Raw genomic sequence first — 71,623 nt, 5'->3', positions numbered from 1 at the left:
CCTTAAAAGAGAAAGTAGAAAGGAGAGGGTGTGATCTAGGCCATTTTACTGCTGTTAATTACTTAGGGAATAGCCATTGCTATTAATTGCATCAGTAGCATGGGATCTTCTTAGTGTTTGGGTAATTGCCAGGTTCTTGTGGCCTGGTTTTGGCCTCTGTTGGAAACAGGATGCTGGGCTTGATGGACCCTTGGTCTGACCCAGCATGGCAATTTCTTATGTTCTTAATTATTTAAAAATATTTGTTGGGCCTGCAGAGGAATTTTGTTTGGATTCCCAGTTTAGGTCTGGGGTCACTGCAGAGGCAGTGTTCACAGCTCCTAGGGAACGAGTCATAGGCATTGTATAAGTGTGCTACTTGCTAACTTCATGGAGCACCCCCTAGTCCTTCTATTATCTGAAAGAGTAAATAACCGATTCACATTTACCTGTTCTAGACCTCTCAAGATTTCAAAGAATTCTTTCATATCCCACATCAGATATCTCTTCTCCAAGCTGAACAGCCCTAACTTCTTTAGCCTTTCCTCATAGGGGAGCTGTTCCATCCCCTTTACCAGTATGGTCACCCTTCTCTGTACCTTCTCCATCACAACTATATCTTTTTTGAGATGCGGTGACCAGAATTGTACACAATATTCAAGGTGCGGTCTCACCATGGAGAGATACAGAGGCATTATCACATTTTCTGTTTTATTCACCATTCCCTTCCTAATAATTCCTAACATTCTGTTTGCTTTTTTGACTACCGCAGTACACTGAGCCGACGATTTCAATGTATTATCCACTATGACGCCTCAATTTTTTTCCTGGGTGGTTGGTACTAATATGGAACCTAACATCATGTAACTACAGCATGGGTTATTTTTTCCTATATGATTCACCTTGCACTTGTTCATATTAAATTTCAGCTGCCATTTGGATGCCCAATCTTCCAGTCTTTCAAGGTCATTCTGTAATTTATCACAATCCACTTGTGATTTAACTACTCTGAATAATTTTGTATCATCTGCAAATCTGATTACCTCACTTATCGTATTCCTTTCCAGATCATTTATAAATATATTGAAAAGCATAGGTCCCAGTACAGATCCCTGAGGCACTCCACTGGTTACCCTCTTCCACTGAGAAAATTGACCATTTAATCCCACTCTCTGTTTCCTATCTTTTAACCAGTTTGCAATTCACAAAAGGATATCACCTTCTATCCTATTTATTTATTTATTTATTTGTAGGGTTTTATATACCGTTATTCGGTAGAGCCATCATAATGGTTTACAAATCTGCAATTATCATCCAACATATGCAATTATCTTACAATCAAATGGAGTTAACATAGTAGTTGGGAACAGTAGGGTTTTGTGAACAATCAACATATTTTCTTAGTCGTTGAATAACAGAATATTGCGGAGAACATTTTCAAAGAACTTAACGGATCAAGGGAGTGAGCAGGGAGGGGTAGAAAAGGAGGGTACATCAGGAGAGCATGAAGGAGGAGGATTATGCTTGTGAGTTCTGTTGAGTGCTGGGATGATCAGGTGTCAGATAGTTAGAATAGAGTTTGCGGAATAAAAATGTTTTTAGGTCTTTTTAAAATGTTTTTTGGATGTGCTGGGTCCTCAGTTCTATGGGTAGGGTGTTCCAAGTTTTTGGGGAAGCAATGGAAAATGCTCTTTCTCGCGTAGTTGAAAGATGAGCGTCTCTTAAGGTGGGGATGTTTAGGAATCCTGTGTTATTGGAGCGTAGGTTTCTTTGTGGGTTTTGGGGGGTAATGTTTAAGCCTTTTTAGTCCATGAAGATCATCATTTAAGATTTTATGAATGATGGTCATAGATTTGTAGGTAATTCGTGCAGAAATAGGAAGCCAGTGAAGAGAGGTTAAAATGGGTGTAATGTGTTCGTTTCTTTTTTTTCCGGTAAGGATTCTGGCAGCTGAGTTCTGCAGTATTTGGAGTGGTTTGAGGGATGATGAAGGGATTCCAATAAGAAATGAGTTGCAGTAATCGAAGGTGGAGAAAATAAGCAGTTGGAGGACGGTTCTGAAGTCAGAAGGGTTGAGAAATGGCTTTATGTGTCTTAGGGTTAGTAGCTTGTGGTATCCTTCTTTCGTTTTATTTACAATGTGGGGTTTGAAAGAGAGTTCAGCATCGATGGTAACTCCAAGGTTCCTGGTATGGATGGTAGGGATTATAGTTGTCATTTGTTTATCTAGGATTGTCAGGGGTGGCGGAGTTGGATTGGGTTTTTTATCCATGAGTATGATTTCAGTTTTGTCGAAGTTGATTATGAGTTTCAGGGAGTTTAGTAAGTGCTTGTTTGAGATAAGTAGATCTGATGTTTTTTTGTATGCGTCTTCAATTGAGTTTTGAATGGGAATTAGAAGCTGAATGTCATCACCGTAGAGGAAATGTGAGATTCCATGATCTTTTAGTAGTTGGCAGATGGGTAGGAGGCAAATGTTGAAGAGGGTAGCGGATAAGGCTGAACCCTGTGGAACTCCAGTTTTGAGGTCAATCATTTTTGATGGGGTGTTGTTGATCACTACTTGGTATGAACGATCAGAGAGGTAGGACGAGAACCATTGTAATGTAGTACCAGAAAGGCCAATGTTTGACAGTCGTTCTAACAGTATATTGTGGTTTACTGTGTCGAAAGCGGCTGATAGGTCAAGGAGTATGAGTAGGTATTTTTCACCTTTGTCAAAGCCTCTGATGATAATGTCATTTGACATTTAGGGAGATGAGGAGAGATTCTGTATTTAGGTTTTTTCTAAATCCATATTGGGATGGATGTAGAATGTTGTTTATCTCCAGATAATCATCTAGTTGAGTGTGTACAACTTTTTCAGTGGTTTTGGCCAGGAATGAAAGGTTTGATATAGGGCGGTAGTTGGTGAGGATTTCTGGATCTAGGTTGTTCTTTTTGAGGATTGGTTTGATGATAGCAGATTTGAGGCATTTGGGGTAGTAGCCTTCAGTCAATGATAAGTTGACGATTTTGGTGATGGTTTTAGAAATGGTTGGTTTGATTGTTTTGAGGGAGGTTATTGGGATGGTGTCCAATGGATGGTTGGCTGGGTTCATTTTGTTTATTATAGTTCTAATTTCAAGAGTGGAGGAGATGTCAAAGTTTGACCAGGATGAAGTTATCATGCTGTTGAGTTTGATGTTCTGGTTGTTGGTTATGTTGGATTGGATGAGATGAGCTATTTTGTTGTTGAAGAAGTCCGCAAAGTCATCACTTCCATGTTTGGTGCATGTAGAATCTTGGGTGGTTTTGGTAAGTTTTTGAACTATTGTGAATAGCATTCTGGGGTTATGATGAAATTTGAAGAGTTTATTGGAGAAAAAATTCTTTTTTGCATTCTTGATGATATTTTTGTATTGAGTAAGGTTGTTCCGATAGTTATTTAGTGTGTAGGGTTTTTGTTTTTCCGCCATTCTCTTTCTTTTTTTCTGAGTAGACGTTTGGCAGTTCTGATATTTTCATTGTACCATTGGTTGTTGTGTTTGGACTGTTGTTTATATTTTGTAATGGTGAGATTAATGTTGTCTGCTACTTATTTTGTGATATTTAGCCATGATAAGATAGCATTATCGGCGTTAGATAGGTTGATGTTTATTAGTTCTGATTGAAGAGTTTTTTGTAGGAGATCTGTGTTAAATGGTGGACGGTAAGATATTACTTTTGGGGTGCTCTGAGGCGTTTTTAGGTTGAGGTTGGCGAGTAGTTCAGCTTGGATTAGGTGATGGTCAGATCAAGGTATTTCTTTAGTGTGAGTAGAGAAAGATTTCCAAATTTCAGTATTGATAAAGATGAGGTCAATTGTGTGGCCTGCTTTGTGAGTTGGAGATTGGATTATTTGTTTAAGATTTAGAGCTGAAAGTGCATCAATGATCGTTTGGCAGGTTTTAGATTGGGAGGGTAAGATGAAGTGTATATTGAAGTCACCAAGTAAGATGATCGGTTTGTTGAGGGAGATGTTATTTATTAGAAATTCAATTAGAGGTGAGCAATTTTTCTCAAGTGCTCCTGGTGGAGAGTAGACGATGCATATCTGAAGTTTTGGTGAGTCATATATAGCAATTTGAAAAGGTGGAGGAATGGTAGATGGACGAAGTTTTAGCTGAAGGTTTTTTTAGATATAAGCATTAGGCCATCTCCTTTTTTATTTTTTCATTTTCTTAGAAGCCTTTCATGTGGGACTTTGTCAAACGCCTTCTGAAAATCCAAATACACTACATCTACTGGCTCACCTTTATCCACATGTTTATTCACCCCTTCAAAAAAATGCAGATTTTTGAGGCAAGACTTGCCTTGGGTAAATCCATGCTGAGTGTGTTCCAGTAAACCACCTCTTTCTATATGCTCTGTGATTTTGATCTTTAGAATAGTTTCCACTATTGTTCCCGGTACTGAAGTCAGGCTCACTGGTCTATAGTTTCCCAGATCGCCCCTGGAGCCCTTTTTAAATATTGGGGTTACATTGGCCACCCTCCAGTCTTCAGGTACAATGGGACAATTTTAATAATGGGGTATAAAGTATACCAAGTATCCAATAAAGTCCAAAATGGGGTTTGTGATGAATCCGAAAAACGTTAGCATCCCAAGTGAGAATTCCTTCAAGACATTCTGTGTTAAGCTGATATTCAACCACGAGGGAGGGGGGAGGGCAGAGGATTGGGATAGTTTCTTGAATATTCTGACCATGGTTCATGTTATTCAGTGCCTTATCATATGTTATGTTGTACTTGTTACGTGGTTGGCGAAAACCTAATAAAATCTAAATTTAAAAAAAAAAAAAAAAGTATACCAAGTATCATTAACTATTTGTTAATATTGTCCTAATATATTTAAATGGAGTGATGGTATATTAGAGTTCACTCATCATAGCACAATATTTTTGTCTAAAATCCTCAAATGTCACTTATATTGGCTATGGGGAGCTTATACACATGGGAAGCAATATTACAGAAAGCTAACAGACCACATAGAGCTCCAGATGCTGATCAGGGACCATTCATCATGATTTATCTCAGCTCTTTAATTATATTGCACCAGGATGTAGGTGATAATCAGGGCATGGATACTACTGAAGGGCAAGGCACAGGGAAGTTTCTTCAAACATCTATAGATATGTCTGAGAATTTACCTCTTTGATGCAGGCGTAACGTGCTTGTTTCTAATCGCATTAAAAACAATCATTCCTGGGGGCATGTTTAGGTCGGGGGGGGAGGGGGTGTCAGGTGCACGTGTTCTTCCCTCCCCTCCCCTTCCCTCCGCCCACAGGAAAAGGAGGAGCAAATGAAACTGTGGAAGTGAGTTTTCAAAAAAAAAAACAAAACTCTACATGTAGCCTTTGTGGATAGAAAACTAGGTGGGGGCATTCTTCCTGCGGGGAAGGGACTACCTAAAAATATGTATATGCTTAAGTTTTCTTATAAAACAGGAACCCCTTTCTCTCAGGAACATTTTAGAAAGTTGACTGAGGAATGTACTATAAGCCAGAAAGCAGCTCCTCTCTAACAAGTGCTGCATCTCCAGACTTCTCTGAGCGAGCAAGGGGTGCTGTACCTGTACATCTGCATCTCACACACACATTGCACAGATGTGTGCTCACTGTACTGCATTAACGCAGCACGGCGAGGCAATGCCTTTGTGGCTCCCAGAAGATTTTTTTTTTTACTCTGCTCCTCTGCACAGTGTATAATTTGTAGACAAGCTCATTTCACTTAATTGTAGCCTGCAGTAGAAACTTCTGTAGATTTTAATGTACTTTAGGTAGTCAATGCTCAAGAGGACCTGGAATCAAAAGACACTTCAATGGAGAAACCTTTGCTTGTTTTTGTAATGTTTTATTTATTGCAATGTTTCTCAACTAAAAGAAAACATGCTGACGGCCTCCAGCTGTCTGCATACTGTGGTGCTAATGTGTCAATTCTCATTGTGTTTAGTAATAATACTGTGGTTCTCAACCAGGGCCATGCTGAAGCCTAGCTGGAGTTACATAAGATTGTGGGAGTTTAAAGAGCAGGAGGTAACCACCCGCTCCTGCCTGTTGTGTCCGTCGCTGCTCGATGCTCTCACTCCGCCCTCCTTACCTCTGTGGTGACTCCCGCCGGGTCTGATGGACGGCTGGCTGCCGCAGCGTCTCCATGCCATCTCCCTCCGGTGTTCCCAGACCGGCTCAACATTGCAGATCCGCCATTGCGCGCTCTGACTGAAGTACCAGCAAGGGCGCAAACCTCAGGGGCGTCCACCTGAGGTGACGTCATCCGCTTCCAATATTTAACGGTCTCTAATTCACTATCTAACTGAGTTAGCAAGGAGAGGATTCGGATACGGATTCGGCTAAGTTTCCTCCAAGCTACTCTGCCTCCTCGGACTTACCAGAGGTACCCGCTCCTCGGGGGCCTCGCTCTTTTTTTTATTTTCAGATTACTGATAGGAACCGGTACTTGCTCCTCGAGGGCCCATGTTTCCTGGACACTCTGAAGATTCTCTACTGCCTGGAAGTCATCGCTGCTACAAACAATTGTGAGTTATCATCGCTCTCTCAGAGCTTTCCCTGGAATCAGGTACTCGCTCCTCGAGGGCCTAAAGCTTTCCAGCTCCTGAGCTTCATTGAGACCTTATGTGAGTTTTATCATCTAGTTCTGTCCATGAACCTTGTCTACTCTACCTACTCACTTTCTACAGTTTCTCAACAGCTCAGCCATCCTGGACTGCGGTTCCAGTACCTGAGGGACTACAGCCCTGCAGGGCATATCAGCTCACTACTGCCACCTCTGGTGGTTCCATAGACTGTTTAATAAAAGAACTAATGTGCGTCCGTCTCCATACTCAAGCCTAGCTGGTGGTCCCTCTCGGGATATCCTCCCGGGGGCGTGGTCATCTGCCACCGGCCCAGGGATTCACCACTACTATCTCACATTTCCAACAGATTGCTAACTCCGTACGGAGATTCATAAACAGATTGCTAACTCCCAGCATAGCGGAATACAACAGAATCTGAGACACTACAAGATAGCTGACTCCTCCTTCTTAGGAGCCATTCATTCAGATTGCTCCTCCCATCTAACACCCAGCTTTCTTAACAGATATAACAGATTGCAGATTTCCAACAGATTGCTAACTCCGTATGGAGATTCACAGCAGATTTCTAACACTGCCTAACCTATTCCCCAGCATTACGCCACGTCACGCTGTGTGCTGACTGCAGCAAGGCCCAGGAGACAGCAGCGGCAGGCATCAACCAGGCAGGCTGGAAGGAGGAGGATGTAATGGCATTGGGCTGCTTGGTTGAAGGAATGAGGAATGTAAAGCTTACTCTATGCTTATGGCCAGGGACACAAGAACACTTAGACTCAGTAAAAGTATAATGTATTTTTATTAATCAATAAAAGTGTTCTCGGGAGATGCTGGGTACAGTAAACAACTGGAAGTAACAGTGGCTAAATCAGCCCTCACTGGCCGGGATGGAGCTTGTGATAGTTGCATCTTCAGATATATGATGGTTTGATGCTGGAAGATTTGGGCATGGAGGAGAGGGGGAAGAAAGTGTGTTGGGCCCAGAGGAAGTTGAGAGAGCGCCTGTACTGAGGTCATGTGTGGGGGTGGGGAGAGGCAGAGAGGGTGTGCATGCTGGAGTCAGGCTTTTGGGGGATAGGGAGAAAGGGAATGGTGGGGGTCATGCTTGGGAGGCATAAAGGAGAGAGAGAGAGAGAGTGTGTGTGGTGGAATCAATTGCTTAACATATCTAAAAGAGACTGAACTGCTATATGGAGACAGACCAGCGGCATTACATACAATAGGTATTTTATAGTCATTTTTTCACATATTTTTACACATGTTATGTATAGGGGCACTTATAGAATCATATTCTTTTAGAGTTCTCTCATAAGGAGGGTTAATTGATTAGACCATGTTATAATAATATTTTTGTTATTTAGTATTGTCTATTGTCAATTATGTCTGTTTATTGATTTTATATAATTTATATAATTTCATTATGTTTCGTGTATATGTTCTTTCACATTTATATGTTTTTATATGTCTTTATATGTGATTATATTTGTTTTATTCTGTTAGCCCCTGAAGCAGCTCAGAGAGCGAAACTCAGCCTGAGTCGGGCTTTTTATGATGTTTTGTGCATAGTAAAGATCTCCTGGTGTTCACCGATCCTCTTGTCTTGGTCGCTACTGCAATATTGTATCAGTTTCCGGTTTGCTTTTTTGGACCTTTGTTTTCATATACTGTGAATTATGAATTTTTGTGAACTCGGAGGACATCTCAAACTTTTGGAAGGGGTGCTATAATAATGGACTGATGGAATGGAAAGAATGGAGCTCATATCTACGTTTCTTAGCTCATTATTGATTACTTTGATCTAAAATTCAATGACAGTTTCTGCCAAGACCCATCATGGTAAAGTGAACATGAATGATTGTTTATAAACAGAAAAAGTATTTGATGCCTCTAATGCAATAAGAACTCTGGATGTTAAGTTCTTCAAACATGGACACACCAATAAGTTTTTGTTTATAACTTTATGATGAAAATTATAAGGAAATTAAAAGTATATTTTTATACAAGTGATGAAATAAAATTCACTTACGGGAAATTGTTGCGGAGCGCGCCCTCGACCGTGTTAGGAGCTCGGAGGCGCGGTCCCATCTAAAGTAGGATGTGAGCCCTTGGGTCACGGCACGGCTCAGAGGGGAGCCCCAAGATACACTGTGAGAGGTGAGCAGGTACGAGCACGGATGGAACAGGAGCAAGGCTGAACTGAAGACAAGGCGAGGATTATCCAGAACAGGAACAAGGCAGGCTCAGCCCTCCACTGGACCTACACGCATCAATGAGATCTAGCAACGCAATGCTGATCTCGAAAGTAGCCCTCCGACCACTCGATAGCCCTTCCGGACCCGCCGCTTGGGAACGACGAGTGCATGAGACCAGACGGAAGCTGAAGGCAGGAACATGAAGACTTGGATGCAGACTCAGAATACTCAGAGGATACAGACGTAGACTTGGATACTTAGACAAAGACTTGGATACTCAGGAAACTCAAAGACTTGGATACTCAGGAGACAAGGACAAGGATTCAGGTTACTCAGAAGACTCGGACAAGGATTCAGGTTGCTCGGACATTTCAGACAAAGATTCAGGAGTCAGGCAAAAGTACTGGGTGAGAACTGCATCACAGCACGCCTTACACAGCCACCCATGGCTGGTCACGGACCACGCTATACGTGCAGCAGACTCCAGACGAGGTAATGGAACTTGAGACTGGAACATGACAAAGATTTAGTAGAGGCCTGCCCTACATAGTAGAGGCATGCCCTACATAGCCGCCTGTGGCTGGTCACGGACCACACTGAAGCGGAGCAGGTTCTGGCACAGTCTCAGGCATGGACAGAAGCAGGCACAAGAGAACTCTGAAGACTGGGACAAGATTCTCGGAAGAAAGGCACAGAAACAGAAGTCTTCCGGAGGCTTGCGCTGCAGATGAGAAGAAGGCCTTGTACCACGAGGTGCCCTACACAGCCATTCTATGGGCTGGTCATGGACCATGACATGGCACGCAAAGAGAGGTGGACAGATGAGGGACCTGGGAACTGGATGAAGGCTGAAGATGAGATGGACGAAGTCAAGACAAGAATATCAGACATCAGGAACAAGGAACATGGCACCTCAGGACACAGGACATCAGGACATCTGGACACGGAACATCTGGAACAGAAGACAGGCGATGAGGGAGCTCCGACAAGGGACGAGACCAGGAACATCAAGAAGACAAAGTTCAGGAACATGAAGATTCATCAAGGCACAGGAAGACCACGGAGAACCTGGATCCATAGAAGACTACAGACACTGTGAGACTGGATCCGAAGGCCCTGAGGAACAGCAGCAAGGCCCTTTTATAGGGCTGAAGCAGGAACACGCTGATGACATCATCGATGAGGGCCGCTGGCCCTTTAAATACTGAAGAGAGGCATGCGCCTGCACCTATGGTGAAGGAAGAAGCAGAGGCTGCACCGGTGGCATTCCTGCTGTGTGGGAGGCCCAGACGACAGCAGCATCGGGGGCGGCAGCCCTGCCGTGAAGAAGGAAGCAGATTGCAGCAGTGGATCTGTGCCGCGAAGAGGAGACTTCTGGCGGCGGTGCTAGGATCGCAGGGGAGCCAGGAGCAACGTGGCTTGGCTGTTGCTTCCATCGGTCGCAGACGGCTGCGACCGCTCAGCCTCACCTCTCTTCTACCTTTCTCCTCCTCCATGGGAAAGATGGTTACCTCCGGTGCTGAGTGCCGAAACCCTCGGCATCTCCAACACAGCATGGGTGTCCCTGTCCGCCGTGCTCCTACCTGTGGCCTCCTAGGGTGCGCACTCGCACGCTGCCTACGCTTATCAATACATCATTTTATTTATTTATTTAAATTCTTTTAATATACCGATGCTCAAGACCAGGTCTTATCGTACCGGTTTACAATACACTAGGGGGAACCAGTTAACAGAGCAAACAAAAGTTACATTATAACAGGGATCGTGGAACTAGGCTGTTAGAGAAAAAGATAGGTTAAACAAATTCTAACTGGAGAGAAGGGCAAAAGCAGGAGAGGGTGCTTACAGGATAAGAATTATGTACAAATTTACATAGTATATATGAATTAAGCAAGTTGGGAATCTCGGGGGCATCCCCACTGCATGACGTCAATACCTCTGGGTATTTAAGCCTCCGCTCCGCTCCCATTCAACAAGTTAGCAAGGACTTTGGTTTAGCTACTCTGACCACTTCTAAGCTGCTCGCTTGGATTCCTCACTACCCTCCGGGATATCTCGCTCCAGCAGAAGCTCTAGGCACCCGCTCCTCAGGGACCTCTCGCTTCTATCTACCCTTCGGGGTTCTACTACCTAACCTAAGACAACCGCTCCTCGGGGGTCTTATCTACTTTATTTCAGGATCTCTCTGCATTCCTAGGTACTCGCTCCTCGAGGGCCTTTCCAGCCCAGGGTATCCTGCACCACGGACCTCGGGTCCTTTCCTTCACCCTGCTACCAAGGAGGATTCCTGCACTGCCTCTCTGAGTACCTTTACGCTCCAGCTCTCCATTTCCACCCTTCAGGTTCGGCTTATCCCGCTCTGCGGAACACTACCAACTTTGCTACATCCGGGTGAGACCATCTACATCTGAGACTGTCTGAGCTATTGGAATACCGCTGGACTGCAGTGCTATCTATTTCCTATGCAAGTATCATCTACCTACAGCAGTACAATAAAAGCTTTCTTCCTCAGTGTCTGCTTTCTGAGTCTAGCCTATCGCTTTGGTTCCCCACGGGACCCCTCCCCGTGGGAGGAGTCATCACCACTTCGACTAAGAGTCCACATTATGCCACAAACCCAACATCGGCCTGCCGAGGGACAGCGTCAGCAGCGGCCTGGCTGGCCGCGTTCGAGGAAGAAGGTAGGTGGGGGACTGCCCGCGGCTCGTGGGCAGTATCACAACAGTTGTCCCCCTTCAAACATCCCCTCCCCAAGTCTCTTGTCAACAGCTTGGAAGGGTGAAGGTATTCTCCATACCGTCAGGGGGAAATCAAGGGTTCAAAGACAGAAGCTGGAACTTCTTGGCGAGGAACTGTAGCGATGGAAATACTTGTAGCTGAAGATAAGACATAGGAAGGTGAAGATCCAGGCAAGACGTAGACTAAACATTGAAGACATGAAACAGGCAAGATACAGGATTTGCAGAACATCAAGGCTTGCAACTCACGTTCTAGTAGTCAAGGTGGCAGAGATCAAAGACAAGGAGTCCAGGATGAACAGGAAGCATAGATGAGTAGTAGCATCTTGGAGAAGGAACAGTTCTTGGTTCAAGTTAGTCAGAACAAGAGTGGCAAGTGGACAAGTATCATCTTCACGGTGGTAGCATTGGTGAAAATGGATCAGACTTCAAGCTGAATATTTAGATGCAAGGATGGTATTCAAGAATGAAGTAGACGAATTTGCAAGCATCACTACTCTTGGATAGGCAGTAGGGATGTGAATCATTTTTTGATGATTTAAAATATCGTTCGATATTTTTTAAATCGTCATTAATCATTAAAGAGTGCGATACAATAGAAATTCCACCGATTTATCATGAAAAAATTGTTAATTGTGTTAGTGCACACTAACGGCAGTTAGGACACAACCTAAAAACCCACCCCAACCCTTTAAAACCGCTCCCTTAGCCTCCACCACCCTCCCGACCCCCCCCCCCCAAAAAAAATGTTTTAAAATTACCTGGTGGTCCAGTGGGCCCCGGGAGCGATCTCCCGCTCTCGGGCCGTTGGCTGCCACTAATTAAAATGGCGCCGATGGCCCTTTGCCCTTACCTTAGACAATGTCAGCAATTAAGGACCACAAGGTTCTCCCTGTCTTTGTGTTTGTATTGCCTCTTCTGCTACCTCAGATGCTACTCCAGTTCTGTCTTCTCTCACACTGGGACTTTGTGAGAATTGCCTATGGAGAAGAAGTAATTCTACATTTTTGCATATCGCAAGGTGTTTTTTTTCAACTTTTTGTACTGCTGGATTGCCTTTTTTTCGCTCCAATAAAATTAATTTTGTTTTGGAACACAACCCACGGTGTATGGACAATTTTTTCAAGAGACCAAGTGTGATCCCCTTGGGTCTTGCTGGTTAGCTACACGGAGTAGGAGCGCAGCATCTGAAAGTAGCCCCTTGTAAAAAAGGGGTGAAAGGGTTATATAAAATCTGCTATTCTTGGAAATGTTGATGTAGTCCAGGCACCAGAGGTATCTTACCTGGCCAGCTAAGCCACGTGGTGAATAGGTTAATAGTGTTTATAAAGAAAATTGTACAGTTGGTTGGGATACTGCTTGTTGAAAGATGATACATAAATCCAAATTAGGAGCTATCACCCAGGAAAAAGATCTAGGCATCATAGTGGATAATACTTTAAAATCGTCAGCTTAGTGTGCTGCAGCAGTCAAAAAAGCAAACAGAATGTTAGGAATTATTAGGAAGGGAATGGTTAATAAAACGGAAAATGTCATAATGCCTCTGTATCGCTCCATGGCGAGACCGCACCTTGAATTCTGTGTACAGTTCTGGTCGCCGCATCTTTAAAAAGATATAATTGCGATGGAGAAGGTACAGAGAAGGGCAACCAAAATGATAAAGGGGATGGAACAGCTCCCCTATGAGGAAAGGCTGAAGAGGTTAGGGCTGTTCAGCTTGAAGAAGAGACGGCTGAGGGGGGATATGATAGAGGTGTTTAAGATCATGAGAGGTCTTGAACGAGTAGATGTGAATCGGTTATTTACACTTTCGGATAATAGAAGGACTAGGGGGCATTCCATGAAGTTAGCAAGTAGCACATTTAAGACTAATCAGAGAAAATTCTTTTTCACTCAATGCACAATAAAGCTCTGGAATTTGTTGCCAGAGGACGTGGTTAGTGCAGTTAATGTAGCTGGGTTTAAAAAAGGTTTGGATAAGTTCTTGGAGGAGAAGTCCATTAACGGCTATTAATCAAGTTTACTTAGGGATTAGCCACTGCTATTAATTGCATCAGTAGCATGGGATCTTCTTAGTGTTTGGGTACTTGCCAGGTTCTTGTGGCCTGGTTTTGGCCTCTGTTGGAAACAGGATGCTGGGCTTGATGGACCCTTGGTCTGATCCAGCATGGCAATTTCTTATGTTCTTATAAAGTGTTGCACATTGCACCCCTGGGCAGATGGGATGGATCGTTGGTCCCCAGTGAGAGTAGAGTCCTGATGGGTCAACGCCTCTTAGCTGTCCGCTTCACCGTAGCCATGTTTTGGAGACGGAACCCCCTGCTCAGACCATTGGCGCGCTCAAGTCTGAAACATTGCAGACACAGAAGGCTTGCGCCACGTCCTGAAGCATGAACAGTTTAGACATCAGGCCGTTTGGAGGATGTCCCACCAGTACTATGAAATGGCAGTGGGATAGTCATTCTTTACTTATGCCTATGATCAGTGTGTGCTTTGAAGATATTTCTCTGCTTTTGGATACCTTATATCGACTCTATATTTGTTAGCAGGATTGAAGCTGTAACCTTCTTTTATTGTTCGATTTGTATTCTCTAAATAAAGAGTTTAAAATTGAAAAAAAAAAGTACTGCATATGAGTTGTATTGTTACTAAAAGCGCAAGCTACTTTCGGCAGAGAACATCTGCAAAGCATTACAGATCCAGGGATAGAAGAATAGTTTAAATTTGTTGCAAACATTTCAGATTTCACGGCGTTTTTCTGCTACCACTTGTTCCTCGGCACACGCTACCTTCAGCTCTTCCTTTCCCCCTTGAGGATCGGTGTGGGCTGAACCAATAAAATATCAGCCGACAGAATTGTGCCTGAGGAATGTAACCGGTAACAACATCTGTGAAAGTTCACCGAGCAGAGGAAAACAAATGTGGTTCCTGCTTATGCAAATGCCGAGCTCACTAATTAGGAAGCTCGCTTGATTTGGCATGCAGTGCCAGTCCTAAGGCTTGATCCGGAACATATCCTGGTTTCATTCTGACAGGTCACAACATGACAAGCTGCTGCACACAGGGAGAAAAGCCGTCCCAGAAACAACAGCACACAGTGGCATAGGTGTTTCCTACGTACTGGCTACATTTCTACCTCTGATTTAGAAAACTATGTGAGGTTTGCAAAAAGAAACATGGCGATGTGTTTTCCATCTTCTTTCGTAAATAATGAAGAAATCTAAAATAAAACCATACACTGATGCAACATAAACTATTAATAAAGTACACCTGAAAAAGGAAGCAATGTTTCATAAGGTATAAATATAGAAAAGATTAAAAAAAAAAAAAAGGAATCTGATTTTGGGACTTGTAAAATGAATCTCGAAAGCTTTATTATTATTCTGCTGAAGTATTTTGCCACCTGCAAATTAATTTCTAAGTATGTTAAACAGGAAAATATGAAAATGTATGTGGGAGAGATGCAGGTCAACATTCAGTAAGCCAGCGAGTGGCAGAGTTATCTGGGTAAACCGTAGCTGAATATTCAGCAGAGTGGACCCTTGGCCTGGTGCAGGATTGCTAAGGCCCTCTGAGGGTTCCCAGAGGACGCCTGCCGCCAGGAGGCGGAGCACACAAGGAGACGGAGGCTGACAGGAGCTTCACCAATAGCAGTCCGGGGGCTCCGCGTGTTGAGCCCTTGGATTCCTGGACCGCCTAGGCTTAGGTGGGCCTCCGGGGGTCTCCCGGAGAGATGTGTACCCACCAAGAGGAGAGGTGCGCGGCTGTCAGCGAACAGGCGAGCTAGACCGGAACCGAGAGTACCGGAGACCACTGGAACAAGACAGGAACTGAAGGTCCTCCGGGTAGGATAGGCCAGCGCCTAGTGGTCCAGATCGAAGAAGGCCGTGGGTGGTGTCGAGGCAGGCAGGCCTGGTGATCACAGGAGGAGCGAAGAGAGTGTCCGGATGGAGCGCAAGGGTCAGAGCCAGGGTATCCGTCCGAGAATGGTCAGCCAAAGCAAGGGTCAGTTCCAGGTATCAGTCTGAGCGTGGTCAAAGGCAAGCAGAGGTCAGTACCGTTTATCAGTCCAAGAAGGTACTACCTGGGTAGCAAGACGAGGAACAGGACTCAGGAATGCAGGAACTCAGGAACAGATGCTGGAACACAGGAAGGACCACGGGAACACAGAAGCAAAGTAGGAACACTGGAACAGGGTCAGGAACGCAGGAACACTGGAACAAGCACAGGAACGAGGAACGCAGGAACACTGGAACAGGCACAGAAACAAGGAACGCAGGAATAATCGAACAGGGTCAGGAACAAGGAACGCAGGAACACTGGAACAAGCACAGGAACAAGGAACGCAGGAACAATGGAACAGGGTCAGGAACAAGGAACGCAGGAACACTGGAACAAGCACAGGAACGAGGAACGCAGCAACACTGGAACAAGCACAGGAACGAGGAACGCAGGAACACTGGAACAGGCACAGGAACGAGGAACGCAGGAACACTGGAACAAGCACAGGAACAAGGAACGCAGGAACAATGGAACAGGGTCAGGAACAAGGAACGCAGGAACACTGGAACAAGCACAGGAACGAGGAACGCAGGAACACTGGAACAAGCACAGGAACAAGGAACGCAGGAACACTGGAACAGGCACAGGAACAAGGAACGCAGGAACACTGGAACAAGCACAGGAACAAGGAACGCAGGAACACTGGAACAAGCACAGGAACAAGGAACGCAGGAACACTGGAACAGGCACAGGAACAAGGAACGCAGGAACACTGGAACAAGCACAGGAACGAGGAACGCAGGAACACTGGAACAGGCACAGGAACAAGGAACGCAGGAACACTGGAACAAGCACAGGAACAAGGAACGCAGGAACAATGGAACAGGGTCAGGAACAAGGAACGCAGGAACACTGGAACAAGCACAGGAACAAGGAACGCAGGAACACTGGAACAAGCACAGGAACAAGGAACGCAGGAACAATGGAACAGGGTCAGGAACAAGGAACGCAGGAACACTGGAACAGGCACAGGAACAAGGAACGCAGGAACAATGGAACAGGGTCAGGAACAAGGAACGCAGGAACAATGGAACAGGGTCAGGAACAAGGAACGCAGGAACACTGGAACAGACGCAGGAACAATGGAACAGGGTCAGGAACAAGGAACGCAGGAACAATGGAACAGGGTCAGGAACAAGGAACGCAGGAACACTGGAACAGGCACAGGAACAAGGAACGCAGGAACACTGGAACAAGCACAGGAACAAGGAACGCAGGAACAATGGAAAAGGGTCAGGAACAAGGAACGCAGGAACACTGGAACAAGCACAGGAACGAGGAACGCAGGAACACTGGAACAGGGTCAGGAACAAGGAACGCAGGAACAATGGAACAGGGTCAGGAACAAGGAACGCAGGAACACTGGAACAGGCACAGGAACAAGGAACGCAGGAACACTGGAACAAGCACAGGAACAAGGAACGCAGGAACAATGGAACAGGGTCAGGAACAAGGAACGCAGGAACACTGGAACAAGCACAGGAACAAGGAACGCAGGAACAATGGAACAGGGTCAGGAACAAGGAACGCAGGAACACTGGAACAAGCACAGGAACGAGGAACGCAGGAACACTGGAACAAGCACAGGAACGAGGAACGCAGGAACACTGGAACAGGGTCAGGAACAAGGAACGCAGGAACACTGGAACAAGCACAGGAACGAGGAACGCAGGAACACTGGAACAAGCACAGGAACGAGGAACGCAGGAACACTGGAACAAGCACAGGAACGAGGACGGCAAACTAGCTCACACAGAGGTGATGACCCAATTGCCAAGGCGAGGGACTGAGGAGCGGGCCCTCGCTTAAATACTAGGGCTAGGTGATGTCATCTCTGCGCGTTAGTGAGTGCGAGCAGCTGGGGTGGAAAGTTTATCAAATCTTTTAAGTAAGGGGAGGGAGGTGGGAACAGCCCCACTTGGGTGACTACTTTTTTTTGAAGAGATCGGGCTGGCGGAGGGATTGGCCACCCAAAAGCCGCTACATTTTTTTTTTTAATGTTATCCAGCGATAACTTTAGGAATGGAAGTTTTCAAAGCAGAAGCTCGATAACCATATCGGGCTAGCGCTGAATATCGGTGCTAGTGTAAACGGGATCAGGTGCGTGAGTACCGCGGCATAGAGAAGCGGCCCTCGACAGTGAAACCCCCCCCCGAGGCCTACACCGGCAGCTGGCGAACGTGCCCTATAGCGGGACTGGCTGGGGCTTCAGCTATACCAGCCGCCTCCTCCTCCACCACCACAGGCTGAGCCGGGGATCAGGCAGGCCCCTAGGGCGGCGCTGATAACCGGAGCCCAGAGACACACGCTAGGATCTGGGCCAAGAGGTTTAACAGAAGCCAGAGACAGGCCGAGGTCGGGGCAGGCAGCTAGCGAGAATAGTCAGGGCCAGGTGGCAGGCAGTCGTGGTCCGGGCCCCCAGCAAGAGCTCAAGACCTGGGAGAGTCAGGCCAAGGGTGGGCGAAGGGCACACCGAGGAGACCGGACAGGACAAGAAAAGAAGGCAAGGCAAGGCTGAAAGGCAAGGATGGCATGAACAGGAGCACTGGCAGCACGGGCTGCTAGGCCGGAGGCTGTCGCTGAGGTACGGGGGAGGCGTTGTAAGGGCCCTTTTAAAGGCTGGAAGCAGTGACGTCGTCAAAGGGCACGGACACTTTTTCTCACCGTGGGCCCTCCAGAGCGCGCCCAGGGGAATGCGCCGGAGGCGGAGTCCTGGGTGAGTGCGGCGGCCTGCGGGGAACAGCTGGCCTGCTAGCCCTAAGCCCCGCCGCTGACACACCCCTGCCCTGCACTTGTTTTATCTGGCTAATGATTTCCCTGTCCAGTGAGATGGGATATTTAAAACTCCCAAACTTAGGGCCTCATTTTCCAGTATTGCATTGGTAACGCATTAGGGGGCATTACCAATGCGAGAGAGAAAGAGAGAGAGAGAGCTTGTTGTTGCCCAGGTAGAGTGTCCATCAAGCTAGGTTGAGAGAACGTAGCCCAAATCTCCTCTTGGAGTGAGTTTCCTCACTCCGACGGCCAGCAAATCTGCACTAGAGACCACTGTTCTTTCCGTAGGTCTCATGTGGAATGCGAAAGTGGCCCCCAACCCCCGACGCTCATACCTAATCCCCACCCCGAGTTAGTAGGTGGCCCTCCCATAGGGGTTAAAATACCTGTCTAGGGCATAGGCACTATAGTAAGTCTCTCTCTCTCTCTCTCTCTCTCTCTCTCTCCCCCCCCCCCCCGAAACGGGCTGTGTGGACCGCGATAATCCTTTACTGGCCTGTAGCGCAGTCCGTACCGCAAATTTGAGGGTTGTAGTTATTAGCCGCGATAGCAGCCGCGCTAAATTTATCGCACGCGGTAAACTGCTTTGAAAATGAGGCCCTTAGTTAAGCAAACTCCTTTAAATATTGAGCTCATAGGAAGAAACACAAAAAAAAAAAAAGGGTTGAAATTGCACAAGCTTGAAACTTATGAGGTGCAGCGCCCGACGTGAAGGCTTCAGTATTATATGAATCAAAACAGCTTTTATTTTGCCCCCATAGCTGACGTTTTCAGAGCAGTAAGATTGTGGAGGGTATGGAGGGGGCAGTTCTTCCTTAACTGCCACAGCCCCAGACACAGGGTCCCCCCCAGTGCCCTGAGCCCAGGTGGTGTGTATAGGCTCTCACCAGACTCCTAACACTAAAAATCTTAAACCCCCCAAAAATATACCCAGAGGGAAAATCCTAACCAGCCAGTGAATGGACTGGAGAACATAAGAACATTGATTAGAATCAGTAGGTGAAATTTAACCGTTAAGTGATTAGATTTGTTGGTCAACGTAATAAACCGGGATGACTATACCAACATTCATCTATATATAATGAATACATGTAGACGCTCACTCCACAATGCTGTCACATGACCATCATACCAGGCATCATCATCTCTCAACTAGGACTGGTAACCCGACACGGGTCCGTGTTTCGGACTGCTGGCGCTTTTTACTAGTCCTTCTTCAAGGGTAATGTTCAAGATATTTTTAAAGATGGCAATACAGCTTTGGAACAAAACGCTGAAACACGGACCCGTGTCGGGTTACCAGTCCTAGTTGAGAGATGAAGGACCATCAGAAATGAATGTTGAAAGACTAAGATTATTAAGTTAAGTACTTTTCAAATTTTAACAGCATATAAAAATTCAAAAAAAAGGAATTTTGTGGGACTTTCCATTTAAATGACCTATGATTAAGCATAAGGCAGAGTTTAAAAAGCGTAAGCTATTACGATGATGCCTAGTATGATGGTCATGTGACAGCATTGTGGAGTGAGCGTCTAAATTTATTCATTATATATAGATGAATGTTGGTATAGTCATCCCGGAACATAAGAACATGCCATGCTGGGTCAGACCAAGGGTCCATCAAGCCCAGCAACCTGTTTCCAACAGTGGCCAATCCAGGCCATAAGAACCTAAGAAGATCCCATGCTACTGATGCTAGTAATAGCAGTGGCTATTCCCTAAGTAAACTTAATTAATAGTAGGTAATGGACTTCTCCTCCAAGAACTTATCCAAACCTTTTTTAAACACAGCTACACTAACTGCACTAACCACATCCTCTGGCAACAAATTCCAGAGTTTAATTGTCAGGACCATAAGTCAGGTCTTATCTGGTTCCTCTGACTGGGCTCGAACTTCTAAATTTCAGCAAACCTAAAGGGATTGCCTCTTGAAATATCTCTAGAGAACTACTATACAGACTCCCAGGGGCACGGTCATTCCAAACACCTCAAAGGGAGAGGCTGCATTTGAATGGAATCCTTCCCCTTACATTAACCTGCACTCTTACTAACTGAATTAAAGGTTCACCCAGGCTGTGGAAAATGATTTTAAGGAGTTATTTTTAGTTTTCTGGAAGAGCATTGTATGAAAAGGTGGGGTTAATAGTGGATCAAAGCTATTAGCAATTAACCAATAAATGTGGATCAATATATAGTGCACAGCTTAGCACAACTCAGCATAAAATGTTTTTAAATTGCATACTTTTTTTTTTCTTCTCTAACTTGCTCATTAATGAGCTGAGATAAGGCAGGGGATATCTATTTTCTAACACCTGTTTTTCTAAGTGATAAGGCTGGTAAAGGCCAGTGCTTAGAGCCTAGCACAGGATGTCTCTAACATGCCATAGCCTAATGAGCTACAGCTGGCCATAAATCTTGTCAGTTGCGAGTGCAAGTCAGAACACCTAAAACTGGCAGATTATGGATTAGAGCCAGAAAATGAGAATATAAGAAGCTGCAATTGACAGTGTTCTTTGGATGATCCTGGGAGAAAACCGGAATTGTCTTTCATTTCCCATGATGCACTATCTCATAGAAAGAAAAACCAATGAGGGAAATATCTTTGTATAAAATCTTTCCTTATTTCTATCTTTATTATTGCAATAGCTATTTGCCTTTATTGATCTATGTAATGCTTGCTGTAATGCTATGTGATATTGTTTCTTTGTTGATTTATACCATATTTAGTAAACTGAATATTTGCTTTTAGAAGATTGTGCTGTGTGTTCTATGATGCAATATAACCCCCATTCAGGCCACCGCTTATAGAGGCCTTAATGGTACATAAAGCCATTTACACCCACAACTCCAACTGGTTAGATCTTCCGTTCACCGCTCCCCAGTCCACTCGACCTACCAGAACTGCCAACAAAGGCACCCTTCTTGTGCCTTCACTTAAAATTGCCCAGCTCTCCTCTACACGCGACCGGGCCCTCTCGATCGCTGGTCCTGTTCTCTGGAACACCCTGCCGCCCAACTTGCGCCTCGAACCATGTGCGAGCAAATTCAAAAATTAAAAACTCTGTTATTCAAGCAAGCCTATCCTGAATAGCCGGCCTTCAAACCTGTCTTCCTATGTATAGCCACATGGTGTTCATGCTCTCCTCATATTGAGGACCCAGTTGATTTGTTAATCTATATCTTCATAGCTGTTTCTTGTTTTCCCCATCCCCCAGTTGTTTATCCTTGTTAAAATGTAACTTCTAAAACTAACCAGTTCAATGTAAACCGGTATATAAAAATGTTTAAATAAATAAATAAATAAATAAACAAATAAATAAATAAATGGTGATGTAACCATCACATATGGAAGTCAATGTTGTGGTTAAGGACCCAGCCAGGCTGGGGAACCCCCACAGGAACAGTCCATGGCTACAAGGCAAGTCAGAACTGAGCTAGAGAATCTTCAGCCTATACCAGCCACCTCCCCCGCAGATTGAACCCTTGGGTTCTGGTGGCCGGCAAGACTTAGACAGGGGCTGGTGTTGAGGGTAGTGCTGGACTGGAACTGGTGCCGGTGAAGCTGAGCAGGATTGGAGGTGTAGGCTGTAGGACTGGAAGCTGAGACAAGGCAGGGCTGGAGACTGTGGTCAGGCAGGACTGGTGGCTGAGGTCAGGCCGGACTGGGGGACTCAGACTGGGTGGTACTGGAGATGCAGGTTACAGGACCGGAATCTGAGGTCAGGTAGGGCTGGAAGCTGCATCAGGACTGAGGTTAAGACAATGGCTAGGTACAGGAACAGGACAGGACCAGAAAGGACAAGACACAGACTAGACCAGACAGATAGTGAAGGCCTGGAGGCCAAACACGGCAGACCCAAAGGTCACTTAAGCAAACGGCCTGAGAAGGAAGCAGAGCTAGGCTGAAAGCCAAAGAAGCCACAGGACAGGGCTACAGCAGAAGACTTAGGAAAGCCACCGAGGAAAACTAGAGCAGAAGGCTTGGAAAAGCCACTGAGCAAAACTAGAGTAGAAGGCTTAGGAAAGCCACAGAGCATTCAGAAACATGGGGGTCAAGCAGGGAGCCGAGAACACTCGATGACAAGGCCCTGAGCATAACCAGGGACATGGTTAAATAGTCTGGACCCTGCTGAGTCATGGAATCATGGTGGCTATGACTGGAGAGAGGGCAAGAGCTGCTCCCTGAGGGCCTCTGGTGGTTGGGAGGCTGCATAACAGGCAGATCATAACAGTCAAGACCAACAAGGAAAGCTATTTCTGCAAGTATGTAAAAACTTTGTTAGTTCCACCCATCAAATACATTACAAACTTCTTGAGACACAGTGCAACTCTTAAAATGTCAACTAGGGGGAAAAATAAAAGCTGCTTTGATTCATATAATGTTGAATACTTGATGACTAGCACTGCAGCTCATATAGGTTCAAACATGTGCTGTTTCAATTCCTTTTTTTCTCTCTGTTATCAGGAAGTCGATATTCAAAGGGTTTGTCTAGCTAACAGGGAGATGCATCAAGCTATGTTAAGAGTTCTAACGCACATTAAACAGCGTATATTCCACCGTATACATTGTTTACTGCATGATATAGCCCTATCGCAGCGATATCACACTATATATGCAATAATTTGCATGGCCCTGCCCAGATTCTCTCCATTAAAATGAGCTCTTTACATGTGATTTGCATGCATGAATTTTGCAAATCCATGCAAAGCAGCTCATTAACAGGCAATCTGATGTTAATAACTTATTGTGGCCTACTTAGAAATTCAGGCGCAATAAATTAACATCACCTCCCTGGGAAATAGTAATCTAATGCAATCTACAGAGTCATTGCCATTGCTTCAATGGCTTGCTTAAGGATGGTGCGTATCTGATCGTGCTCATCCTTCAAGGCCACTCTACCTCTATGGGAATGGTTGTCTTCTTGGTGACAGCGCACATAAGCGCATCCACCTTCGGAAAACGTAATTGCTCTCTCGCAGCTGGATCCAGGTGGGATAGTCTCTCCAAGACTCATCCCCCTTTGAAATTAGTTTCTGGGGCACCCCACTCAAGATCAATCAATTCTTGAATGGCCTCCATAATCAGGAAGAAACATGAGGCTTCATGCAAAGAAACAGAACAGGAGGAGAGGGGCTGGAGAAGGAAGCAGAGCAATGATTTTTTGCTCTGCAGTTTTGGCTTTGATCTCATCTTGCTCTCTTTCCTCAGTCAGGAAGCTTGCAGGAAACAGAAGAGCGGTAACCATGGAACACTTACTGCAGGCAGTATGTGGGGAGAAACCGGAGAGAGGCTGCAACAGACACAGTTCAGTCTGTAGCTGTGATTCCAGGACATGGGACTCAGTCGACGGTAAAGTCAGAGAGCTGTGGCTTATTTCTTTAAGTTAACAAGTACTAGATTTAAAACAAATTGGAGAAAGTATTTTTCACCCAACGCACATTCAAGCTGTAGAATTCATTACTGCAGGATGTGGTGAACTCAACTAGCATAGCTGGATTTACAAAGGGTTTGAACAAGTCCATGGAAGAAAAATCCATAGTTATTAGCCAGGTGTCTCAGAAAGATCTACTACTTGTCATAAGGAGTAAGCAACGAGAAAATGAATCTACTTTTAGGGATTGGCCATTGTCAGAGATAGGATGCTGGGCTAGATGGACCTTTAGTCAGCATGGCACTTATGTTCTTATAGAGGACTGGGAGCAAAGACAGTGCTGGGGTCAGGGAGGGAGAAAGGGGAAGAATGCTGGAGTCATCTCTGGAGGGGGAAAAGTGGAGGTGGGGAGGAAAGAAAATGTGGATTAGTGGAGAGGGTGGAGAAAGCTGATACACATTATTCCTCATCTCCCCTCCCCCTCCCCTCCAATCAACAGCAATGTCACAGTGACCGCAAGTAAAAAATTCCCAGGTATATGCATGCACCACTGCTAATATAAAAACAAAACAAATATATGCAACTCTCAGCTTGGGAGTCTCCGTGTGGCTGATTATTGTAATGTTTTTCCACTTAGAAAGTAGGTTCCTTATCTGTAACAAGGTCTTCTCCATAGCAGACAAATCAGGCACATAACCCCGGCCTCCTATCCTTAGCTATAAACAGGGCTGGGTGTGCAACCAGGGCAGCCATCCAGGGTGCCATGCTCAAGGGGACGCCACTACCCCATCCCTCTCTTACTCTTCCATATGATGTCTGAAAACAGGAAACTCAGGGACACTGTGCAGGAGAAGGAGGCTTCTGTCTATGTTAGTACTGAATGAATTGCTACTGGTGCTAGGCAGAGGGTGAGGACGTATGTTTGTTTGTAGGGGGTGGGGGGAGATGGGTTCACTGTGCCAGAGCTACTGCCATTGTGAAGAAAGAAGTGCTGTGTCTGAACTGCCACAAAGGGGGAGAGGGGAATAGGACCCAGCTTTTCAAAACAATTTGGGGTGCTAAACTCAACATAAATTACCCCTTCCTAGACACAGTAAAGGTGCGCAAGCTCCTACTGCACCCACCGAGTTGGCACCTATGGAGGGTCACCAGTTTTAGTTTTTGCACAGGGTGCCAGCTAGCCTAGAGCCGGTCCTAGCTACAAAGATTGAGACTAGTGTGGCAGTAGTTGAGTGGGAGCATCTATATATATATGGGTCTTCTGAGCTCCCAGACAGCTTTTCTGCCTCAATGCCATCAGATTTGTCCTGCTGTCTAAGGAGAACACCTGTTACAGGTAAGCAACAGCTTTCTGTAATGCATAACAAACACACCTCTGCTATCAGCAGCATCCTGTACTTCATAAAACCTAACTTGCAAAACAGTAGAAACTCCTTTTCAGTCGTTGGTTTTGCCTCAGCCCATAGGATATAATGATCCCTTGCAAACTTATTAAATGTATTTAAACTTTGTAGATTTCAGGTTTACAAAAATACTCCCCAACGGGTCTCCTACCCTCGGGCAGGGATCTCAGAACTTTCAGTTTTAACTTTTAATGCCCAGAAAGTTAACGTTTCTTGCAGCAGGGGCTGACACTGAACTTCCCTTGGCTCTGACGGGCAAACCATGGAACTGAAATATTTACGAATAAGATTTCTGAAAAGAGCTCTCCCGGAGCTTTCAAAGGATACCCCATTTATACCTGTAGGGCAGCCGCAGTTCAAGTGCTAAGGCGGATACTTTAACTCCTACTCACGTGCACTGCAAATTAACTTCAAACCCTGAGCGGCAGAAAGCACAACACGAGGGGTCCTATTTCGTAAGAGGTGGCTTTCCACATGCCAGCCCGATTGTCTTCCCCCCCTAGCAGGGTTTTTCAGGCTTCTAGCAATGTTCAGTTTTAGGCTCGTCCCTGCTGCTGTCTCTTCATCGCTCACTGCCCGAGTTCTTATTTATTTGTGTCTCTCTGTGGCCAGCCCATCTTACCGACACATTAAGGACCCCCCGCCTCAGTTACTTCCTGGTTTGTCCGCTCCCAAACGCATGGATGCATAAAGTTCTGCGCCTCTCGGGGGGGGGTCTCCGTCCCTATGAGCCCAGTGCTTAATTTTCTGATTTGTTTTCTCTGTCGCTCAGCAGCAGACGCTGCTCCTCTGTAAACACAGCGGTCCGGATTTAAAAGCGAATCACATCACCCCCATCAAACTTGTAACTAAAAATACACTTTAACCAGAGGTTACAGCACAGTGCGGGCAGCAGTTAAAGATGTTGCCAAATTTAGTGATTTTTTTTTGTTTCTAGATTTCGCAACTTTTTCAACCCGGTAGGGGATATTAGAAATGTGATTAAAAGGGGGAAGTAGTTTAACGACAAATCTGACGTTGCCCATGTTTTTCTCCGGAGTGCCTTACTGACCGAGCGCGACTGGAAGCACCGTGCATGCTTTTAAAGCATCACCCCGCCCCCCTTCCTATGGGCTTCCTGATGACGCAGTCATTTCCACAGACCAATCCGAGGTTGGGAAGGCCAGAGGGCCGGGGGAAGGGGGCGGGGCGCTGTCTAGGGCGCAGCCAATGGGAAAGCGTCGGGGGTGGGGCCCGAGGAAGGCACGCTACCGTGTCAGCCGGAACTGAGGAACGACTGCCTGGGCGGTCATCTGGGGGGCAGCTGTCCTGCGCGATCCCGGCGCTGGCAGACCCTGGACAGAGCAGCTGGAGCCAGTGAGTGCTTCCCGGGGAGGGAGAATGTGGCTGCTGCAGGCTGGGAGAGGGGTGGCAGCATGTTCAGGACCTTTACCTTAGGCTGCTGCACTGTTTGTTAAAGAGCAGTTAAGAACAGACCCGTGTATCAGGCTGAGGTTTAGCATGGGGCACATTTAAAACTAATCGGAGAAAGTTCTTTTTCGCTCAACAGCACAATTAAGCTCTGGAATTTGTTGCCAGAGGATGTGGTTAGTGCAGTTATTGCAGCTGTGTTTAAAAAAGGATTGCATAAGTTCTTGGAGGAGAAGTCCATTACCTGCTATTAATTAAGTTGACTTAGATAATAACCACCGCTATTACTAGCAATGGTAACGTGGAACAGACTTAGTTTTTGGGTACTTGCCAGGTTCTTATGGTCTGGATTGGCCACTGTTGGAAACAGGATGCTGGGCTTGATGGACCCTTGGTCTGACCAAACCTTTTTTAAACCCAGTTACACTAACTGCTGTAACCATATCCGCTGGCAACGAATTCCAGAGCTTAACTATACACTGAGTGAAAAAGAATTTTCTTCAATTTGTTTTGAATGAGCTACTTGCTAACTTCATGGAGTCCCCCCTGGTTCTTCTATTATCTGAGAGAGTAAATAACCGATTTACATTAACTTGTTTGGGATTTTGTAGACTTCTATCATATCCGCCTCAGTTATCTCTTCTCCAAACTGAACAACCCTAACTTCTTTAGCCTTTCCTCGTAGGGCAGCCATTCCATACCCCTTATCATTTTGGTTGCCCTTCTCTGCACTTTCTCCAGTGCAGCAATATCCTTTTTGAGATGTGGTGACCAGAATTGCACACAGTATTCAAGGTGTGATCTCACTGTGGAGCAATACAGAGGCCTTATGATGTTCTCCATTTTAGTTTCCATTCCCTTCTTAAAAATTCCTAATATTCTGATTGCTTTTTTGATCGCCAAAGCACACTGAGCTGACAATTTCAATGTATTATCTACTATGACACCTAGATCTCTTTCCTGGGTGGTAACTCCTAAGACAGAACACAACAATGTGTAACTTCAGCAAGGGTTATTTTTCCCTATATCCATCACTTTGCACTTGTCCACGTTAAATTTCATCTGCCCTTTGGAAGCCCAATCTTCCCGTCTCGCAAGGTCTTCCTGCAGATCATCACAATCCGCTTGAGATTTAACTACTCTGCATAATTTTGTGTCATCCACAAATTTGATCACCTACTCGTTGTACCCCTTTCCAGATCATTTATAAATATATTAAAAAGCACCGGTCCAAGTACAGACCCCTGAGGCACTCCACTGTTTACCTTTTTCCACTGTGAAAACTGACCATTTAATCCTACTCTCTGTTTCCTGTCTTTTAACCAGCTTGTAATCCACGAAAAGGTCATCACCCTCCTATAACTTTTTAGTTTTCTTAGATGTCCCGCTCTCATGCGGGACTTTTATCGAATGCCTTCTGAAAATCCAAATACACCACATCTACCAGTTCACCTTTATCCACATGTTTATTCACCCTTTTAAAAAATGTAGGAGATTTGTGAGGCAAGACTTCCCTTGGGTAAATCCATGCTGGCTCTGTCCCATCAAACAATGTCTGTCTAAATGCTTTGTGATTTTATTCTTTATAATAGTTTCTACAATGTTTCTTGGCACTGAAGTCAGGCTCCCCAGTCTATAGTTTCCCAGATCACCCCTGAATCTCTTTTTAAATATAGGGGTTACATTGGGTGACTCGCGGGAATGACGGCTGCTACCTGGAGCTAATACTCTTATTCAATAAACATACACACAGTTAAAACAACTCCAACATTGCTCTAAGCTTCAACGGCAAGAGGTAATGTGGAAAAAAGAATTTGCATTCACAAAAAAGTGGGGAGTTGCTTGCTTATTGAGGCGGTTACTACCCCTAACTAATTAAGCTAGATATTTCACTTTGATGCAGTTCCAACACTGCTCTCTACATTAATGGCGGGGGTGGAAGGGAAATAGAACCAAAAGATTACTAAGGGCCGAGAGTAACAGATAAGTATGAGAGGGGAAAAAAAGGGCGAAAGCTTGCTGGGCAGACTGGATGAGCCGTTTGGTCTTCTTCTGCCATCATTTCTATGTTTCTATCTTCCAATCTTCAGGTACATTGAATGATTTTAATGATAGGTTACAAATTTTTACTAATAGGTCTAAAATTTTTTTAGTTCTTTCAGAACCCTGGGGTGTATACCATCTGGTCCAGGTGATTTACTACTCTTCAGTTTGTCAATCAGGCCTACCTCATCTTCCAGATTCACCATGATCTGAATCATCACCTATAGACACCTTCTCCGGAATAGGTATCTCTCCAATATCTTCTTCAGTAAACACTGAAACAAAGAAATGATTTAATCATTCTGCGATGGCCTTATCTTCTCTAAGTGCTTCTTTAACCCCTTACATAGATACATAGAAATGACAGCAGAAAAAGACCAAACGGCTCATCTAGTCTGCCCAGCAAGCTCCCGCACTTATTTTCCCATACTTATCTGTTTCACTGACCACCAAGTTCAGGGCCCTTGTTGGTAATTGTTTGATTTGAATTTTCAGCCATCCCCTGCCATTGATGCAGAGAGTAATGTTGGAGTTGCATCAGAGTTGAATCGTAAGGCTTAATGGTTAAGGGTAGTAACCGCCGCATCAAGCAAAGTTACCCCGATGCTTGTTTACCCAGACTGCACAGATCCATGCCTTGTTGGATGTTGTCTGAAAGCAAATTCTCTTTTCCACATTTCCCCCTGCCTTTGAAGCAGAGAGCAGTGCTATATATGCATTCAAAGTGAAGTATCAGGCTTAATTGGTTTAGGGTAGTAACTGCCACAATAAGCAAGCAAGCTACCCCCACGCTTATTTGTTTACCCAGACTGTGTAGTTCTGTCATTGTTGGTTGTTGTCTGAATGCAAATCCTCTTTTCCACATTTCTCCGTGCCGTTGAAGCAGAGAGAAATGTTGGAGTTGCATTAACCATGTGAAGGCTTATTGAGTAAGGGTAGTAATCACCAGGTAGTAGCCTCCACTCCAGTACTCCACCCCTATGGCTCTACTCTTCATTCCCATCCTCTAGCCCAGAGCTTTCCAAACTGTGTGTCGGGACACGTTAGTGTGTCGCCTGCAGTGTGCAGGTGTGTCGCGCAAGCCCGGTCAACTCTGATGCGAGTTTGGGCTTTTTTTTTCCTAGAGATTCACTTTTTTTTTTTTCAGTTTATGGGTTGCTTATTATTGGGTGATTTTTGCTGTCAATCGCGTTTTTTGGGGGGGGCTTGGTGGGTGGAACGAGCCCAGCCGTCCTTGCATTGGCTGCTGCTGCCGATGAGGCCTGGCCATGAGGAGTACTGACTGCAAGCAGCAGTGTCTGGTGATCATGGAAGGGAGTGAAGCACTTAACTGGCAACAATCAAAAAGACGAGGTACATGAGTGTGGGGGCCAGACATGTGCTGGGGGGAGAGAGATGAGTGAGTGGGGGGCAAACGTGCTGGGGGGACAGACATGTGCTTGAGGGGGAGAGATATGAGTGTGTGGGGGCCAGACATGTGCTGGGGGGAGGAGAGAGATGAGGGTGTGGGGGACAGACAATTTGTTTTATTATTGTTTCTCATAAATTATAACAACAACATGAATCTTGGAATATATATTTTTAATATAAATTTAAGGTTTTCAAGAGATAGGTTGTGTCGTGAAACATTTTATTTATGTATATATTTAAGGAAACATACATAAATTGTCGAAATATGTTTCGTTCGTTTAACATTTAACCTCTGAATTACCGTGTCGTGAAATTATGTTTGTCTAAAAAGTGTGTCACCAACATGAAAAGTTTGGAAAGCTCTGCTCTAGCCTTTATGGATCCACAGTGTTTATCCCTTGCCCCTTTGAAATCCTTCACAGTTTTAGTCTTCACCACTTCTTCCGGAAGGGCATTCCAGGCATCCACCACCCTCTCCCGGAAGAAATACTTCCTGACATTGGTTCTGAGTCTTCCTCCCTAGTGACCCCTAGTTCTACTGATTTTTTTCCAATGGAAAAGGTTTGTTGTTGACCATGGATCATTAAAACCTTTCAAGTATCTGAAAGTCTGTATCATATCACCCCTGCTCCTCCTCTCCTCCAGGGTGTACATATTTAGGTTCTTCAATCTCTCCTCAGAAGTCATTTTATGAAGACCCTCCACCTTTTTGGTCGCCCTTCTCTGGACCGCCTCCATCCTGTCTCTGTCCATTATTATAAAGGTCTTTGAATGATACTGTTTCTAGCTCGGTTATGGTTTGCTTTTTTTTTTTTTTACGTTTTTTCAGGGGACGAGAGACACGTGAAGAGCATGATTACGGTGGCAGGATGAGGGTGGGCTGCCTGTCCTTTCGGCAGCCTTACGCCGGGCTGATTTTGAATGGAGTGAAGACCCTAGAGACTCGCTGGCGGCCACTGCTGGCAGACTACAAGGACTGCACTGTCGCCGTTCACATAGCTTACAAAGACTGGGATGATAAAACATGGAGGGATGTCCTCCTGGACAGGCTTGGCATGACGCCTGGCCAAGTTCAAGAGTTAGTCGCTAAGGGGGATGCATTCGGTAGAGGAGTGATTGCCGGTAAGTGACAGTTCCAAAGCATAGTCCTCTTTGTAAGACACGGGCAAAGCTAAGTAAGATCCAAATAATGAGTGCACTTCTGTTTGTTTATTTATTTTTTTTAATATAGGCTTTGTACACGTTACTTGCTGAGTTTTATTTATTTATTTATTCAGTTTTACATACCGATGTATAGTTTTTCATTTGTACGAAATCTAAAAAAACAGACATATTGCTTAAATCAAATTATACAGTTTAAATACAACTTAGTCATAAAATAAAACTGAAATAAAAGGAACTAATTAGTTCATAAAGTAAAAATCACTTAAAATAAACATAAGAAAATAAAGAAAAAAAAATTAATTAAAATGAAAATAACATCACTTGCTCAATTCTGTATCAAAAGCTTGATTAAAAAGCCACGTTTTTAGCGCCTTTTTAAACAGTTTCATATCTCTTTGTAGCCTCAATTCGGGCGGCATAGAATGCCATAGTTTAGGACCCACCAACGAGACAGCTCTTTCTCTGATTTAACTAATTTTCTCTGTTTTAACTAATTTTATAAGCAAAACATATAAAGTCTAAATACGTAAACAACTGCACAGCTTTTTTTTAAAGCAGATTTCATAGGCGGTCTGATGAAATGAACATGCCAGTTTTTATGATTTTATTTCTTTTTATTTCCTGGCCGGGGAGTTTCAGCCGAGCTGGAACCACTGCTGGGATCCCGGCAGCGTGGGACATCATTTCACAACTCCCTGGGGATTTGTTTCCCAGATTTTAATAGCTGCCCTCCCCAGCAGGGATCCTGAGCAGGGAACTCATGCACCAGAGCTCACCTCCCTTTGCATTTGGCAAATTAACCATTGGGTTTATTGTTGACCGTGGCTCCTTCCATTCCTCTTAGGGGCTGTGAATGCTGACTTCGCAGCCAACCCAGGGTGTGGAAGACCTGACCCAGGACTTTAACCAGGGACTCTCCACCTGGCCAGGCTGACTGTATGATTTAACTAATTTACCTGAAATTGTGCTGAAACGGATCTCTTGTTGGGTCATTAAAGAAAGTTCAAGGCGTAAAGTGAATCAGTGCTGTCCAGCATGTTAGCCTGCAGAACTAGTGTTAATCACAAACTGATAATTATTGTTATAAATCTGTTTTTAATATACTGTTCCTGCATTTCCTGTTTATCTGGAGACCACAGTTGACGTGTGCATACATTTGCCTACAGATAGTGGCAGGATGCCATAGAAACAACGCAGTTCAGGTGCTCTGCAAGTTCTGCATTTTAAGATCGGGATGAGCAGAGGGGCGAATGCAGATTTTTTTTCATAAAACATTGCTGAACCCTAATACCTTACTGATGATGATCCACTCTGAAGAGCTTTAAACCTGCATAGCCTCTCATCATAGGGGAGCTATTCCATCTCTGTTATTGGTGGGTTTTTTTTTGGGGGGGGGGGGGGTTTGCCCTCATCTGCAACTTTTCTAGTTCCATTCTGTCTTTTTTGAGATGGGGGTGATCTGAACTACATACACTATTCAAGGTATGGTCGCACCATAGATCAATACAGTGGCAATGTGCTATTTTCATTTTATACTCCACTCTTTCTCAGATCATTCCGAATATTCTATTTGCTTTTTTTTTTGACTGTCACCACACACTGAACTGAGGATTTCAGTGTATTGCCTGCAAAGATTCCAAGGCCAGTACAGAGCCCAGCATCGTGTGCTTGCAGTTGGGATTATTTTCCCCTCTGTGCATGACTTTGAACTTGCACATATTAAATTTCTTCTGCCATTCAGATGCCCAGTCCCCTTGACTCTCAAGGTTCTTTTGCAATTATTCATAATCTGCTACTGTTTTTAACTTGAATAATTTTGTGTCATCTGCACATTTGATCACCCTCACTTGTCATTCCCTTTTCCAGATCATTTATGAATTTGTTAAAACAGTACAGGTCCCAGTACCGATCCCTGCGGTAATCTGCTGATGATCTTTATCCATTTGCTGCATATGAAAAGCTTACTATACAGTTCCGCCCTCTGTTTCCTGTCTTTTAACCAGTTACCAATCCTTGATAGGACATTGCCTCCTATCTCATGACTTTTTATTTTCATGGCTTATTGTGCAGTGAAGAGAGAGAGGAGGTAGGGGGCCAGCAGAGGCTTGGTTACTCACCTGAGCCTTAAGAGGAACAGTTTCCAGGTTTAAAGAGATGCAAGATGGAACCAGATCCTTCTCCAGACCACTCCTGGACCTCCCAAAGCATCCAGAGTGGGAGAAAGGTCAGGAGAGAGACAGGGGTTGGGGGGAAGTCTTCAGAGAAGTAGAGATGACACTTGGAGGTGAGGAGGTAATGGTGTGGCTCTTTAGGAAGGATGAACTGGGGGTACTTATTTATCCCAAATAATCCAATCTTTGATGCTTTCAGATAAACAGGAATGGGAAGCAGCTCCATGAGGAGATCCAATTTTAGTGGGGATTAAGAAACCTCCTAAAGCCTTCCTCCTTCACCACACCAAGCAGTTACAGGAGATGATTATGGAGGAAGTCTGGAGAGCCATTCCATACTTTACCCAATCCAACAGGCAGAAGTGGAGCACCTGTTTTGGATGCCAAAAGTAGATGCACCAGTGGCCACAGTCACATGAAAGATGACAATCCCAGTGGAAGGACTCCCAAGATAGGAAGATTGAAGCTGCTCTGAAAAGATCCAGTTTGTCTCTATAGCCGGCAGCCTGTGGATGATACATGGCTAGATCGTTGATTCAGTGGGCCTAGCAGCTGCAATTGGATGCAGAGTAGGCCAAGATGCCAGAGTTAGAGAGGTGGCTAAGTTGGAATCAGGGACGGACTCTTTGTATGATTTAATCAAGACATCGACCAAACAGCAATGGTTGAGTCAGCTAGTTGGTTGATATGGCTGAGGAACTGGGTGGTAGATTTGGCCTCCAAAGCCCATTGAAAGGGAAATTATTGTTTAGAGAGGACCTAGAAAAACTCATAAAGATCCTGGGGGAGTCCAGGCCTAAGAGGTGGTAAAAAGCTCTTGTGCTATTACCAGGATGTCAGGCAGTATAGACCTGGGAGATATATCACCTCTTGGAAAGCTAGACTATCGACGTCGGCCCACTCCTTTCAGGAGAGCCGAAGAGGAAGTTGAGAAGGCGATGCTTGGGGTGCCAAGGGGACTCAAAGCTCGAAATGAAGCTACGAGAATCCACTCCTCGCCTCTATCAGTTGGCAAGACGTGGACTCACCTTACTATGGACACATGGGTCCTGGAGATTATTCAGCAGGATTATGCCCTCGAATTGGCTGCCCCTATTCCAGAGACTTGCGCCCAGGCCCTTTATAGGTTGAGCTCAAAACAGCCAGAGATGCAGGAGATGTTAGACCAACTGCTCTGGTTGGAGGCTATAGTGCCAGTCCCCATTTACTTTGTAGTTCCAAAGAAGATGGGCACATTGTGGCAGGTCTTGGACTTAAAGCATGAGAACAGGGCATTTTTAGTGCCTCCATTTTCAAATGGAAACGTTAAGGTCAGTAATGCTAGTGCTAGGGAAGGGAGAGTTTCTCTCTCACCTCCTTAGATCTGTCCAAAGTGGTCTCCATCAAATGACTTAGGAGAAGTTGAAGGACCTAAATATGTATACCTGGAGGAGAGGAGGTGCAGGGGAGATATGATACAGATGTTCAGATACCTGAAAGGTTTTAATAATGCACAATCAATGACAAATATTTTCCATTGGAAAGAAATCAGTAGAACTAGGGGTCATGAAATGAAATTCCAGGGAGGATGACTCAGAAATATTTCTTCATGGAGAGGGTGGTGGATGCCTGGAATGCCCTTCCAGAGGAGGTGGCGAAGATGAAAACAGTAAAAGATTTCAAAGGGGCATGGGATAAACACTGTGGATCCCTAAAGGGTAACTTGCTGGTGTGGCAGTTACTACCCTTAACCAATAAGCCTTCATGCTGTTGATGCAACTCATCATTGCTTTCTGCTTTAATGACAGGGGGAAAAGGGAATTAGATTCAGACAGCAACCAACAAACAAGGACATTGAATTTTACAGTCTGGGAAAACAAGCATGGGGCAACTTGCTGATGCAGTGGTTACTACCCTTAACCAATAAGCCTGATACATTTGACACACCTCCAGCATTGCTCTCTGCTTCAACGGCAAGAGGTAATGGGGAATTGGACTCAAACAGCAACCAACAAGGGCCCTGACTTTGACGGTCTGGGAAACTAGTATAGTGGTGACTTGATGGCTCAGTAGATACTACCATAAGCTTGCCGGGCAGACTGGATGAGCCATTTGTCCTTTTCTGCCATCATTTCTATGTTTCATATCCCATTAGGGAAGAACAGAGATTTTGAAAGAGCACAATATTAGGGAAACACTACCAATTCAGAGCCATGCCTTTTGGCTTGGTCACGGCCCTACAAACCTTTACCAAGGTAATGGTAATTATGGAAACATTTTTGTGCAGAGAGAGAATATTAGTCCACCCCTGACTGGATGATTGGCTAATCAGATCCAAGTCAAAGCAGGAGAGTCGGAAGGCCACAGAATTCTTCAGCTCCTGCAAGATGTAGGTTGGGTAGTCAACAGGGTAAAAAAGCCAGCTTCATCCGCCTCAGTCCATAGTTTACCTGTGAGCCCGCTTTGGCACGCAATTAGGGAAAGGAGTTTCACAAAGCTACAGGCACAGATGAGGGAGCTGTTGACCTCCAGGGCTTCTCGAATAAGATTGTATCTGCGAGTATTAGGGTCAGTGGCCACAACCATAAAGGTGGCACCCTGGGTTTAGGCCTGCATGCACCCCGAACAGAGATGGTGTTCTTGATGGTCTTCTCAAAGGCAAGACTACAAATGGACTCTCCCCATACCAAGAGAGGCCAAGAACAGTTGTGGCTATTAGGCCAATCTGACAAAAGGGGTGGATCTGGACCCCCCCCTATATTGGATCATGGTAATGACATATGCCAGGCTGGTGAGCTGTGGTCTCACTGTGGGAGTCAGGTAGCTCAGGGTCACTAGTCAACCTTGGGAGCTTCATGGACGATAAACCAGTTAGAGCTCAGGGCAATCAGACTGACATTGATCAAAATAGGCGGTAAGAATCATGAGCAACAACGCTCTGGCAGTAGGCTACATAAACAGGTAGGGAGGGTACCAAGAACCCTCAAATGTCACTGGAAACAAGTCTACTAATGATCTGAGTAGAAGCTCATCTCAGGGCACTGTCAGCATTGCCTTTAGTGGGAGTGGACAATATGAGTGGACTTCCTGAGCAGACATACCTTAGACCCAGGGGAATGGAAATTAGCAGAACAGGCCTTCATGCAGATTGTGCCCAGATGGGGGACCCCTTTTGGGACCTGATGGCAACCTCGAGAAATTCCAAGACAGCAAATTTCTCAAGTCGGTGAAGAAAGAGAGGATTAAAAGGGATAGACGCCCTGACCCAACCTTGGCCATCAAACTCATTTTTATACATATTCTCTCCCTTTCCCATGATAGAGCGGGTGATTATTCCCCCATCCTGGTCGAGTAATTCTGATAGCTTCAGACTGGGCCAGATGCCCCGGTATGCACAGGTTAAAGAAGAAGGAACCACTTGGACTCAAATTAGACAGGGGGCTTCTTTGTCGGTATCAGGTGAAAACTGAGCACCCAGCTCCATTTTATCTTACAGACTGGCTCTCAAAAGGAAGAAAGTAGGAGGAGGAGGAGCTGTTTTGAAGTGGTAATCAGGATGATGATGAAAACATTGCCACTTTACTAGCATACATCAGAGTATAGACGATCCTTAGGGCCTGGTACCATAGCAAGGTCTGCCCCTCCCCCAAAACCCAATTGGCGTCAATCCTGTAATTTCTGTAGGATAGTTTGGATAAGGGTTCAGCACTAAACATTTTAAAGGTACAGGTGGCAGCCCGGTCATGCTACAGGGGGAGGTTGGGGATGGTTTCTTGGCTTCTCACCTAAACGTAGCTTGTTTTTCTCAGGAAAGTGAAACGTGGGTGCTGTTCCATCCCTTTCTGGGAGATGCCACAGATCACAGGTTCAGCATGATGGTAGCAGGACGGATGAATGGAAAGGGGCATTTTAGTACCTGAATTGGGCTAGAGGGGAGGAACCTAGGCTATGTTTCAAGCCGATTCAATTGAGAACTCAGCCTTGGTGGGTCCTGCAGACTGTTAGCACAAAGGATGTAAGGCTATTGTGGGCAGGCATAGCCAGGTCAGTCTGGCAGGCTTGTGCGCTCCCTGCCTTGGCTGGGCCTGTTGGGCAGGTTGATAGCAGTCAGGCAGGCAATGCTAGCTGAAAGGGACGATTTAGGATGACTGATTGACAGAATGTATATCGTAAAAGCTGAACTTTAGTTAGGATGCACAACCTGTAATTCTACTCTTGGATCATAAATAAAACTGCAGGCAGAATTCTTCCACAAAGAGGCTGCCTGCTGAGGGTGCAGTGGGTGGGGGTGTAGTGGTTTGAGGTAGGTAGTAAGCAAGCAGTGCTGTGCTGGACCTGGGCCTACGGTATCCACATTACATGTGGTATGTACAGTTATAAGCGGCGCCTCTATAAATGGAGCCATGAGGACCTTTCATCCTCACTGGCCAACTTTGCTCATCTGATCTTTGAAATAAATCCATTACTCTACTAGTAAGGACTGGAAAGGTGAACAAAGGGCACATCTCCATTTTCCTTCTGCAGCTTCCTATCTTCCCAGAATAAAAATGTGTTGCGATGCAGTTGATGAAAGTGCCATAGGGCTGCGCTTCCTCTCTGGAAAGCTTTTGTTGGTCCCCGTGTACTTCATGACCCATTGAGCGTCAAGAGCTGGAGGGGGGGTCAATGTTAGTTCTTCAATTATTTGAATAAGCAAACCTGCTTTCTGTTAATGCACATTTTAAAAATGTACTGTCCTTTTTTTAGGATAAGTAAGGGACCCCTGCTTGCTTGCATTCTGCAAGGTAATCAGATAATAGGTGAATCAGCATAAGCACCAGCACCAAAAATGTTTCTGCACTCTACAGCTAGTACTGGGTGACCTTCGAAATGTTATATAAATTTTAACAAATGTAAAGAGCCGGAAACTGTTTCTACAGTGTGGTGAGAGGGTAGGCAGCCAGTTGATTCAGAGAACACAGAGCAAATGTTGTAAGAGGAGCACCGACTCAGCGTTAGGATGTAACAACCAAGCCATGAATTTCCAATGAAACGGGATGCAGGGAATCGCACACTGATTATTTTTTTTCCCCAGGAGCTCGACACTAACATGGAATTGTGAGTTATAACCCAAAAAGAAATTTCCGTGCTCTGATTAACTGAGATTATTCCATGTAGTATAATATGTGTCCTATCTACATACAGGGTTTTCACTTGCCTGGGGTAAGGGGGATTTTTTTCTGCCAAGCAAGGGGGTGGCATCTTTGGAGCCTGGGAGAAGGAGCAGGAGGCAGCTTCTGCAGCCTTGCAGGAGGAGGAGGCGGAAGACTCAGAAGGAGAAAGCTGAATCTGGGGCCTTGATTGGGCCCCAGAGGACGGAGATAGGGCTCTAATAGTGAGGAATGGAGGAGGAGTGAGAGGAGCGGTGGGAAGGGGGTGTGATGGTAGAGGAGTAGAGCAGGAGTGAAATAGCTGGGGGAACAGAAGATGGGATGGGTGAAGAAAATGAGGGGGCTTGGGGAGGGAGAATGAGGGGACATGGGACCTGGAGGAAGAGAGAGAGAGAGAATTGTATCTGGATGAGGAGGGGCATGGTAAAAAGAGACAGGACTGCATGGGGACAGGAGGCGAGTGTGCACCAGCCAAAGAAGACATGTGCTCACTGTCCACCCCTCATCCCCCCAAAACCCCACGATAGTTGGGGTGGAGGTTGGTGGTGAAAGAAGTATATGGCAAGTGCATTTCAGCCCTGGCAAGTTAGTTGTGGAGACATTTATTTCAAACCCTGTATATAGTGTGTGAATGTTAATTAACAAAGAAATGGAGTGGGGCCATTCTGAGGGTCCAGGTGTCAGATATCTGGGTTGGTGATCAGGTTCAGGTGCCTCCAACCCAGGCTAGTCTTCTCAGAGATGGGAACATATCAGGTGCCTCCTGTAGAATCACTTTTATTAGACTCTAGAAGAAACTATGTTGCATTCCCTTTGGCCTGCTGATGATCAATTATGCAAATGAGATAGATATGGAGGAGGTGGATGGTTGAAAGGGGTAAAAAGTCTGGTTACAATGTATAGAGGTATTTAGCATATCAGTTTTAGGCCTCTTGCATCGTCATGGCTCCATGTTTGGGTCTACAGAAGGTGTTGGGTCAAAGGAAACCATATCAAATATTATTGAAATATTTAATTTCTGCACAATTTGTTAACAGGGTTAATTGACGTTGGAGAGACGTGGCAGTGCACTGAAGAGCTGACCGCTGAAGAGCTGGGGGAACTTGAATGTAAAGCAGTGCTGACAGGCCTGCAGCATAAATACTTGACAGTTGTTTCCAATCCAAGATGGCTGCTGGAGCCGCTTCCTGCCAGAGGCGCCAAAGATGTGTGGCAGGTGACCATCCCGAATGATCTGATCCCCTTGGGATACTAGTAAATGCGTCAAAGCCTTGGTAAACCACTGCATTATCAACGTATCAAATGTTGGCCATCAGCTTTTTACTAACTTTTGTTTAGCTTTATGATAAATTATGAGTTTGCATGGAACATATTTGTAAAACTTATTTTTGGCTTGATTAACTATGTTTTTCCCGTACACAAATAATAACTATGGTTATATTAATTTATGAACAAGCATTTTATGAAATATTGTGACAGTGTCTTGAAGATTTGGTTCCAGCGTGACAAAATGTGTAAGCCATTAGAAGATGTTGTTCCACGTTACATTGAAGCATGCGCACCCATTTCTGGACAAGTGCAAACCAGATGCACTCACAAATGTTGCACACGAGACAAATGTTATCCTAATGCAAAGCTCTGCCATTATCACTGCATGATTTGGTAGCATTGTTAGTTTCAAGGAGGTGGATTGTTGGTAACATCATATTGAAATTTAAAATGAAGCTTGGCAAATGTTTTCTAGGAGCATTCGCGTTTCTTTTTGTAAAGTAAAAGTTTTTTAAATTGAGAATACAGTTTATAAATACATCTTGAGGCATTTTCATTCTTTTTATTTTTTTTTAACATCATGTGTCCTGCAAAGCAGACTTGTACAGTGCTGCTCTCCTTTGCAGGGTTGCATTTTGTTTGTGTTGACGGCTTCTGCATGGATCCTCCCATTATTGTGCTTACTGTTGATGCGGGAAGTTTATTTAGTGCATGAAGGAGGGGGCAGAACTCATCAGACATTATTTCTGAATTATTTTCCACGTGGGAGAACCAAATATGTGTGAGGAAGGAATGGGCACCTCTTCACTGGAGATGGATGCTGATCCTGAGGAGATGCTGGCATTCGTAGAATTAAGTCTAAACCACAAAAAAACGAAACCTCACAAGAACCCCTCCCCCTTAGATGCACAAGAATAAAAACCAAAACGAGGGTACAGTATCATTATAATCTCATCTGGTGTTCGGTAGCACTTATACAAGCAATAACCGTGTGTTGGTTATAACTCAAATGAAAGTGTTTACCGTTTTTAATCTAGTCAAATAGGTGCATGCTACGAGTGCCTGCAAACAATTTTTATTTCGTTTTATTTTGTATTTCATTTTTAAAAATGTCTCTTAATTAGGTATATTATAACCCAATGCTCTCTTCAAACAATCAGCCCAGCTCGCCTGCGTATGCGAGAGTCCCTTCACTTATCTTGTCCTGCTGCGATAGAGAACTGTCGTTATCCCGTATTCGTCAAAGTTCCAGCGAAGAGTTGAGCCGCCTGCCCAACACTGACAGCGTTTCGACGGAAACCGTCTGCCTCGGGGACTAGGAGAGTTGCCCAGAGTCATGGTAACTCCTGACCGCCGTTCAGGTCACGTATGCACCTGTTTGACTACGTGAACGGCGGTCAGAAAGTTAGGCTGCTAGGCATCGCCCTCCCCTCTGTGTAATTATTTTGAAATATGATTATTGGCAGAGCACATTAGGATCACAAGTGACTGTGCAAGGCGGTGGGATTAAATGTGAATGTTAAATCGGAAGACAGCAAGAATGACTGGCAGCTATTGGATTCCAGTTCTTTAGTTCACCAGGGTGCGTCCTCAACTGGGGTTCTCGCTGGATCAGACTTCCCTGGAGAAATGTGGAGTTGATGTAATCTGAGATCTGTCCACCTTTCAGTGGATTGGCAGAACTGGGAATCATGTGAAGTAGGCTGCCAAGTAACAGCTGATGACAGCATTGGCATTAGCGCTGGCAGAAGCTCCAGCCTGCCCTTCGGATGGCAGTCCCTGGGGAGGAGATGTGTGCATACACACGAAAGGAAGTGGAGGTTGTACTTGACAATCTCAGTGGTGTGAGAAGCAACAAGATAGAAAGTGAAAAAATACAGGGTGTGTTTTTAAATAGACTTCATGTAGGAAATCGGATTTGATAAACTAAGCTAAAACTGTTCCAAACTGATTAAAACAGGATTTTTCTTTTTTTTTTTTTTAATTTTGAACATGAATTATACATCCAAAACACTCCTGCAGTAATATATTTTGTATAGCATTTTACTGTATCAGCCCAGAAGAATGATTTGTGTGTGTGTTGTCTCTTAACCACCTGGGTTAGTGGGATTTGTATGCTTTGATTTGCTTTTTAATGTAAAACTCGGTATTTCTAGAATTGACACTGTTAAATTGGAGTACATAAAGAAATAAAGGCAACAGTTTAGTAAATTGGACACTGGATTATTTATTTAAGCATTTTTATTATTTTCCATTTTTTTTATTTTTGCCGAGATTTGAGAAGTCAAGCTTGTCGAGCCGTGTTTTTTTTTTTTTTTGTCATGGGAATTCAGATTCTTCTGAGTTCATAAACTCATAACTGGAAGTCTGCTCACTGCTGCAGCAGTTGCAGGTGGGACAAACCTGACTCGTTGAGGAGAGCTGCTGGTGGGCAGTTCCTGTCAAGTGGACGGAGGAAGCTGCGGCCAGTAAAGACATTGAAAACCAGGGGTTGAAAAAGGAGAGCAGCGTGGTCAGCTGAGCATTCATGGATGCAGAGTGAGGGTAGGCGCAGTGTAAGTGCTGGAGCCCCATTATGTGCTCAAAGGCTGCCGCCGAGGTTGCCGGCAGAAACTGGTAAGCGGAGGAGGTGGCGCTGAGATCCACGCTCCGATCCAGTGAGTGGCTGTGGGTGCAGTTTTGGAGCGCGTGGTCGGCTACGTTTTTCTCTTTTGCCAGTACGGGAGGCACCGAGTAGGACATGTTCAGTCGGCTGGTCACGTCATTCGTCGATTTCTTTTGGGTAGGCTTCTGAGTGGCTTCCTTTGCAGAAGGTGACTGCAAGCCATTGGCTGGGCTGCCAGAGTCCACGAGGGGCACGGAGTCCTTTGCGGTCGCCGTTTTCCTTCTCTTGGGGCCGTGCGCCATGGAATCGAACTGGAGCGAGTCGCAGTCGAGGACGTTGCTTTTGATGCCGACCCTTCTCTTCATTCTCTGGACCAGGTGGGGATAAGCCCGTCTGAAATTTGGATTGTGGTAGAACTGAAACAAAACCCAAAACATTTCAGTTTATGTTTTCTACAATGGCTTTCAATGATGTATTTACTTTTACCAGGCTAGACATGCTTCGGTTTTGTGCAGCAACCACCAACGTCTGCTAAAAATCCCAGAATGTCGGAAACATGATTGCCGGCACTTTTAATGCCGGCAATCATGTTTCCCTCCTCCTCAGTGAATTTGATACCACATGACCATGGCGAAGCACTGGAAGTTGTTCAGCCAATAGATTGGCTGGATAACTCCATGCCTTATTAATAGTAATTAACGAGCCATGCCCCTCAGAATGGAATAATAGAGGACGAGAGCATTTCAATTCAACAAAGAGTACTTTTGTACTGTTAATTATTAGGGTTGTTAAGCGGCTCATTTGTTTAAGATACCCTGATCCAGTACTGATTTTTACCTCTTTGCGTTCAGGGATTTCTGATGCTGATTTCCTCAGGGAAATAAGAACTAGAAAGTCCCCTGCATGCGATGAGGTAAAACTAGGATCAACCTATCCTGAAAAAAATGAGCAAGTTAGGTAAGCCTAGCGATTATTAGGCTACAGGTCTTAAAATGGGCTTTATCTGAGAAATCATTCAGTTTAGCTTCATTTTCTAATATTCTGTATCTCCTACTTGCATATGGTATCCCATATTTTACAGAGAGCTCTCATTGTGACCTACCTGGTAATTCCACAGTTCAGTTCTATCTTGGTTAGGAAAGGAAAAGGTAGGCACAGATCATTGCTTGCAGCCAGTAACTTACATTTTACCCACTGAAAATTTAGATTTTACTCGTTTTTCCAACTCAAGGTGAGTTGCCCTCAGGTGAGTCTCTGCCCCAGAGAGCTTACAGTCTACGTTTTGTACCTACAGGAAGGTCACAAGGCACAGTGGTTCCTGGTCCTAAGGCCACTGCTCTAAACACTGGGCTACTCCTAATTCCCGCAGGAATTAACAAATCAGTACTTGGTGATGAACCCACCAATTTCCAGGCCATGCATTTAATCAAGATATGAAAGAATTGTCTTCTACCATCAACTTTTTGAGTTGCTTTCTTTGCATTTGAATAATTTCTTGCGTTTGTCAGCTGCTTACAGTTAAGAAAATGCCGGACTCTGCTTTATTACGGTAGTTGAGCGCCTGCAGTTTCAGACGGGGTCATTTTTTGAAACTCAGTAGCCTGCATGACCCCCTGGATGACAGTTTCTGAATTCACATGTGCAGAACCAAAGAGCTTTTTTGGCTTATTCGTGGAAAACGGCCGGTGGAAACACGCGACCTCATCTTGTATTCTCCCGTGAAAGGACCTGTTTTTATGACTTATAGGACATCAGGAGGCTGCTGACCTGAAGTCTTCAGCACTGCTCCGGGGACAGCCGATGTTCAGAAATGAAAACAAGATATGAGATTTCCTATGGTAAAAATGCCAATATAATTCTGAAAAAAAAAAAAAAGAATCGCCCCCTTTTGCCATCTTAAAAATGCATTTTTTTTTGGGAAAATCCAGAAGTACTGTTTGCTTTGCGTTCCATCTTTATCAGCTGGCAACAGCGTTAGTTAGGCTTCCCAAACCTGTCCCTGGCTCTCTACAGTCAAGTCAGGTTTGCAGGATATCCTCAGTGACTCAATATATGTAAATCTATCTTTTGCATATTCATTGTGGATGTCCTGAAACCTCACCTGCAGTGGCTTCCTGATATGCCCAGAGAGGGCTGCCACAAGTGGTGCCCCTGGAAGAAAACGCGTAGCTTTTAATTTACAAGCTATTTTCTAGAAGTGTGGGTGTATCGCTCTCTGTTTTAGCAGTCTGTACCTGCAAGTGGCATTTCAATATTTTTCACAGGCTTTCTAAAGTGTATGTTTAATTGGAGCTTGAATTTGATATGGAATTTAATGTACAGTTTGCAAGCGTATAGAACATTCTTACAACTAAAAGTCAGCAAACAGGTTGCAGGAGCCAGTTTTTTTTTTTTGCTGACCTCTCGTCTTTAGCACTAAAAGCAGGCAATGCGGCAAAGACTGCTGGACGGAAAGGAAATTGAAAGTAATGTGAGTTTAAAATATGAGGAAGTCATCTAATATGGAAGAGATCTACCCTACAAAATAGGAATTGCGTATGCATTGCCGTACCTTTGTTCTTGAATTGGGTTTGATTTTTCCTGTTTGGGGACTGGTGAGAGAGACTGATTTCTGGTTTTGGCGTATCTTGCTGAATCCGTAGAGGTTGAGCTGTCGGATGAAGCTTTTCATGCTGTCCGTTTCAAAAATCCGCAGGGGGCCTCTTCTTTCCAGGATCTCTATCTTGAACAGGTCTTCCTCGATGACCACGCACTCGCCGTTCTCACTCCATCTGATGGACTTGAAGCCCTCGCTCTCCACGATCCTCCACATCTTTTTGGGGAACGAGAGGCAGAGGAGGTTGTTCTCCCCGACGTCCGCTGCACTCCTGCCTGGTCCGCCGTGCTGGGGCTTCCTCGGGAGGTTTTGACCTTCGGGCATGGCCTCGTAGGAGGCTTCTTCCAGAAACTCCGTGGCGGGAGAGTCTCCCGACCCTCGTGGGCCAAACGTCAGGGGAAGGGACGGAAGCAGTTTCACCGATTTCTCGGCGGCGAAATCTTTCCGCCGAGCCGAGGTCAGCGTCACGGAGGTGTCCAGCTTCACCTTAAATTTGTCTTCTTTTTCAGAGCTGCCGTTAGTATCCATGAATTAAAACTCTACGCATGGATATTCTAACCCAGAATGTATAGTCTTGTGGGCAGTTTTAGAGACAAGAAAAACCACTGAGGGTAAAATGTAATGTGCCTGGTGGAATTCTAGAACATTGCTGTAGGAAAGCTTGTAGTTGTGACATCGCTGCGTTTGTTACTGGCCTGATGTCACAAACTGTGCAGGTACTGTGAGAGAGCTCAGCAGGGAGAGGAAAACTTGACTTTTCAGGGTTAGTGCACTTGATGCAACAACCACAGGCATAAGCAATTCAGTCGGCCCTTTTCATAGTCGAGGTGTAGTGACTGTAAAGCCACTTCTCACTTTTTTTACATGCTTTATCCTCCCACTTGTAAATGGGGTGTAAATGGCTCATGAATTTCATGGGTAAAATCACGGTGTTAAAGTGTAAAAGACCCGTGGTTAGATAACAGGTCATCTCTTTGCAAAAGGATAAACAAAGCAAACCTGCATCTGAAACTTTGTATTAAAATTGAACCTGTGGTTTTCTCCTCCCCGTGTGATAAGACAGCTATTGAATGATTCAGTCATGAAACATGGTACATTATGTTACTGGTTTTCTTTACTGTTTGCAGCTGTAAACAGCATGTCTTAAATAGGAAGGTTATACTTTTTGGCACAATGAATGCTTTGTGAAGTGCCCTTTTATTTTATTTTTAAGTGCTATCAAAAGAAGTGGAATTGCAAATTATAAATGTGATTCTAAAAAAAAAAAAATCAGTAGGTTTTGTCAAATAGAAGTCACCTTAAAACTCGCACATCCTATTTTATCTAGCAGTGCGTACATGACTAATGCAGATTATAATCCTGTGGCACTACAAACTTAAATCAATAAAAGCTGATACTTGAATTTACTTAGCTGAAGTCTTTCAAAGAGACAAAGATCATCCAAAAGAATGTCCTTAATGATGTGTCAGAAAAGCACCAGAAAATATGAGAATGGTCTAAGGAAGAAGGATTTTGGTGATTCAACTTTTTTTGATCACATGTTAGTGGATGTCATGCAAATCTCTCTTTTGATGTGTAATTCTTTTAGAGTGATCTGTTGTGGATTTTTTTTATATGTCGCACACTTTGCCCTGATTTGCCTTCATGTTTTATGGAAGCTATGCTGAATTTATCTAAGTTCTTCACAAGCTTTTCTAGACAGAATGACCTCCATAGTACCCGTAACAAAGTCTACTTCTAGTCTAACTGGATTCAGCTTTTTGGTTGTCTTTCTTTCTATTATAAAAACATTTGCATTTTGCAATAAAATTCTTCTATTCAATTCATTTTATAAATTAAGAAGTATGGCAGTTTCTTTATAAAGAACAAGGAATCGCCCATTTTCTAAGGCCATTATTCGTTTGTTGTTATGCTTTTATAACATTTAGAGAATGTGCAAAATGCCATTTGATGTACCAAGAGGAATGGCTGTGGCATCACATGACGTAGAGCAAATTCTGTTACCTAATGGTGGGGTGGAAGGGAAATAGAACCAAAAGGTTACTAAGAGCCAAGAGTAACAAGTAAGAGGGAAAAAAAAAAGTGCAAAGCTTGCTGGGCAGACTGGATGGGCCATTTGGTCGTCTTCTGCCGTCATTTCTGTTTCTGTTTCATTACCCACTATTACAATAGAGGTGAGTGCGCTGAAAGAGGACAGGGTGAGAAGGCAAAACAAGAGGAAAGCGTCTTAAAGGAAGTAAGGAGAGAAGTCTGAGGTATAAAAAGGACAGAGGAGCAGCAGGTGGTTGAGGACTGACAGATTTCATATGTTCTTCTTGCAATAGGTTTTGTTCCGCATCTTCTTTTTGTGCAGAGTAACCAAAGGTGTTCTATAGAAGAACCACAATGAACCCTTTATCATTTAGTGGAAAACCAAGCTACATTCATCCAAAATCTCCTTCTCTTCATCTGACCATTCTGATATTTTCTGTTGCTTTCCTTATTTGAAGGTGAATGAGTCTAGAGGTTGAAGAATCGATGCCATCAGTTGACTTGCTTTATTGAATAGGTTTAGTAATTTGTCCTAGCAATATTGATGAAAATCATACCCTTAACATTCTGATTGAAATAACTGTAGGACACCTTCGATCTTACGGTGGCTTTTGAATTTTGTTGATTATCCCCTTCAAAATTTATTCTTGGAAAACTCATTAGAAAACTCATTGAGACTTAGCCCAAACTGATACAGCTGGCATAAGACAGCAAACCTTTCCCCCCCCCCCCCCCCTTTTCAGTATCTTGAAAATATTGCTCTGTAAGACCTAGATTTGAAGAGGACTTTGCAGTTCTCACAGATTTCAAGCATGCTGCTGAGCTTCGAAACTACATAGAGGTCTAGAATTTTCTGCGCAGTGTTACATCAGCGAGGCTTGACATTTCATTTTTCTGCCCAGCTGAAGACTAGTATTTGGTTGTCTTCATGCCTATTAGATTGTAAGATCCTTAGAGCCTCATGCAAAGAGAAAGTCTGTCCAGGTGGTTGATGCCAACTATTACCAAAATGAAAGAGCAAAATACCTTTACGCTATTGGGAGATGACATTCAGATGTCTGGTAGGTAATACAAGACTTTATTAGATTAACATAGTAAATAACCTAGTAAATGTTATAGCATGTTTGGTTGTCTTAAAAGTAGGGTAAAGTAATAGAATACTAAGGTAAATTTTGGATGTTTTATTGTTAGACACCATAAAAGAGTCCATTCAAAAAAGGGAATAAACTTTCCAATAATATACTGTATGCCATAAAATCTTTGCCCTCTCTATGGTTCCAGTTCCAATGATTATTATGGTTTCAAAGACTTTTTGCTTCCAGAGCGGTGAAAGCAGTGGTGAAGATGATAATGGGGTGCCCTCCTCTGGCGAGAGGAGACAGACATTGAAATGGTGGAAGGTGCCGTCATCATGGGCATGGAAAACCAGGGGCTGCAGAAAGGCAATAAAGTAGACTGGTGGGCCTTTATAACTTCTGGATCGGGATACACCGTTTGGCAAATAGGCAGCATAAATATTGGTCCAAAGCCCGATGAGGGAATGGGTGATAAGTACTGGCAAGCAGAACAGATGGTGCTCGATTCTCTGCAACGACTGGGTTGGCGGTTATGTTGGCCAAACATGGATGGCTGGAAATGAGCAATCTGACTCTTCTTGATATCACAGTCCGTTCTTTGTTCTCGACGTCGTTTTACAGTTGAAGCTATATGCTCATGTTCATTTCTGAACTGACTTGTACTGGCAACCAACTTCTGAGAGGTTGAAAGCTTTTCGAGTAGAAAATGTTGTCTGCCGTTACTTAAAGATGACGAGGCGCATTCATTTTCTTGGATGGTGCAGTAACTTGTAGTGATGCGTTTGTGATTGCCTTCCGTTTCCTCACTGTTTGGATTAATGGGCTCAGGCTCTAGCCCTAGTGCGAACCCTTTGACACTAGCCTTTCTTTTCATTCTTATTAATAACTGAAAAGAATATCTGTTGAAATGTTGATTGTAAGAACTGGAACAAAGAAAATTAGAACAATTTTAATAAGTAAAAGCTACTAAAAAAAACCCAAAGAGCTTTATTTACATATTTTTGTTCTTTCCAACAATTTATACATGTGTGCAGGTAAATCTGCAATTACTAAACAGTACGTTTTTGGAATTAAAACTGTTGAATCATTTCCATAGCATGATCGATTATTTATGCTGTATTGCTAAGTTTATTGTTTTTGTTTGTACTTGCCCTTTGAGAATTGGTGCAAAATCTGCTGATACCCGCGAACCTTGCATCTGTACAGATATTTTTAAAAATTACCTCTAGGTTTTTAAAACATTCGTAGGCACCTTTGCAGCAGAATGCCCTGTAGGTATATTATGGGGATTGGCTTTTTTAAAACAAATGGGCAATATGAAAAAAATGCACTCACGGTGCCTACTAAAAATGCAAAATGTTTGTTGTTTTTCGTTTCAGCAAATAGTGCGCACTATTTGCTGAGAAATTAAAAAAAAAAAAAAAAGGCAGCCCCATTATCAGGCCAGGGCTGGAGCCTACCCAACTGAGATGAGCTGAGCCAAGCCCAGATGGGACCTCCTGCTCCCCTCCACACCCCTCACCCCCTCTTAAGTAAACAGGGCTTATCGCTTCCGTGGGGTCTTGCAACAGCAAAGGGGCAGGAGAAATGCACATTCACTTGTGCCCCGCCATAGTATTTTCAGAAGCATGAAAAAACTTGAATGGGTAAATGTGAAAAGGTTATTTAGTCTTTCAGATAAATACAAGGACTAGGGGGCACTCCATGAAGTTAGCAAGTAGCACATTTAAAACAAATCGGAGACAAATTCTTTTTCATTCAACACACAATTAAGCTCTGGGGGAATTAATTGTGGTTAAGGCAGTTAGTGTAGCTGGGTTTAAAAAAGGTCTGGATAAGTTCCTGGAGGAGAAGTCCATAAACTGTTATTAGTCAATAGGAAATAGCCACTGCTTGTTGCTGACATTAGTAGCATGGGATCTATTTAATGTTTGGGTACTTGCCAGGTTCTTTTGGCCTGGATTGGCCACTGTTGGAAACAGGATGCTGGGCTTGATGGACCCTTGGTCTGACCCAGTATGGCATGTTCTTATGTAAAAATGGTGCCGGTTGACCCTGAGACCAGTGCCAAAGTGATGTCAAAATGGCACCAGTTTCAGGTCTGGCTGGTGCCAGTTTGAAAGAGACTTTGATGGAATAGGAGTGAGTAGGCATCACTTGTGCCCCTGGTTGCTGCTGACCCCCATAGAAGGGGGAAAGTCGAGCCTGGGAAGACCTCGAGCTGCAGATCACTTAAGGGGAATGGGAAGGAGGTCAGTGAGACCCTGGTTCAGCCCAGCCAGGTAGGGCTAGGTCCTGACATCTTGGGTGGGGGCCTGGGGAGACCCCGGGAATTGATGATGGGGGGCCTGGAGAGGCTCCGTTTTAATTTTTATTTTGGTTTGGCAAACAAAAATCAAAATAGAAACATTAAAATGAACCATAAAAAACGATCACCCAAAAACAAACAAAAATGCAAAAATGTGGGCCGCACATCCATAGTGCATTAAAAAAATTGTAGGAAAAGGAACTATGCTGAACTTAGAGGGGGGGTACTTAAAATTGAAATGTCCCTTTCTAGAAATGTAGGGGTTTTTTTTACTTTAAAAGTTATTATTGTGCATCTGGATGGAACACAATAATAACATATAATTAGCTATGAATTGATATTTTAAAAGGCTGTTATTTATCAGCTACATCCGAGATTCCCAAACCTGTCCGTGGGGACCTCCAGTCCGGTTTTCAGGACACCCATACTGAATATGCACAACATGTGCATGCAGATTTCTCTCATGCATATTCATGGTGGATATCCTGAAAACCCGACTGGCTAGGGGCTCCCTCAGGACAGGTTTGGGAGTCACTGAGCTATATACTTCCTGAAGCTTGACAGGTGCTTTAACGTTTTCCTGTGTCCCTCAAACAACTGGACACCTCAGGAGGGGAACAGGAAGATTATGAGAGACAATTCACCCAGACTATGGCTGACAGCTGCCTGAGCCCCCCCCACGGAATGTTCCAGGCCTTTTGGAAATCCAGGGTAGAGTTGATGTCAAAACATTATTGGGCATAGTTTCTACAAATTCTTTCAAAGCATTTCAGCTGTGAACTAAGGAATAATAAACTCAGGAAATATCCTGTCCCTAAGTTAGGACACTGAGTGCAGAGTTTTGACCAGAAAAGCAGGAAAAGTAAATTTACTAACACGACTGACTGTAGCTAAAGCTACAAGCATTAAACCAATTGCGCTTTGAGACCCCCCCCTTGCTGTAGTCTGAAGATAATGAAACAAAAAATGTAGAAAGCAGTAGTGTGGAAATGCAAAGCATTTTGATTAAACTGTACTATTGCTTGGCAACATAAAATCTCCCAGAGAAACAACCATACCTAGTACACCGAACGTTTGCATGTGCCAGACACTTAACTGGACTGGTGAGTCTGATAAATCTGTCCAGCTCCCCTACACAACTGATCTACGCTTCTTTTTTTAATAAACAGAAAAATATTTTTGGACTGTTGCTGTCCCTATTTTTTTAATTCTCGTAAGCAAGCACTGTCTTTCAGCATCCTTTCATGACTATTTTCAAAAAGCAGAAAAAAAATGTAAGCAGCACAAGCATCAATATTCACCGTTTCCTCGTAAATGATCTGCAAGCCATGGCACTGCAAAGCTTTGTATACGGAGCTCCTGATACTACTCTGAGCACACCACAGTACTGGAATTTTTAAATATAAATACCCATACAGGTTCTCCTGGAGAAATCACCCTTTGAAAGGTGGATCATGAAACGGTTCAGGTTTTTACCCTTATTTGTTAAAATTGGTGTCACCTGTTCTCTGTTGCTGTCCACGCCTTCTGAGCAAAGCCCGCTTTATCTATTGCTGGTTTGTGGATAATGTTTCAAAGTGAAATATTCATGACCGAGTGAAACAATTTGTGTAAGGGTTCAAGAACATCACAATAGTGATTGTGTAGCATGGACATGACATCACAATGTGATCTCCTTTCAGAAACATAGGGATCATAATAGGTAAATAAGCACAATTAGAAATATGAGAGATGAGCACACGCCATGTTCCTTATGCTGTATAAAGGAATGGCTTCCCTTTGCAAAACACCAGTTCGCTTATTAAGGAAACATTGTAGAAAATAAATTAGAAATTATTGGTCGACTTTTTTTGTTTTAAAATAGTTGAGGGTTTTTTGGGGTTTTTTTTTAAGCAGAGTTGGAGACGTGGTTTCAGAGTAGACATATTGGTATTGCAATCAAGCTGCTCAAGATATGTGATCCTTCTTGAACCAATTCTTGCTCTCCCTGTAGATGTATGAGTGTCAGAAACAGAACAGCCTGGAGTTTTTTTTTTAAAAAAAGCAAACATTCATCTACAGTAACAATGTAATAATGAGAGGCTTTTCTCTTGAGAAAATTAGAATAATGGAATATATTAAAGAAATTCTTGTAGGTAAAAAGAAAACAGTGCTTGATTGGTAACAACTGGACCATTTCAAAGCTCCTCTAATTAAGTAAAAGGCTGTGATTCTTTAATGATGACAAGATCAATAAATTCTTGCAATGCATAGAAACCCATTCTTCAGTAAGTGTGCATGCTGCACATAGTGTGTATAATTTTCTAATAATGAGCAGGATTTTTGTGCTCATTATTTCTCCTTAGGCATCAATGTCTAAACATAAATTACTTCAGCTGACAGAACTCTAAATCTCTTGCTTCTGCATGACACATGCTGTCAACTGTCATTGGTGGAATGCAAATTATAATTAACAATCTAGAAGTATTGGATTGTACAAAATACTTATACTTGTCCATATTAAAATATTGGGCCATGATCCACTAAGGGAGCTGAAAGTTTGCATTAGTTAATTGCACAATTTATAAGGTTTATGAATGCAAACAGGCCTCCTAGATGCTATTACACTAGCAAACAAAAACAAGTGTTCATTTTGATTAAATATGCTGTAACATAATCATGTTATTTATAGAGTGCCATCTCGAGGGTTGTACAAATTTATTCATAAGAACATAAGAAATTGCCATACTGGATCAGACCAAGAGTCCATCAAGCCCAGCATCCTGTTTCCAACAGAGGCCAAAACCAGGCCACAAGAACCTGGCAATTACCCAAACACTAAGAAGATCCCATGCTACTGATGCAATTAATAGCAGTGGCTATTCCCTAAGTAAACTTGATTAATAGCAGTTAATGGACTTCTCCTCCAAGAACTTATCCAAACCTTTTTTAAACCCAGCTACACTAACTGCACTAACCACATCCTCTAGCAACAAATTCCAGAGCTTTATTGTGTGTTGAGTGAAAAAGAATTTGCTCCGATTAGTCTTAAATGTGCTACTTGCTAACTTCATGGAATGCCCCCTAGTCCTTCTATTATCCGAAAGTGTAAATAACCGATTCACATCTACTCGTTCAAGACCTCTCATGATCTTAAAGACCTCTATCATTCTTTGCCAGATAACTTACAATCTAAGGGCCTAATTCATGCAGGAGTGAATTTTCCAAGGAGGTAGGCGCATAAAAGTAGCAGATATATGGGCTTTTGAAAATTCATCTCTATGGAGTGAATTTTCAAAGGGATTACGTGCATAACAGTAGCAAGTTTCAAAAGTCTATTTATGTGTATAAACCCTTTTGAAAATTACTCCCTAATGAAGTAATTTTCAAAAGGATTTACACAGTAAAAGTAGCATCCATCCTAGCAGTTTTCAAAAGTCCAGTTACGTGTGTAAAGGTCTTTTGAAAATCACCTCCTAAAATGTTTCTCTCATTCTATTCTAGGGGGAGAAACAAGTAGGGAACGTATGCAGAGGCATGGCTTCAGGAATGCTTTCCAACGTACCAACCTGCTGTCCCACCACAGGACATCGGGGGGGGGGGGGGGGGGGAATGTACAACTCCCACCAAGTTCCCTAACCTCAGTCTCTGCAGAATGTAGGAAGTGTTCATCCATCTCCTTTTCCTGCAGAAGCCACTACTACACCGAGGCATTTCATGATCCAGATTTATTCTAGGGATCTTTCCTCCAAAGCATTGGGGGAGGTGACGCTGAAGACGTCATCCTTCTCCAGCTGTTAGTTATTTTTCCCTGTCTCTGCCTGTATTATTCTGGGCCAAACTGTTGGCAGGGTGAGGGTGCTGGTAAACCTTCACAGCCTGTAACTGTTTTCCATTAAAAGCAAAGAGGGAGTGTTGGAGGCTTGGTTCTCTGACCTGATATTGATCCTCTAGCCAGTTGTGGACAAGCTTGTCGCTACCGTGCATTTTCGTGCCATTGGCTCATTCCAGAATACAGTGGCTGTGGGGGCTGGATAGACCAGTCATTGTTTTCAAGGCATTTCAGCCAAGTACTTAGGCTTTGTTGAAACGGGTCAGGATGTACATCAAGTATTCACAGCAGCTTACAGAGCAGCAGGAGATGAAGTGTGCTTTTTTTTTTTTATATATATAGCTGGCATGCTGAAGGTAGTAGGTGCAATCCATTGCACCTTTGTTGCTCTCACTCCTCACCCAGGAGAGAAATGGCATAACAAGAAGGTTTTCCACACCTTGAATGTGCAAGCTGCATGCAGTGCGCAGATGAAGATCCTTAGTGTTGTCTCCAAGTTTTTCGGAAGCAGCAATGACTCCATCCTGGTGCAGTCAGCAGTGGCTCAGAATTTCACTGAAGGGAAATATGGCGAAGGCTGATTGCTTAATAAGTTTGAAATAGAAGTCAAAACAAAGCTTAAGCTAAAATGTCAAAATGTAAGCTCTCCGGGGTGGGTACTGAAAGTGGAATAGTGCACACTTTCCAATTTTTTGCAGGAGATGTTGGTTACAGCTGCAAAGCTCATGCCTGTGAGTGTCACAAACAGCAGTACAAATCCGGTATAATGAGGCGCGCACAAGAAACAGAATGATCATAGAATGTACAATTAGTGTTTTGAAAAGCCAGTTCTGCCTTGATCACTCTGGTGCTAACCTTTAAAAAGGAGATAGAGCAGCTCTTAAACTAGAACAAAGGGTGCTGAGCAACGCATGGTTCGGAGGGAGGTATCTTCAAAGGATACTAATGATGCATTAGAATTAGGGCATCCCGAGAATGAGGTTCCAATAATAAGAAAAGTAGTCCAAGTGCCTGTAACTAAAAACTCATCTGAGCTAAAAGATTCCAATTTAACACTATCAATTAAAAGCAGAATGAAAATACAAATAAAAAACACACTTTGAAATGTTTGTATGCTAATGCCAGAAGTAAGATGGGATAATGAGAATGTATAGTAGTGAATGATGACATAGACTTAATTGGCATCTCAGAGACATGGTGGAAGGAGGACAACCAATGGGACAGTGCTATACCGGGATACAAATTATATCGCAATGACAGAGAGGAGCATCTGGGAAGATTCCCACGTAGATACCACTATAGGGTTTCTGCAGCGTGGTACTCACAGCGACTGAAGATAAGCAGAAGTTCCGAAGAAAGCCTTGGGAAGTGAGGCAGACAGGAGTCCTGATGAAAGGCCCTCCGAGGAGCAGATAGCCAAGAGACAAGGAAGGGCCCCCGAGGAGTGGGTACCCGATAGTCTCTCACCACGGGAGCAGGAACCGCAACAACGCTGAAGATCGAGAAGGTAGATACAGCAAGTGAACTCGTTGCCAAGTCACCGGCTGACTGGGTTGGCGAGCTTAAGTATTGAAGTTGAATGATGTCATCTGGTGGGGACACCCCCGAGGTTCCCGCCATGATGTGGTTAGAACAGGTTGGAGAGCATGTGCGCACAACTAAGGAACCCCGAGAGTAAGATGGTGGTCGGCAGCATCCATGCTGCTCAAGAAGGCCCAGGGATGGAGGCCGGAAAGCCTGTGGTAGCTGGCTGATGCCGCGTGTTCACCCAACAGAGCCAATGCAGTAAAAAGAGAGGTGAACAGCAGCGGACGCAGCCGTCTGCGGCCATGGAGCATAACAGAAATGCTAACAGAAATTAGGGAAACTAACCAAATTTGTAGTGCAGTAATAATGGGAGATTTCAATTACCCCAATATTGACTACGTAAGTGAAATAGTGCATGCAAGAGAAGTAAAGTTCCTGGATGAAATAAAACACAGTTTTATGGAGCAATTGGTTAAGGAGCCAATGAGAGAGAGCAATTTTAGATCTAATTCTCAGCTGAGCACAGGATTTGGTGAGAGAGGTAACTGTGGTGGGGGTCGCTTGGCAATAGTGATCATAATATGATCAAATTGGAAGGGGGACAGTTAGCGAATCGATGGCTCTAGTGCTAAACTTTCAAAAGGAGAACTTTGATAAAATGAGAAAAATAGAAAAAAAAAGCTGAAAGGAGCAACTACAAAGATAAAAAGTGTGCAAGAGGCATGGACATTGTTAAAAAATACCATCCTGGTGGGGAAGCAAGATGGCTGCCCATTGAACAACAGGCGATAAACGGTCCTCCTGTGCTGGAATATTTCCTTTCTTTATATTTATTGCCGAGATGCCGCACACAAAACGAAAGGCTAAACTCAAAGGAGTAGAGCCTTTAAAAATACCTGAAATGATTCAGATGAAACTAGAGGAGTGTTTTTCGGCAAACCTCGCCCAGACACCCGGTGTGAAAGCCGCTATGGAGGAGGACTTGGAGCGAAGTCCACATCCTTTGGCTGACGAGATCTCGTTGACCCCGGGGGCACCGGCTGTACCAACACCTCCAGGAGCGTCACTGAGTACGGACGCTCCAGAAACGGAGGGACTTCAAGAGAGAACGAGAGCGGAGCACCTTGAGGAAGTGGGTGCCGGGAGCAGTAAAATTATACGCGGATTGGAGGAAGATTTGAAAAAACTTGCTGAGATTACGCCTTTGCCCAAATCTGCGGTGAATATCGTTACATCAACCCCGGAAGAACTTCGTGGATTGACTTTCGGCTCCCCTGAAACAATGAGCCCAACTCCCGATGGAGGGAAATCAAACATTCATGGTGGTGCAGGTAAAACTGCTAAACCTGTTATAAATACATTGGACACATTACATTCTGCGATAGTAAGATTAGAAAATGCTGTTACTATGTTAACGGGGGTAGTAATGGAGACAAATAATGCCCTAAAGAAAAATATTGAAATGGTGGAACGACAGGAACAAAAAATTACAGATATGGAAATAAGACTGAAAAAAACTGAACATACACAACTAATTTAATTCAATCTGAGTTATTGAACAGTAAAAAGTTGGAGTATCTAGAAAATCATATGCGAATTCTGAACCTGAGGGTCCTAAATTTCCCTATAATACAACAATTGGCACCGGCTGAATTGTTTAAAAATTATGTTAGTCAGATTCTTAAAATGCCAGATTCTTGCATGCCAATTATAAGCAAAGCTTACTATTTACCATTGGGAAATAAAGGAAATCAGATTCAGCAAGAGAAGTCTCAGCAGGAAGAAATTAAAGGAGGAACAACTATAATAGATAATGGCTTGAATTTGACTGAATTTTTACAAAATTCGCAAGAATTGGAAATAACGAATAGAGGATCACTTTTAGTATCCTTTACATTTCAATCGGACAGAGATAATATATTAAAATTTTTCTTCAGATTCCGTTCATCTCTTTTCTATGGGCAGAAGATCTGGGTATTCCCAGACCTCACTAGAGCTACACAAATCAGGAGGAAGAAATTCCTTGCATACGACCTGAAGTTCTGGCTGAAGGAGGACAATTTATTTTACGTTATCCATGTAGATGTCTAGTGAGCTATAGGAATGCCAAATACATATTCCATGAACCCGACCAGCTAAGAATGTTGATAGACTCCCATAAAATACCGGTCAAGTAAATAGAGAGACGAGTGTTAAATGTTCAATGATTTATATATATTATTACCGTAAAAGCGCTCTGTTTTCTTTCTTGCTTCTCCTCTATTACCTATGTAACATGTTGGGTTTCTTGTGAAATATTTTTCTTTTTCTTTTTTCTTTACATTGGATTGTAAGTCCTAAATTTGTATGGTTTAAAGGACACCCATATTTCATTTGCAAGAGATTTTCTTGTAATTTTGTTAAACTGCAATAAAAATAAAATAAAAAAAAATACCATCCTAGAAGCACAGTCCAGATGTATTCCACACATTAAGAAAGGTGGAAGGATGGCAAAACGATTACCGGCATGGTTAAAAGGGGAGGTGAAAGAAGCTATTTTAGCCAAAAGATCTTCATTCAAAAATTGGAAGAAGGATCTGTTATGGTTAAGTGTGTTTGGTGGATCCTTGGGTGCTGTGGAGGGTGACAACGCCCACAGGGAGGAGCCCCATGAGGAACTACAGCACTGGGCTAGACTCTTAAAGACACAAACACAGAATTCTTTATTGCACAGCTCGTAGAGGACCATCAGAGGTGGCAGTAATGAGGCAGTCTTGTGTTGCAGTCTCAGGGACCTCTGCAGAGGGAGCCCTTCTCTCCTTTATGGTAAGGAGGCTTGAGAGGTAGAGTACCCACTAGATGTCAGCTGTTGATAAGCGATTCCACCAGGATTAGATGAAGAAGTACAGGCACCGAGGCAGGGAGAGCAGGCCCTCGAGCGAGTGCCTGTTCCCTGTAAGGCACCTGAAATAAAGCAGAGGGCCCCCGAGGAGTGGGTACCCAGGTTAGCAGTTACCCCGAAGGGCAGGTAAGGAGCTTCCAGCAGCAGCACGGAAGCGGCAGAGTAGTGTAGACAGGAACGGATTTGAGTCCTTGCTAATTCAGTGAGCTAGCAACATAGCAAAGATTAAATACCCGGATGGCGTGACGTCAGCATGAGGGAACGCCCTTGATGTTCGCGCCAAGAGTCGCATAAAGACGTGGATTGCACGCGCACCCTAGTAGGTACCTAGGAGGAGCAATGGCTGGAAGCTGCACCATAGCCATTCCGGGGATGCCAGGGAGGTCGGCTTGTAGACGTGGCGGCAGCCATCTTTCCTAGGTAAGCGTGAGTAGCCATGAATAAGGTGAGGCAAACGGGTGAAGCCTTCGAGCACTGATGGACGCAACATTACCCCTCTTCAAAGGGCATCCACACTATTTCCTACCAGGTCTTGGTTTTTGAGGATGCAATTTGTGGAAGTCCTGCAGCATCTCTTTATCCAGGATATTAGTCACTGGTGTCCAAGAGTTTTCTTCAGGACCATAACCTTCCCATGACAGAAGGTATTCCCATACTCTGCCTCATTTTCTCACATCGAGAACTGCGTCTACCTTGTATTCGATGTCTTCTTCAACATCAATAGATGGTACTTCAGGTATCTTGTTGGAGAACTCACTAAGGATCAATGGTTTCAATAGTGAGACATGGAATGCATTGTGGATCTTTAAAGTAGATGGTAGCTTCAGACTATAGGTGAGATTGCCCAGTCGTTGGAGAATGGGGAATGGTCCAATGAAGCAAGGAGCGAATCGAGCTGAAGGAAGTTTAAGTCTTAAGTGCTTAGTGGATAGCCAGACTTTATCACCAGGCTTGAATTCTGGAGCCTTGCAGTGATGAGCATCATATCCTTTCTTTGCTCGAAGTCCTGCTTTAATAAGCATCTCTTTTGTCTGAGTCCAAAGTTGATGGATATTCTTGGCAGTAAATTGAGCTGCCGGGGACGACACTGATAACAGAAGTGGCAGTGGTGGTAGTGGTAGTCGTCCGTAGACCACTTCGAAAGGAGTTAATCCAGTGGATGTTGCTGGATGAGAATTAATGGCAAATTCTGTCTATTGCAATAGTTCACTCCAATCATTCTGGCAAGTATTCACGTAGGCACGAATGAACTGCTTGAGTGTCCTGTTCATTCTCTCTGTTTGCCCATTGGATTGTGGATGGTATGCTGATGTGAAGTTGAGTGAAATATCGAACTTCTTACATAATGCCTTCCAGAAGTTAGTTGTGAATTGGGCTCCTCGATCGGAGGCTATGTGCTTAGGTAAGCCATGCAGGCCGAAGATGTGCGCAATGAATAACTTGGCGAGCTCCATGGCGGTGGGTAAGCCTGGGAGAGCCACAAAATAAGCCATCTTCGAGAACCGATCTACGGTTACCCAGATAGTGTTGTTTCCTCCAGAAGATGGTAAATCTACCACGAAGTCTGTAGCAATATGTGTCCATGGTTCTTCTGGTACTGGCAAGAGTTGGAGTAGACCCCAAGGATGCCCAGGCGGTGTCTTCTGTATAGTGCAGTTAGCACAGGAAGCAACGTAGGTGAAAGTGTCTTCCTTCATGGTAGGCCACCAATAGAAGGATTGGAGCTTAGACAGAGTTCTACATTGCCTAGGATGTCCTGAAAGTTTAGAGTCGTGGGCCCAAGCCAATAACTTCTTTCTGAGGTTTTTGGGTACGATAGTTTTCCCTGCAGGTACTGAGTGAGTAGCTGCCAAAATAACCTGTTCTGGGTCTATGATGTGTTGCGGTTCCTCTGGAATGTCCTCAGAGAGGAATGAGCGAGATAAAGCGTCAGCTCTAATGTTCTTGTCTCCAGGACGGTATTTGAGCACAAAGTTGAATCTGTTGAAAAACAGAAACCATCTCACTTATCTATGATTCAGGCGCTGTGCGTGGCAGAGATATTCCAAATTCTTATGGTCTGTGAAGACCGTGACTTGATGTTGCACTCCTTCAAGCCAAGGGCGCCATTCTTTGAATGCCATCTTAATAGCCAGAAACTCTTTATCTCCTATTCCATAATTTTTCTCTGCAGGAGAGAAGCGACGGGAGAAGAATGAGCATGGATGTGGAACCTTGGAGTCACCAGCTTGGCTTAATATAGCCCCTACACCAATGTCTGAGGCTTGGTGGGGTCCAGATGTTGAAGACACGGCTTACTTGAAAAGGCATCTTTCAATTTTTGGAATGCAGCTTTAGCCTCTGGAGACCAATTAGCCACATTGGCACCTTTCTTCATCATAGCTGTAAGCGGCACTGTAAATGAGGAGTAGTTCTTGATAAAGGTCCTGTAATAGTTGGTGAAACCTAAAGCATCTGAGAGCTTTTAACCCGGTGGGTTGCGCCCATTTCTTGATACTCTCCAGCTTGTGTGGATCCATTTGGAAGCCTTGATTGGAAACGATGTAGCCCAAGAAAGGCACTGATTCCTTGTGAAATTCACATTTGGATAGCTTGGCATAGAGATGGTTCTCACGGAGCCTTAGCAGCACCCTCTTAACATCCTTCAGATGAGTGGTCATGTCTTGAGAGAATATCAATATGTCATCCAGATAAATCACGACACACTTAAAGAACATAAGAACATAAGAACATGCCATACTGGATCAGACCAAGGGTCCATCAAGCCCAGCATCCTGTTTCCAACAGTGGCCGATCCAGGCCATAAGAACCTGGCAAGTACCCAAAAACTAAGGCTATTCCATGTTACCGTTGCTAGTAATAGCAGTGGTTATTTTCTAAGTCAACTTAATAAATAGTAGGTAATGGACTTCTCCTCCAAGATCTTATCCAATCCTTTTTTAAACACAGCTATACTAACTGCACTGAACACATCCTCTGGCAACAAATTCCAGAGTTTAATTGTGCGTTGAGTAAAAAAGAACTTTCTCCGATTAGTTTTAAATGTGCCACATGCTAACTTTATGGAGTGCCCCCTAGTCTTTCTATTATCCGAAAGAGTAAATAACCGATTCATATCTACCCATTCTAGACCTCTCATGATTTTAAACACCTCTATCTGCCATCTCTCTTCTCCAAGCTGAAAAGTCCTAACCTCTTTAGTCTTTCCTAATAGGGGAGCTGTTCCATTCCCTTTATCATTTTGGTCGCCCTTCTCTGTACCTTCTCCATTGCAATTATATCTTTTTTGAGATGCGACGACCAGAATTGTACACAGTATTCAAGGTGCGGTCTCACCATGGAGCGATACAGAGGCATTATGACATTTTCAGTTTTATTCACCATTCCCTTTCTAATAATTCCCAACATTCTGTTTGCTTTTTTGACTGCCGCAGCACACTGAACTACGATTTCAATGTGTTATCCACTATGACGCCTAGATCTCTTTCTTGGGTTGTAGCACCTAATATGGAACCTAACATTGTGTAACTATAGCATGGGTTATTTTTCCCTATATGCATCACCTTGCACTTATCCACATTAAATTTCATCTGCCATTTTGATGTCCAATTTTCCAGTCTCACAAGGTCTTCCTGCAATTTATTACAATCTGAACAATTTTGTATCATCTGCAAATTTGATTATCTCACTCATCGTATTTCTTTCCAGATCATTTATAAATATATTGAAAAGTAAGGGTCCCAAGACTGGAAGATTGGGCATCCAAATGGCAGAAAAATAACCCTTGCTGTAGTTACATGATGTTAGGTTCCATATTAGGAGCTACCAGCCAGGAAAAAGATCTAGGCATCATAGTGGATAATACTTTAAAATCATCGGCTCAGTGTACTGCAGCAGTCAAAAAAGCAAACAGAATGTTTGGAATTATTAGGAAGGGAATGGTTAATAAAATGGAAAATGTCATAATGCCTCTATATCCCTCCATGGTGAGACCGCACCTGGAATACTGTGTACAATTCTGGTCGCTGCATCTCAAAAAAGATATAGTTGCGATGGAGAAGGTACAGAGAAGGGCAACCAAAATGATGAAGGGGATGTAACAGCTCCCCTATGAGGAAAGGCTGAAGAGGTTAGGACTGTTCAGCTTGGAGAAGAGATGGCTGAGGGGGGAAATGACAGAGGTCTTTAAGATCATGAGAGGTCTTGAACGAGTAGATGTGAATCGGTTATTTACACTTTCGAATAATAGAAGGACTAGGGGGCATTCCATGAAGTTAGCAAGTAGCACATTTAAGACTAATCGGAGAAAATTCTTTTTCACTCAACGCACAATAAAGCTCTGGAATTTGTTGCCAGAGGATGTGGCTAGAGCAGTTAGTGTAGCTGGGTTCAAAAAAGGTTTGGATAAGTTCTTGGAGGAGAGGTCCATTAACAGCTATTAATCAAATTTACTTAGGGAATAGAAACATATAGAAACATAGAAATGACGGCAGAAGAAGACCAACGGCCCATCCAGTCTGCCCAGCAAGCCTTCGCACTTTTTATTTTCCTCATACTCATTGTTACTCTTGGCCATTAGTAATCTTTGGTTCTGTTTCCCTTCTCCCCTCCATTAATGTAGAGAGCAGTGTTGGAACTGCATCTAAGTGAAATATCTAGCTTAATTAGTTAGGGATAGCAACCGCCGCTATAAGCAAGCTACACCCATGCTTGTTTACCCTGACTATGTAATTCAGTCCTTGTTGGTTGTTGTCTGTATATAGATCCACATTTCTTCATCCCCCCTGCCATTGAAGCAGAGAGCTATGCTGGATATGCATTGCAAGTGAAGTATCAGACTTTCTCTCTTTCCGTTGAAGCAGAGAGCTGTACTGGATATGCATGAAGTATCAGTCTTTCTCCCTTGCTGTTGAAGCAGAGAGCTATGCTGGATATGCATTTAAAGTGAAATATCAGACTTTCTCTCTTTCCATTGAAGCAGAGAGCTGTACTGGATATGCATGAAGTATCAGACTTTCTCCCTTGCGTTGAAGCAGAGAGTAATATGCATTGAAAGTGAAGTATCAGACTTTCTCCCCTGCTGTAGAAGCAGAGAGCTGTGCTGGATATGCATTGGAAGTGAAGTATCAGGCTTATTTGGTTTGGAGTAGTATCCGCTGTAACAAGCAAGCTACTCCCTGCTTTTTTGTGAATGGAAATCCTTTTTTTTTTTCCCCACATTACCTCTTGCCGTTGAAGCTTAGAACAATGTTGGAGTCGCATTAACTGTGTATGTTTATTGAATAAGGGTATTATCTCTGGTAGTAGCCATCATTCCCACGAGCCACCCACTCTTCATACACATCCTCTAGACTTTATGGATCCACAGTGTTTATCCCACGCCTCTTTGAAGTCCTTCACAGTTCTGGTCTTCATCACTTCCTCCGGAAGGGCATTCCAGGCATCCACCACCCTCTCCGTGAAGAAATACTTCCTGATATTGGTTCTGAATCTTCCTCCCTGTAGTTTTAAATTGTGACCCCTGGTTCTGCTGATTTTTTTCCGACGGAAAAGGTTTGTCGTTATCTTTGGATCATTAAAACCTTTCAAGTATCTGAAAGTCTGTATCATATCACCTCTGCTCCTCCTTTCCTCCAGGGTGTACATATTTAGATTCTTCAATCTCTCCTCATAAGACATTCGATGAAGACCCTCCACCTTTTTGGTCGCCCTTCTCTGGACCGCCTCCATCTTGTCTCTGTCCCTTCGTAGATACGGTCTCCAGAACTGAGCACAGTACTCCAGGTGAGGCCTCACCTAGGACCTGTACAAGGGGATAATCACTTCCCTTTTCTTACTCGATATTCCTCTCTCTCTGCAGCCCAGCATTCTTCTGGCTTTAGCTATCGCCTTGTCACATTGTTTCGCCGACTTCAGATCATTAGACACTATCACCTCTAGGTCTTTCTCCTGCTCCATGGACATCAGCCCTTCACCCTCCATCAAATACAGTTCTTTCGGATTTACACACCCCATATGCATGACTTTGCACCACTGCTATTAATTGTATCAGTGGCATGGGATCTTCTTAGCGTTTGAGTAATTGCCAGGTTCTTGTGGCCTGGTTTGGCCTCTGTTGGAAACAGGATGCTGGGCTTGATGGACCCTTGGTCTGACCCAGCATGGCAATTTCTTATGTTCTTATTCATAGCCTGGATTGGCCACTGTTGGAAACAGGATGCTGGGCTTGATGAATCCTTGGGCTGACCCAGTATGGCATGTTCTTAATATTCGCCGTAGAAAGTGGCAGATATCATTGCTCCCCTGCATGGCATTCTTCAAGATGTGGATCTGGACCTGGGGCCAGAGCCAATGTGCCCACTTGCCGCAGACAGAGACAGTATGGCAAGGGGGAATGAGCTCCATTGCAGGGTCATAGTGGACTCTTTTGGAGATGCGTTTTGACACATAAGGCGTAGAAGGTTGTATAGAAGTGATAGTGTTCTAACTCCAACATTTGTCACTTCTCAAATTGGCACAAGCCCTAAAGAAGATGAATGCCAGGAGAAGTGCACTCTGTGGCCATCTGTCTGTTTTTTTAATTAATATGTTCAAATTTAAAATGTTTTAAATGTGATTTTAATAAAGTGAAATTTTTATTGACAGAATAGTCTCATCCTTCATCAGCGTGACTCCATTTTATCACATCTCTATGATCCTTGAGCCACCTGTAACAGGCCCTGCATCCTTGGGCCAGAGATTTCCAAGAATGATGTGGAAAATTCTCGCCTAAGGATGCAGGACCTGTGACACCTCCGAAACACTGGCCTGGAAGCCTCTATCCTGAGGATGGACTTTCTTCATGTCTGTGATTTCCAGACTGTTTTGGAAAACCCAGGTCAAAAGGAGAAAAGGAAATGCCTCTGCCCCACATGCAACCAGAAAAAAAAAAAAAGACAAATACAATTTTCAGATTGTTTACTTCAAAAATAAACATTTTATATAGACTTCAAAGCAGCTGCACAAAATGCAAGGTTGCATATGTACTGCAGCAAAAGTCAACAAATTCCATCAACAGCTCAATAAACTGGAACTACAATTGGAAGACCCACGCTGACAGCCTGGCAAATCAGACAACGTATCTCCCGACCAACGAAAGAGTTGTAGATGATCCACCATTTCAGCACAACAGCGGTGATGAAGGAATGGAACTCCCAGTTCTGCAGACTGCAGTGACGGGCTCTGATGATGAAGATGCACCCACCTGCCAACTAAAGAGGAAAGAAAAGAGAAATGCAATTCAGAAGCCTGGAGATTGACCATCCAGAGACCATTGTGTAACCAGCAAAAATAGTACACAGGAATGTCGATGTGTAAATACTCACGGGAGGAAACCAGCATTTGCTGTGTGATGGCTCAAATGAGGCACCTGAGTGAGCAAAGCATCTGCGTTGGAAGGAAGAACTTGAGTGTAGCTACCATTTCAGCAACGAGTATTGATGATGCACCCACCTTTAAAAGAAAGGGAAAACAAACATGAGAGGCAAGTCTGAAGCCATCCAGCACCCACTGAGGAACCAGCAAGAACAGTGCTGTGGAATGTTGGAAAGTAAATACGAGAAAAGAAGAGATGACCAATGGCAGAGATTAGGGGAGAAGCAGCTGTGTAGAGACGAAGTATCCAAGTGGAACAAGCATCTGCACCAGAAGAAAGAGCAGGAGCAAAAACAGCATTTCTGCAAAGTGCAAGTGACGAGCACTGATGATGTGCCCTCCTGTCAAAAAAGAAATAAAAATGAGAAATGCAACTTGGGTGCATAAGATTGACCACTCAATGCCTAGTAGGGCCCAAAAAATGTTGGTTCACAAATATGAGAGGAGAGGAAACCAGCATTGGTGGCATAGCAAGCAGTGGCTTAAATGAGACATCCGAATGGGGCTTACTCAGAACCACACCATTGGAAAATAGAGCTTCTCCCCCCCCATGCAGCCCTAAGAAGACAGTGCAGTTGTGTAGACCACATCATGGTTGACATCTAGTTGTAAATGTACTCCTGGATACCAGCATCCTTGACACCAGCGCCACCTCCAGTTTACCATTGGCAGTTGATCTCTAAGATCCATGTGATGGGTTGTGTTACTGTTCCTGTGGGAGGTGATTCCTGAGAACTTTTGAGTTGTGGTCACCCTGAGATTGCTATAGATTAGCAGAATTCAGCTTTCTCTCTTCCACTCTTCCCCTCCTTCCGATCTTTCTCTCTTCCACCCCCCCCCCCCCCCCACACACACACACACCCACCCACCCTCACAGTTTCTCTTTCTTACACCCACCACCAGCACCTGTCCCCCTCAATAAAACGATCCCACCATATTTCCCCTTCCTCTTCCAGCACTCTCTTTGTTCCTACCCCCTATAAGTTACAGTTCCATGACTTATGCATCCTCACTCTACCCATAGCTGAGTGAGTCCCAAATCCTGGAATCACAGCTGAAGACTGAGTTTTGTGTGTTTCAGCCCTTCTCCAGTTTCTCCCCAGATGCTGCTTGCAGTGTCTGCTCCAAAGGCACCCCCATTTCTCCTGTTCTGTGCAGGCTTATTGAGGAAGAGGAGTGGCTGAGCAGTATAGTGAGGCCCTGAGATTTCAAAGTGTTTCCCCTGAAACCCTGCAACTGATACAAATTCCCTCTCAGGGTGAAATCCTGAGAGTTCCCAGGTATGATCATTGGTCGTCTGGCATGGACCAGGTGAGGTTCAGAGACTGTCATTAGTGGTCCAGCATGGCAGGCTGTTCCCCAAGGAAGGTGGTTCCTAAGGCAATACCCCCTGCTGGTCCAGCACAGTTATTGGTGGTCTGCCATGGGTCAGGTGAGATTTAGAGACCACTGGTAATCCAGTGTGGCAGTTGACAGAAGTTATTTTGCTGTTCCATGGGAGGTGGTTCCTGAGGCTGTCATTGGTGGTCCACTGTGTGCTGGATGGGGGGGTTAGAGACTGTCATTGGTGGTCTAATGTGGCAGTTGACTGCAGATGCAGATGTCCAGCATAGTCTTTGGCAGTCCAGAGTGAGCCTAAAACCAAAAGTGGACAGTACCAAAGGTCCAGCTCTGAGACTCACATTAGTTAAACATTGTCGGCGTGTCCAGGAAACCTGATAGACAGCTAAGTACCAGCAGCTGGTCACAAAAGAGAACTGAGAGAAAGTTATTGGTGGTCCAGTGTGGCAATTGGCTGTGGGATAGTAACTGTTAGTCTGGCGTAGGTCGGGACAGATCCAGTTGGAGTGATCGGTGATCCATCATAGGGTCGGATCCAGATAAAATATAGGGATGTGCACAATTTTTTTTTCAGTTCGTTTTTGGGAACAACCCGAAAAAAAACAAAAACCCAACCCTTCAAATGTACTTAATTACAAACCCCCCACCACCACCACCATCCTGATCCCCCCCCCCCCCCCCCCCCCCCCCCACAGACAGGGTCCTGGAAGCAATCTCTCCCTCTCGGGCCATCGGCTGCCACTAATCAAAATGGTGCCGGTGGCGCTTTGCCCTTTCCATGTGACAAGGGCTACCGGTACCATTGCTCGGCCCCTGTCACATGGAAGGAGCAATGGATGGTCTGCGCCATTTTCTAAGATGGTGCCGGCCGTCCATTGCTCCTACCATGTGACAGGGGCCGAGCAATGGTACCGGTAGCCCTTGTCACATGGTAAGGGCAAAGCGCCACCGGCGCCATTTTGATTAGTGGCAGCCGACGGCCTGAGAGGGAGAGATAATTGTACAAAGAAACATACAAAGAAACTAAAGAAACGTACAAAGAAACATCTGCTCTACTTGTCTCAATCAAACATCTTCTAACATCACTGAAATTCATAATCAACATCGACAAAACTGAAATAATCCTCATGGACAAAAAACCCAATCCAACGCCACCACCCCAACTCATACTCGACAATCAAATGAACCCAATACTCCCTGTCACCCACACCAGAAACCTAGGAATAATTATTGACCAAGAACCATATATCAAACAAAATCATATAGGGAAAAATAACCCATGCTATAATTACACAATGTTGGGTTCCATATTAGGTGCTACAACCCAAGAAAGAGATCTAGGTGTCATAGTGGATAACACATTGAAATCGTCAGTGCAGTGTGCTGCGGCAGACAAAAAAGCAAGCAAACAGAATGTTGGGAATTATTAGAAAAGGAATGATGAATAAAACGGAAAATGTCATAATGCCTCTGTATCGCTCCATGGTGAGACCGCACCTTGAATACTGTGTACAATTCTGGTCGCCGCATCTCAAAAAAGATATAATTGCGATGGAGAAGGTACAGAGAAGGGCTACCAAAATGATAAAGGGAATGGAACAACTCCCCTATGAGGAAAGACTAAAGAGGTTAGGACTTTTCAGCTTGGAGAAGAGACGACTGAGGGGGGATATGATAGAGGTGTTTAAAATCATGAGAGGTCTAGAACGGGTAGATGTGAATCGGTTATTTACTCTTTCGGATAGTAGAAAGACTAGGGGGCACTCCATGAAGTTAGCATGGGGCACATTTAAAACTAATCGGAGAAAGTTCTTTTTTACTCAACGCACAATTAAACTGTGGAATTTGTTGCCAGAGAATGTGGTTCGTGCAGTTAGTATAGCTGTGTTTAAAAAAGGATTGGATAAGTTCTTGGAGGAGAAGTCCATTACCTGCTATTAAGTTCACTTAGAGAATAGCCACTGCCATTAGCAATGGTTACATGGAATAGACTTAGTTTTTGGGTACTTGCCAGGTTCTTATGGCCTGGATTGGCCACTGTTGGAAACAGGATGCTGGGCTTGATGGACCCTTGGTCTGACCCAGTATGGCATTTTCTTATGTTCTTAAACTACTAATCCTAAGACGTCTGAAACCATTTCTTAACCCTTATGACTTCAGAACCGTACTACAGCTACTCATATTCTCAACCATCGACTACTGCAACTCCCTACTGATTGGAATACCATCTTCCAACCTCAAGCCTCTCCAAATTCTGCAAAATTCAGCAGCCAGAATTCTGACAGGAACAAAGAAGAATGACCACATAACGCCCATACTGATTTCACTTCACTGACTTCCAATTAAATCCCAAATCGAACACAAATCCATGACCATCATACACAAATTACTAAACAATGAACATCAAGGTCAAATTGGTTTAAACATAACCCCCCAGAATCCCCAAAGAAACTTACGTTCAAACAACACAGGCCACTTAACAGTCCCCCCCATCAGAGATGCTCACTTGACAGCAACCAGAGAAAGAGCATTTTCCATCGCCTGCCCTAAAATATGGAACTCCCAAAAGATTTAAGAACCCATCCTAACCTCAAAATTTTCAAAAAAGATCTAAAAACGTGACTGTTTTACAAAGTCTACATTGACAATCAAGCATCACAACATCCAAACACCCAACAGAATTACCAACTGAGTCCACGAAAAAACTTGTCATCAACCAGCACCAAGCAAACCCTTCTCATTCAAAAATGATTTTATTCTGGACTATAAAAAAGATTATTTATTTTATTTATTTATTTAAAAACTTTTCTATAACGTCGCTAAGTTATATACCATCGCAACGGTTTACAAATAGGCACATAGACTAAGGTAAGTAAATGTAGGATATCGTACATTCTAACAGGTGCCAATAAAGTTAGGTTAAATTTCATAAATAAAATCATTATTTGAGTAATGTTGGTCAAGTCCAGGTATATTATTGAGTTACTATCTCTTTGAGATATTACTTCTTAAATGTAGGATTGAGTAAATTCATTCTCATCTGCATTACCCTGTACTTTCATTCTCTACCCTCCACACTCTTTAGTGAAGGCTTTTTTAAAGAGCCATGTTTTTAAATTTTTCTTAAAAATTTTGAGATTATTCTGTAATCTGAGTTCAGGGGGCATCGTGTTCCATAGTATGGGCCCAGCCAATGATAAAGCCCTTTCTCTCACTTGGGTTAATTTTGCTGACTTTACTGAAGGGATTGTTGGTAGTGCTTTATTTGCTTTACGTTTATAATATACCCTTAATTCACAATTGTTAAGAAAATACCTTTTGAATCTTGTAAACCGTTGTGATGGCTTCACCGAATGACGGTATATAAAACTTAATAAATAAATAAATGTAACCTGATGTGATGTCCATATGAACTTCGGTATGTAAAAGTGTATGTATAAATAACTAAATAAATATATTTATATATCTCGCTCAAGCCAGTTACTTGAACGTTGCAGTATTTGGGATGGAAGTTCCATGACTTCCATCCCAAATGCCTGACACTTAGTAATTTTCTCATATTTTGGTGAAGACCATTTAATATCCAATTGATATACAACAGTGTTGAATTGGCACAAGCTTGAAACGTGAGCAGTAGATCCAATTGTCAGGGCCTCACTTAGCCGGTAACAGTAGTTGATAATGTGAGGGTTAAATTTAGCTGCTTATTTTGTTTCAAATACATAGTTAAAATGAGGGTGCAAGACAGTGGAATATGATAACATTAATCATGATGAAAGCTAATCTGTCACCTGAGCCAAGTGCAAAATCAGATATGCAGATGCTAACTTTATGATGCATTTTGTTGGTGATGTTGCATTTTCCACAGAATTTATTAGAATGTGAAAAAAAAAACCCACTGCTTTATGCTCGGTATCTTTCAGCGCTGAGAATTTCAGTGATGAGACTGGTGAACAATGAAGCCACTTCCAGCACAAGGAGACGGTTCAGACCTTAGCATTAAGAACACAAATTTGTCATGAAATGTCATAAACTGCACAGGGACGACATGGTACGAAGTACCAGTCAGCCCTTTTGTCTGAGTGTAATAGAATATGGAGGCATGGGAGAGTCAAAGCATGATTTTACGGTGATTTGGTGAATATTGCCTTAGGTACTACCTGGTAATATTTGAGGGTGGCAGGAGCGTTGTAATATATATCGTGGCAGATGCACAACCGAAAGTCTTCTGTATCAAAGAAACACTGCAAGGAACTCATTTATTTTCCAAATTCATCCAAGTGAGGGCATTGCAGCACCAATCATATT

General features: G+C 43.8%; 3 protein-coding genes across 5 annotated transcripts; 1 reads left to right on the top strand and 2 right to left on the bottom strand.

The window, feature by feature from the left end:
• The first annotated feature begins 26,369 nt into the window (after nt 1-26,369).
• C6HXorf40A (chromosome 6 CXorf40A homolog) lies at nt 26,370-42,830 on the top strand. Of its 3 annotated transcripts, XM_029607759.1 has the most exons (4): nt 26,375-26,486; nt 28,694-28,828; nt 30,823-31,115; nt 39,495-42,830. In XM_029607759.1, the coding sequence occupies exons 3-4, from the start codon at nt 30,863-30,865 to the stop codon at nt 39,710-39,712; spliced, it is 471 nt and encodes a 156-aa protein (XP_029463619.1). In that variant the 5' UTR covers nt 26,375-26,486; nt 28,694-28,828; nt 30,823-30,862; the 3' UTR covers nt 39,713-42,830. The 3 variants fall into 3 exon arrangements, with proteins under 3 accessions (XP_029463618.1, XP_029463619.1, XP_029463620.1); XM_029607758.1 differs by lacking the exon at nt 28,694-28,828 and having other exon boundaries at nt 26,370-26,486; nt 39,495-42,824; XM_029607760.1 differs by lacking the exons at nt 26,375-26,486; nt 28,694-28,828 and adding an exon at nt 29,919-29,936.
• On the bottom strand, nt 42,046-45,455 carry LOC115094731 (heat shock transcription factor, Y-linked-like). Its single transcript, XM_029607990.1, has 2 exons — nt 44,883-45,455; nt 42,046-42,747 (listed from the first exon to the last, which is right to left on the bottom strand). Exons 1-2 carry the CDS (start codon nt 45,453-45,455, stop codon nt 42,046-42,048), a joined length of 1,275 nt encoding a protein of 424 aa, XP_029463850.1.
• A 2,762-nt stretch (nt 45,456-48,217) lies between these two features.
• LOC115094568 lies at nt 48,218-51,931 on the bottom strand. The gene is made up of 2 exons (XM_029607757.1): nt 51,844-51,931; nt 48,218-48,957 (listed from the first exon to the last, which is right to left on the bottom strand). Exon 2 carries the CDS (start codon nt 48,906-48,908, stop codon nt 48,252-48,254), a length of 657 nt encoding a protein of 218 aa, XP_029463617.1. The 5' UTR covers nt 48,909-48,957; nt 51,844-51,931; the 3' UTR covers nt 48,218-48,251.
• Between the last annotated feature and the right edge of the window lie 19,692 nt (nt 51,932-71,623).

This window comes from Rhinatrema bivittatum, chromosome 6, assembly GCF_901001135.1.
Source record: "Rhinatrema bivittatum chromosome 6, aRhiBiv1.1, whole genome shotgun sequence".
NCBI classification, from domain to species: Eukaryota; Metazoa; Chordata; class Amphibia; order Gymnophiona; family Rhinatrematidae; genus Rhinatrema; species Rhinatrema bivittatum.
This window is presented reverse-complemented; position numbering and strand designations above follow the sequence as displayed.

Excerpts from the sequence above, each read along its gene's own strand:
- LOC115094568 (XM_029607757.1), bottom strand. The coding sequence starts at position 48,908 with ATGAAAAGAAAGGCTAGTGTCAAAGGGTTCGCACTAGGGCTAGAGCCT.
- C6HXorf40A (XM_029607759.1), top strand. The coding sequence starts at position 30,863 with ATGAGGGTGGGCTGCCTGTCCTTTCGGCAGCCTTACGCCGGGCTGATT. Across the intron at positions 31,116-39,494 it reads CGGTAGAGGAGTGATTGCCG|GGTTAATTGACGTTGGAGAG; the intron begins GTAAGTGACAGT and ends ATTTGTTAACAG.
- LOC115094731 (XM_029607990.1), bottom strand. The coding sequence starts at position 45,455 with ATGGATACTAACGGCAGCTCTGAAAAAGAAGACAAATTTAAGGTGAAG. Across the intron at positions 42,748-44,882 it reads AACCCAATTCAAGAACAAAG|TTCTACCACAATCCAAATTT; the intron begins GTACGGCAATGC and ends GTTTTGTTTCAG.